Source organism: Callospermophilus lateralis, chromosome 15, assembly GCF_048772815.1.
Source record: "Callospermophilus lateralis isolate mCalLat2 chromosome 15, mCalLat2.hap1, whole genome shotgun sequence".
In the NCBI taxonomy this organism is placed as follows: Eukaryota; Metazoa; Chordata; class Mammalia; order Rodentia; family Sciuridae; genus Callospermophilus; species Callospermophilus lateralis.
In genome coordinates, this window is record NC_135319.1 from 86,102,369 (window position 1) to 86,173,196 (window position 70,828).

Below are 70,828 nucleotides of genomic sequence, written 5' to 3' on the forward strand. Positions count from 1 at the left end.
GGTCCTCGGGCAGCAGCTCCTGGCCAGCCTCCCAGCCGCCTTTCCCTCCCTGCTTCAACAGATCTTCCTCTTATCCAAATGATCTCCCAGAACCTAAATCTGATCAGATCTTCTTGTTTCTATTGAAAATCCCTCCATGGCTCCCCATCACTTCATCCTTCAGACCAGGGTAAGCATAAGAAATGCCCAGAGAGCTGGTGTGTTATTTTTTACTTCTGTATAACAAATTTAGTAACTTTGCTGAGTGTGGTGGTGCACGTCTGAAATCCCAGCATCTTGAGAGGCTAAGGCAGGAAGATTGCAAATTCAAAGCCAGCTTCAGAAACTCAGCAAGACCCTGTCTCAAAATAAAAAATAAAAAGCGTCTGGCATGTGGCTCAGTGATTAAGTGCCCCTGTGTTCAATCCTGGTATCAAAAACCAATAACAACAACAACAAAAATAACTAAGTTTTTGGCTTAAAAAAACTCACATTTAGTTGGGCCCAGTAGCTCATGCCCATAATCCCAGCAGCTCAGGAGGCTAAGACAGGAGGATTACAAGCTTAAGGCCAGTCTCAGCAACTTAGTGAGGCCCTATGCAACTTTGTGAGAGCCTATCTCAAAATGAAAAAATAAAAAAGGGCTGGGGATGTTGCTCAGTGGTTAAGTGTTTCTGGATTCAATTCCAAAAAAAAAAAAAAAAAAAAGAAAAGGCAGCTCACACTTAATAGCTCACAGTTTCTGTGTGTCAGGAACCTGTCATGTCTTCCCTGGGTCCTTGGTTTCATGGTCTCTTACAGAGCAACAATCAAGGTGTTTACCTGGGGTCCATATTCTTATCTGAAGGTGGGATTGGTGAAGAAGCCGGTTCTCACAGGCTGTTGGCATGAGACCACCCTGCATTCACCAAAGCTTGCCAACTGAGAAGGCAATAGAGAGTCAGCTAACAAGATAGAAGTTATGATTTTTATAATCCAGCCATGGAAGTGACATCCAACATCTTTGCTTTATTCTACTGCTTAAAATCAAGTTACTAGGTCCAATCTACATTTAAGGGGAGGGGATTACACAAATAGGTAAATACTAGGAGGTGGGGATCATGGTGGGGGGGTGAGTTGAATTATTCCCCCAAAAGATATATTGAAGTCTTAACTCCCAGAGCCTGTGAATATATCCTTATTTGGAAATAAGACCTTGGAAGATGTCATCATGTTAGAACAAGATCATACTGGATTCATATGAACACGAAATCCCCTGAATGGTATTCTTATAAGAAGGTCACATGAAGACCCAGGGACACACACAGAGGGAAGACGCCCCATGAAGAGAGAGGCAGAAACATGGGTGATGGAGCCATGTGCCACAGAAAGCCAAGCTTGCCAGATGCCACCAGAGGCTAGGAGAGAGCTGTGCTTCCCTTGAACCGACTCTTCTCCAGAACTCAGTGGGAGTGAGCCCTGCTGGCCTCCAGAACTGTGACACAGTAACTTTCTGTTGTTGTAGGCCTCCTCTTGCCCCCCAGTTTGTGCTACTTAGCTACAGGAGTCCTGGGGACCATTCCAGACGTCAGTCTGCCACAACTACAAAAAACTGCAGATTCCTGAGCCCCTGTCCCTACCACCAGCACCACTGCAATGTGATGGTTTGGGCAGAGCCCTGTTGGTTTTGATGTAGGAAGTCAAGGGCCCACCTGAGAAGCAGTCTCTTTGCCAGACTCCATGTTCCGTCTCCTGCCCTCTGTGCACACTCCCACCCCAGCTGTCTCTTCTGGGTTTTGTCCTTCCTTCTCTACCTGATAACACTCATCAAGACCCTGGCCCGGCTGATCGCCTCCTCCAGGAAGTCTCCCCCAGTCACACCAAATCTGTCATTCCCTCCTCTTTGATCCCAGATCAATCTGTGCCTACATGTGCTCATTGCATGGCCATTGATCACTCTCTTCTTGGCCCCCTTCCCTAGGTTGTCCTGTCCCAAAGACAGGATCTGTGACTCCTTAGTCTCACCCCGCCCCCAGAGCCTGGAGAGGTGCCTGCCCAGACATATTGTTAACTGTTTGAATGAATGAAAGAGTCCCAAGGGCTGCTCAGCCATGGACATATGACCTGGAGGAAGCTGCACCTGCTTCTTGCCTAGCATCCCCAGTGATTTGTGCAACGTGGCCATCGGTTTTTCTGACTGTGCCGCATCCATGGGACAGAAGGGAACTGATGGTTGGGGGAGAATGGGCGATCCTTCAGCTGCGAAGAAAGGAGTACCCTATGAAGCTGGAAGGGAGACGTCCAGGATGACAGCCCTACGTAGGACATGGGACAGGTTTTGCTATGGAGGAGATGAGCTCCAATGTGGCGAGCATGACCCCGCCGAGGGAGGAGAGGGGTGGGCCTCCCCTACACTGTGGGCAGAGAGTTTCTCACACACAGGAGCTGAGCCAAAAATCCCTTTGTCCCTCCATCAGCAGAAAGAGGAAGACTGTAGGAAATGTGGGGAACCCAGCTGGGACAATGGGCTAGGCCCATAGGATTCCCAAGGCAACAGGCATCGGAAAGACTACATCTACTCATAGTGACTGGGAGGTGGATTTTTCAGTAACAACTTTATTAATGCATTCTAGGATCTGTCTATTGAAAGTATAAAATTCAACCGTTTTTAGTATAGCCAGAGCTTGGAACCATCACCACAACCAATTTTAGAACATCTTCATCACCCACAGAAAGAAGCCCCATATCCATCAGCAGTCACTTCCCACTCCCCTCCTCCCCAGCATCAGGCAACCAAATCTCCTTTCCGTCTCCTGGAAGTAGCCTGTTCTGGACATGTCATGCAAAAGGAATCACACGATATGTATGACTGGCTTCTTTCACTTCACATAAAACTTTCAAAGGTTCGTCCATGTTCTAGCAGGTTTTAGTATTTCATGCATTTTTATTGCTGAAGAAGAAGTCATTGTATGGATGCACATTTTCTTTATCCATGCATAGGATATGGTATCTTATTATATGCTATGGGATTATAATGCAATAGGAGTGTGATGAATCCAAAATTGATTTTAAAATGTTAGGTTTGAAGAAACTAGACCTAGAAAGACACATACTGGATGTTACTGTTTATGGGAAGTTCTAGAACCAGAAAAACTAAACTTTGATAATAAAATCAAATCAGTGGCCTTTTGGAACAAGAGTTGGAAGGACTGAGGGCTAGAGAGAGCTTTTGGAGGGCATATACTCAAATACATGCATTTGCCAGAGTTCATTGAACCATATCCTCAAATTGTGGGAATTCTATTGCACATTAAATGATACTGTTTTAAAAGTTGATTATGGGTTGGGGCTGTAGCTCAGTGGTAATGCACTTGCCTAGCATGTGTGAGGCACTGGGTTCAATTCTCAGCACCACATATAAATAAATAAAAATAAAGGTCTACGGACAACAACAACAACAAAGAGTTGATTATGTGGAAGCTGTTAATGTCAAAGTCATTTAAGTCAAACCCTAACAAGATGGAGGCAGGAGGCCATGAACAAGAAGCCGACATGCATGTGTGCCTATAACAAGACTTACCATAAAACACACCTGCACATGTGTCTGTGACAGAAACCGTGCAAGGAACTCTTCAAAAATTCAGTATTCCAGCTGAGCCACTTGAACAAGGATGCTAGCCTGATGCTACCTCCACCAATGAGCTAATGTCAACTCCTGCAACAAGTCCCTGCCACCAAAGGTCTTTGTTTCAAAACAGCTTCTGTGGACATCTTTTTGTCTTTAGAAGCTTCCCGTTTACTCCAGTCCCTATAATCCACCAGGTCAGCTGCAGATTGCAATCCCCTGCTATCTCTAAATAAATTCTTTCTTTGTAAAACTTCTTGGAAAGCTTGCCTCTTTCTGTCATTATTTTAGGTTGACAATTAAAACAAACAAACAAACTACTACATTTCACTCAGTGTAAAGACAGACTCCAAGCCCAGGGCTTCCAGGGTACCATGCCGTGGGTCCCTTTTCCTCCTCTTACCAGGCCCCCCTGTCCACACCTCCCTGTGGTTCCTGCCATAGGTGAAGCCCTTCTTTTTGCTTGGAAGATTCATACTACCTACACCTGCAGTCTCTGCTAGATCTCACCTTCTCAACATGGCTTCTCTTGCCTACCAGATTTAATACTGAAATGTTGTCCCTAGCCCAGGATTTAAGATTTCCCCATAGTGTTTATCACCCCTACCACACTGTTTCATTTACCTGCTCCCTCCATTCGAGGGTAAATTCACCAGGATGGGGTTCCTGTGTTCACTGAGGCATTCGAAGAGCCTGGAATAGTGCCTGGTACATTAGGTGCTCAAAACTTTTTGCTTCATACACTGTATTGATGTTCTTGGCATTTAGCAGAGTTTAGCAAGATAAGAGAAACCAAAGAATAATGACTGTGTCCACAACAGCTTTGCGGTTAGTAGCCTCCCTTTGAGCTGAGGTGTGGCAAATACAGCAGGTCTCAGGGGTGAGACCTTGGAGGAAGATAATCACCCAGGATGGAGTCTGGGACCGTAAACTTTTCCCAAGGAGACAAATCCTGCTTTGCTTGTAGTGGGTTCATTTTAATGCAGCATTATTATCAAGATGAGACTCAGACTCGGGGTCCTGTCAAAACCTCAGTCAATTACCAGCCATTGTTCACAGAATATTCAGATGCTTTTGGACAGCAAGATTGGTTGGAGCAAAATGCAAAAATTTGCAGTTCTTTTCCCCTCAGGAGAACACTAAACATGGAAAGCAACCTAGGACTCTGGTTTGGAGAGAAAGGCTTTAGAAAAAGACAAGAGAAAAGAGAGAGGATGTAGGAGAGACAGAGTAAGGAGTCCCCCCAGGCCCCTGTTAGCTTTCTCAGAGAAGACTTTCAAGAACATATTTTTGGCCTGTGGGCTCATCTTGAAGAGTGAATAATGCCAGGCATGGTGGTACAGAGTTGTAATCCCAGCTACTTGGGAAGATGAAACAAGGATTTAAAGTTTGGGGTCAGCTTGGGCAACTTAGCAAGATTCTATCTCAAAATTAAAAACAACAACACCAAAAATTTAAAAGGGGGGGGTAGCTCAGTAGTAGAGAGCTCCTGTATCCAACCCCCTGTATAAATAAGTAAATAAAGGGGGAATGCATGAAGATTAATAGTAGCAGTAGCCAGCGTTGACTCTGCAGCTCCCATTTTTATACCATCTGTGCCTCAGTTTCCTCATCTGTCCAGTGGGAGTAATAATTCTACCTACTTCACCAGATATAGTGCCTGGTATATAATGAGGACTGGGTGACTGTTAGCTGAAATCACCTTTACAGCCACTCTAAGGACATTGTATGCTACTCAGGACACATTTCACCACTGTGTCGCATCTCCTAGAACTATGTATTTTCTCAGGGTCACATTCACTAGCCAAAGAAAGGGGTTGGGGGCAGCATTCCTGGTGGCCTGTGAAAAGATGGGCAAGAGCTTTCCAGGACTGAGGGTCAGGGACACAGCTTCCCCAGGTTCACAGTTCCAGGCTTTCATCCATTCTGCCTACAAACCAAGGTCACACAAGCAGGAGATGGAGAGAGTAAATGTGACTATCAGGACCAGGGCAAATTCTGGCTACTTTAATTGGGGGGGGGGGGGGGCTGCAGTCTGGGTCTCTGTAGCTTTGGTTAAAAGCCTAAATAAGATGGGCGCCATGGCACACGCCTGTAATCCCAGAGGCTCAGGAGGCTGAGGCAGGAGGATGGAGAGTTCAAAGCCAGCCTCAGCAAAGACAAGGGACTAAGCAACTCAGTGAGACCCTGTCTCTTAAAAAAACACAAAATAGGGCAGAGGATGTGGCTCAGTGGTCGAGTGGTCGAGTCTCCAGTCCCCCCCCCCCCACCATGGAAAAAAAAGCCTAAATAGTCTCCACTCCTCTTTATGGGTAAGGTAGGCTATCTCAGGAAGCCTGTTCTGATGGAAGAGGAAAGCAACCTCTCTTAGGGAAGTGGTATAAATATGCAAATGCTCCCCTTCCTCAGAGAACGCTCTACTTACTGACTTCTCTGTGTGCATATGCTTATGTGTGGTTTGTGTACAGTGTGTGTGTGTGGGGGGGGCGCTATTTTAAGTTCTCCTCTGCCAAGCCTCATGCTTCGTGTACAAGTGTGTATTAATCACTAGTGTTCTCTAGATCTCCTCTGCCCTCCTGGCCCCTCCTCCCAAGGGGGAGTGGCGTGGAGACTGGGCTCTGCCCGCAGCCCTCTTGCCTTGGATCAGCCAGTGAAACACCCTCCTGGTCCTATCCTTGGGGCTCCTTTAGGTTTTGTAAAACATGTCATCAAAAGATTCTAGGTGTTCCTTCAACTTTTCAAAAACTCCTTTTGGGTATTGTCAAGCTCTCTGAAGGCCCAAATAAAGTGGGCCTATCCTCTGTAATGGGAACTTGGAATTCATCCATCATCCCCCCCCACCCCCACCCCCACCCCCACTCAGGGATGCAGGCATTCGCATAGTGGTTACTGAGCGTCCACTGGTCGGCGGATGGCACCCCAAATCCTAAAAAGACGAACAAGGCAGTCCACTCCCTTTCCTCTGTGCCTCCTGGAACACAGAGCGGGGCCCTAAAAAAAGGAAAAGCGAGAGGAGGGCCGGGAGGCTGAGGAGACCACTTCCTGTGATGGCGAGGTAAGGACCGGCAGAGACCTGCAGGCTATTTCACCCTTTGCTTCTCCCGGAATCCAGACAAAAATGCTTTTGTTCACTAACCGCGGCAGGGAAGGGTAAGGCCCAGAGGCTTTTAAGGCTCTTAAATGTTGTGCGCTAGGACTGGTTTCTCCAGAGGAGCCTGCAGGCTTGGTTTAGAGAATGCCCCATAGAGGGCGCTGTTTGCCAGACTTTGAATGGAGTCGTGGGCGCAGGTAACACGCAGCAACCCTCGCCAGAGGGCAAGTGAACCGCTCTGTCGACGCTTGGGGATTTCTTGAAGCCAAAAGATAGATCTTACTCTTTCTCCTGCTGTTCAGTTTCAGCCTCCCTAACTCAGAAAACAGGCTGGGGATGCTGACACCCAAACAACCCCCTCCCTAGTCAAAGCGAGGGAGCGCACACCAGCACCAGTGCCCCTGCGCGCCCCTCGAGAGGGGAAGCACCGTCGGGACGACAAAAGAGGGAGGGGTGAGAACCCGGAAGCCGCCTGGCAAGGGTCAAGGACAGCTGCATCGAAATCTTCTCACGCCAAGGCAAGCCCCATTGCCTTTGGGGTCTAGTGTTGGAGTTGTGATCGACCAAGAACCCGCCCTAGACAAAAAACCTCCGTCTTTTCTCCTTTTTCTGAGATTTCCCCACCCCCACCCCTGTGCTGGGGATGGAACCCTGGCACTTTCACATTCTAGGCCAGGGCCACACCCGCGACCCTTCTGCGAAGTGATAAGCTTTTCCACTTCTCCCAGCTGAAAGGCGGCTTTCCTGCGTCAAAACTTTAAGTGTGCACGCATCTGACTGTGACCGGAGAGCTCCACAACACGAGTGCGCACCCGTAGGAGCTTCTCCGCCTCACACACTTGGCCTGCTAGGTGCAGACAATGCACACGCAACCTGCATAGACCTACGTGCCTAGAGCGATTTCTGCAGTTAGGAAAAGTGACTGTTGGGTGCTGACTACTGGTTAGGTAATCTAGGCCGGGTCTTCTCTCTAGATGCTTGTCTTCTCCTATAAAATCAGAGCATGAGACCCACCCTGCTTGAGTCTCAAAAATGTGACTGGTCTCAACTCGGATTTTGGATGCTGTAGCGTTTTGCATTCCAGTAAAGCCCTTCACACACTGAAGTAATAATAATTTTATATGGAAGAGCCAAAGAAAAAGTAAGGTCTACTTCTGTAGGTAAAGGTTTGCTGAAACACTAAATGCACCTAGGGAGATTTTACTGGGGAGGATCTGACACCCTGTGACAGAAAAATGAAACGTACCCAATTCTCACTCGGTGACCCCAAATGGTCGTGTCCGTCGATGAAGGGCCTAACGAAAAAGAAGGCATTGGGGAAGTACAGGGGCCACAAAAAGATTTTGGCTTTACGGTCGTGCCAAAGGCAAAGGGTGGCTGAAGATACTTTGCCACCTTTCTTTGACTAGGGATTTGTCGTTCTGGAAGGGACCCCACAAACAATTCTAATTTACATGATTGGTTAAATCTAGAGTCTAAAAATGCCTGCTTCTTGGGCTCCTCGTGCGACCCGGGGAGCTGTTTTTGAAGCCGAAGGAGCAGAGAGACTTTCCACCCAGCTGTTCCTCAGAGGCCCGACGTGGTTCTCCAGGGACTTGAAGACCCCTGGGACAAGCTGCTGGTGTGGATGCCACCGCTAAAACCGAGGCAAATACTCCGCTACGCCTTCCTTCGATCACATAGCTACTTTTAAAGCACTGGGCAGCTTCAAACGCCAGCGGGAAAAACTTCCTGGAAGAAAGTGACTTCGGGACTGTAGGATTGAAGTTGATCCTTCAGCCTGGAGCGCAGACATCCGGAAAAGAGAAGTGCTCTTTGGAGTGCAGCGGCGGGTGCCAGAATGCTGCTACCCCAACACCCCCAAAGAGTGACGCGCGGGCGTCGGCCAGTCTGCGCGCACACGCGGGTGCGCAGAGACGCACACCCACTTCACTTCCCAAGGGAAAGCTCACTCTTCGGTAGTCCAGAGCCAAAGGCCAAAGCTACGCGGATTCCTGAGCGCGCGGTTGCAGTGCAAGGACTCACTCCCCAACTCCCTTCCTAACGACTAGCTGGTGGATGGTGAACCCAAATCTCCCTCTTCGTGGCCGCTCTCTTCTTAGCAGGCTTTGGGGGAAATGCTGAGGCCACCGGACCCTAACCGGTAGGAAAGTACTGAGTTCGTTGGGGTCCGAGGTCGTGTCCTGCCTCCTGTGTCGGAGCTGGGAGTTCTTCAGCCGCGCGGGGACAGCGAGCCCCTGCCAAGCCCCTGGGGGCGGGGAAGCGGCAGCTGCAAGCGTTTATAACCCCGAAGTGACCCGCGAGGGCCTGGCCCGCCCCTCCCCCTCCCGCAGGCCCGGAGGCGAGAAGCGGGTCCGGAGCTGCAGGGGGGAGAGGGAGGCTCGGGCTCCTGACTAGCCCCTGTCAGTGCGCTCCGGCCGGCCGGGGGCGCCGCGGGCTCTGGGTCCCCCGCTCCTCCTGCGCTCCTGGGAGCGCTCCTAGTGCCTCTTTAGCGGGAGCCAATATCCTTTTGTGCTAATAGGTTTGTCCTCATTTGCTGCCTAATTGGACTATATAAAGCCAATAACAGGCGGGCTCTTATAGCCCGAAGCCAAAGCGCCAAAATCCGAGGGAAGGCGAGGAGGGGGCGGTGGCGGAGGCGGCTGCGGGGCCGGGGTTCGGCTGCGCCTTCGTCTGCCTAATCCCATTTGCCATTGTACGCGCCCAATCGCCGTATACTCCCCGCATTTAACTTGGATGACATTTTGATTTCATCATTAGCATCCGGCGCCGGATTGACGCAGCCCCAAGCCGGGGACTGTTCTTGCTGCCTCCTCCCGGGGAGCTGCAGCCGGCGCTGAGCCGCCTCGCTCCCTCGGTGCCGCGGCAGGGCAGCTCCCCGCCCCTCAGGACCCCTCCCCCATGCGAGCCCGCCCCGGCCCGGGCCTCACCCCGCCCTCCCGCGGCTCGATTTGCGCCCGGGGCGGCCCCCGACTTTGCGCCCCGTAGTTGAGTTCCGTTTATGGTCTGATTTCCGGCCGCTTGCCTGCTCGCTCGGCCGCCCGCCCGTCCCGCTCCCTCCCTCCCGAGGACCCGGAGGAGAGGGGACCATGCCGGAGCCCGGGCCGGATGCCTCCGGCACTGCCAGCGCGCAGCCCCCGCCTCCGCCACCCCCGCCTCCTGCGCCCAAGGAGTCCCCGTTCTCCATCAAGAACCTGCTCAACGGAGACCACCACCGGCCACCCCCTAAGCCGCAGCCGCCCCCACGGACGCTCTTCGCACCGGCCTCGGCCGCCGCCGCCGCTGCCGCCGCCGCCGCCGCCGCAGCCAAGGGGGCCCTGGAGGGTGCCGCGGGCTTCGCGCTCTCGCAGGTGGGCGACCTGGCTTTCCCCCGCTTTGAGATCCCAGCGCAGAGGTTTGCCCTGCCTGCGCACTACCTGGAGCGCTCCCCGGCCTGGTGGTACCCCTACACCCTGACCCCCGCCGGCGGCCACCTCCCGCGACCTGAAGGTACCGACCTCTTTGAATTTTCGTTCTTCTTCCTCCCTCCCCGCGCCTGTCCCATCCCCGCTTGGAGCTGCTTAGCACCGCAGTTCTGGGATCCCCCAACCCGTAAACCCGGTGTTTGGCTAACTTCCTCCTGCCCCTGGCCTGCATCTCCAGCCAGAGCGCTTGGTTGCGCTGTCCGGGAATTCAGTCCCACTTCGTGAGAAAAGAGGTGGAGTTGGAGCCGGGGGCGCGGCGCTTCCCTGGAAAAGTGGCCTCCGGCTTGACTGGAGTGGCTTCGGATGGCCAGGGCTGGAAATACCGCCTGGAAAGAGGGGTTGTCTCGGGAGGACACAAGCGGATGGTGAATCTTTCCGCGGGCCCCTGGCACGGGAGCTCCGGGAATGCAAAGGAGCGGCCCTGCTGCTACTATCTGCTCTCCTATCTTCGGGAGGAGGGGGATCCCAGGACACGGCTTCCCTACTCCAGCCCCAACGGGAAGGAGAAGGCCCACGGGGACGGTTAGGCCTCAAGGAAGGCCCGGAACCTGGAGGCCAGCGCGGGTTGATCCTGCTGGCCCCTGGAGCCGGGCCTAGCTCATGGCTGTGTCCGTGTGCGTGTGTGTGTGCGTTCGTCTGTCTGTCTCCCCAGCTTCGGAAAAGGCTCTCCTGCGAGACTCCTCCCCAGCCTCGGGCACTGACCGCGACTCCCCGGAGCCTCTGCTCAAGGCTGACCCCGACCACAAGGAGCTGGACTCCAAGAGCCCGGACGAGATCATTCTGGAGGAGAGCGACTCCGAGGAAGGCAAGAAGGAGGGCGAGGCGGCTCCGGGCGCGGCCGGGGCGAACGTGGGGGCGGCGGCGGCGACGCCGGGCGCTGAGGACTGGAAGAAGGGCGCCGAGAGTCCCGAGAAGAAACCCGCGTGTCGCAAGAAGAAGACGCGCACCGTCTTCTCGCGCAGCCAGGTCTTCCAGCTCGAGTCCACCTTCGACATGAAGCGGTACCTAAGCAGCTCCGAGCGCGCCGGCCTGGCCGCGTCGCTGCACCTCACTGAGACGCAGGTCAAGATCTGGTTCCAGAATCGCCGCAACAAGTGGAAGCGGCAGCTGGCCGCGGAGCTGGAGGCCGCCAATTTGAGCCACGCGGCAGCGCAGCGCATAGTGCGCGTGCCAATTCTCTACCACGAGAACTCGGCGGCCGAGGGCGCAGCGGCTGCGGCCGCAGGGGCCCCCGTGCCGGTCAGCCAGCCGCTGCTCACCTTCCCGCACCCGGTCTACTACTCGCACCCGGTGGTTTCATCCGTGCCACTGCTACGGCCGGTCTGAGGCCCGAGAGGGGAGGGGAAGGGAGTGCCCGGCCACCTTCCCAGACCCCAGAGGAGACTGGGCCGGGCCAGGGCGGCGAGACGTCCGGCGGCCTTGGGAACGGGGCTTCGGCGCGCTGCCTGGCCTCCCCTCCCCCAATCGGTAGAGTTTTGTAAGTATTTGCAATGTATTTTCGTGCAATTCATCCCTAATGGATTTGAGGCGCTTCTCCTCCTCCTTTTGGTTGTGGTTACTAATTAGGAAAAAGACAACATTCCCAGGTCAAACATTCCCACTAAAAGCTTTTGTAGAGGGTGCAGCCCTTCCCCTAACTTTGCATTGAGCAGTGACTTTTGGGTTTTATTTTTATAGAAGGAAAATAAGCCCCAAACCCTAATCCCTCTAGTTCATTCATTTTCTTTTGAGCGATTTTCAGAGTCCAGAAAGAGAAAGAATTCATGGTAGTGCTTTTATTTCTGGAGTTCTGGGTGTGGTTCTTCCTCCAGTCAGTCACTTCTTGCGTTTTCAGAGTCTGAGCAGCCTCTCGTGGGAACCCCTACTCCTAGCTTTTCTCGCCTTGAGAGGTCTGTGGCAATGAATATCTTCATCTATCTCCCTTTGTGACCAAGAATCCTCTACTGAAGTGTTTAAGGAGAAAAAAACCAAAACAGCCAAAAATCAGAACTCTGAAAATTGAAATAGCTCCACATCTGGCGTAATGTGAATAGTCTTATTTATTAGTAGCGTTTATTTGGGGGAATTTCACTTGTCAGTAAATTATTGATATTACTATTATTACTTTATTCCCTATTTTGAGAGAATGGTTTTGATGTTTTTTTTTTTAAACTTATCTTTTATCCTCTCCTCCTACCTTTTTGTTCTGCAGTAACTATTGTACTTTGACCTGTGCAATACTATACAAAATTTCCTGAGAGCCCTGCTCCTTCCTCTAAGAGGGAAGCAGATCTTTTTGCAGTATAATTGCAGTTATTCATCTAGAAAGAGAAAATTAAGCAGAGGGGAAGAGGAAAGGAAGAAAACAAGGATAGGTAGCAATGTTCAAAGGAGTAAGTTAGGCATACTGGAGCGCTTTAAGTGAAGGACAATCAATTTAGGAGAATTTTAACTTATTTGATAAATGTACAGATTTCTTGTAAAATTCACCCTCAAAATCCGCAGGGCTCCTTGCTCTGCCATCCAATCTCGTTTTCTTTCTGTCGGCTACACCTGTTGTTCTGCAGTAGTTTGTTTCCCTTCATCCCCCTCTTTTCCTGGGTTCAGACCCTTTTTAAGAAAATGAAAAAACCCACAAAATATTGTTACACTTAATGTTGTCGTGAAACTGAATTAATTAAAAGGAAAAGAACGAAGTTTTCATGTTGCCAGAGTGTGTAACTTTGGATGATTTTTCCCAGAGCAGGTGTCTCTTTTCTGTCTCCCTCTGGCTGCCTCTGAACTAAGTCCGACCTGGAGGCACACCCCTATAATCCAGCAGGCGGCGGAGACAGAGGCGGCTTTGTTCGCGACCAGGGGCGCTCTCTCCCCAGTATCTTCCGCGGCTTGAAGTGCCTTGGGAGTAGGGAAGAATGGGGCGCGAAAGGGAAAAGGCCTAGGTTTATCTAGCTTGAGAAATTGAGCAAAGCGACAGCTTCGAGCTTAAAGACGGTATTTTTAAACGCAGAGCTACAGCCTAGCGTTTTGTTCCCAAACCACTGTTCCTTCAAGAGTCGCGACTTTCTGGGCAGAGGGTCCTTGGGATGTCTGGCTAGGAGTGTCCTGGCTCTGGTTGTTTCAGGGGTGTTGGGGGGAATGAGGGGGTGAATTGAGAATTTAGCTTCTGGCCTGAGGCCAATTGCCAAAACCACCTGGGAGACCCGGGCCTCGGCAAGCCCTCTGGGGAAGCCCACCAACTCTTGGCATGGCAGCTCCCACTTCTAGGGGAGGGAGCTTCAGCAAGGCTTAGGAGAACTGCCGCCGCTGTGGCTGCTTGGAATTGGGCGCTGTCCTCATAGGCCAAGTGCCGGGGACCAGAAGCCATCTAGCTATGATAGCCGCAATGGAGAGAACCGTGTCCCCTCCCGGGCAATCTTTCTCTGTCCACCGGTGCCCAAAGCATCGAGGACAGCCTTTCCGTGTCCCCTGTCCTGGCCAGCGCCAAGCTAGCCGCTCCCGCGGGCTGCTGGGCGCCGGCCCACCACTTCGCTGATGGGCAGCTGGAGAGGGAGGCAGCTGCCTCCTGGAAGAGCTGGTCGGCCCAGGGGAAGCCAGGTGCTTGGGAGGTCCTCGCCAACCAGCGTGGTTGCCTGCCTTCAAGCTGAGGGTGTCACTGCATACTCCTGGCAGCGCAAGTTTGAAGCTGGGGAGCCGAAAGGGGGAGATGAAGAACCCGAAGCTAAGAAGATTTCTGAGAGCACGCGGCAGGACACCACCGCTGGGGAGCGCCTGCCTGCGCTGCCTCCTTCCAGGGCGTTCCAAGCTCCTCAAACTCAATCGTCACAATTGAGTCTACTGTGGCTGAAATGTGGAGTATCGTTTTCCGTTGATGGAAAACTGCTCCCAAATAAACCGGCATGCGTATTTATGGCAAAATTTTAGCCCGGACCCCAGTGAAGATAGATTTCCCTTTATTTCCCTCTGGTTTGGAATAAAAACGAGGGCATGTGTCGTAAATGAAAAATAAACAGAAATTCGGGGTCAAAATATGTCGTTCCTTGTGTTACCTGCAAACATACTGATGGCTTTTACTGTTGGCAATACTAACTGCCGGACAGGCCAGTAACAGCTCATTAAAAATGATGTTGCAATAGCAAACACGTCCTTTGACTTTACAGCCAGAACACGATGTTATCAAACGCCAAGAAAATACTTCTTTATTTGTTTGGATTCTAGAAAACGGTTCTTGACTGACCAGGTCTTTACAAAGTCAAGAAATAACTGGTTCTCCACAAGCACAGTTTATCCTTTGTCCTGCTCCCAGAAGCCTCCCTTTCCCTTCTGTTGGGGAGCTCTGCTGCCCTAGCCAGAGCTCTCCTCCCTAGAAATATGGTGCCTCCCTGGGGGAGGAAAGTGATGTCTATGTGGACTGGGTTCTGGCAGCTGTGTGAGCCTAGAAGTGGACCCAGGTAGGAAACCTCCTTCTCTGGCTGGCCTGGCTGCAGTTCTAGTATTTCTCCCAGGGCAAGACACATTGAGCCAGGGTACAGGGATGTGGAACACAGAAGTCACTCTGACTAAGAAGCATCCTAACCTCAACTGCAGGTTGTTCTGAGGCTTTCCTATCAGGAGAAGCCAAGAAACCACTTGATGGGACTGTCACATCTGAGGAGCTGACTGGTGTCATCTTATTCCCCTACCCAGAGAGCCTCCCAGCCCAAACTTCTGCAAAGGAACTACTAAAAGGGGTTGGGGTTGGGGCAGAGTGACAGTGCCTTCTGAGATTCCTCCTGCGCATTCCATAGGGGAAGTCAGGGCAGTGCATGTCTAGGACACTGAACAGACACCCTGACTTTATCCTTTGACTTTATCCTTCAGATTTCGGAACCCAATCTGCCTACCCTAATTTCTGATTCTTCCTGATCTGCACCTCAACTAATCTTCAAGCCTCTGCAATCTTCATTTTGCCTCTAAATCCTTTCTATATGATCCAAAGAGATACCCATGTAAACAACACAGGATGCTCTCACACTTGACATAAATGCTACACACACACACACACACACACATTTATACTTCCTAACAGACAACATATCTGTAGGCTTCTAGCACACACACCATGTTAGTTTAGCATCTTCTCTGTGACAAAGGCACATAGTTGGACACTCTGTTTGAGGTGACCCCGGCAGCTGGTTTTCTCCAATGGCATCAGGATGAGGCAAACTGGGAAGAATCCTGGGAAAGGATTGGGGGGGGCGGTCCTAGTGGTTCCTGAAAACCCCTGGGAATGTTTGTGCAGCCTCCTCATAAGCCATCTGGTCAACTAGTGGAGCTGGCAACTACCCACCATGGATTTTCTGCTACTATGGTCCAAGACTTCACTCAGAACCGAGGTCCCCACGGTGCTGGTGCTGGGCTCCTCGGTTCTCTGTGGCTTTGAGCAGCGTCTCTAGGCCCTGGGAGACCGGCAGAGCCAGCGCCTGAACTGTTTCTGTTAGCAACACAGATGTATTTCTTTTATTTGGTAGTAAATAGTGTGGGTGTGTGTACATCAAACAACGGCAAGACAGATATAAACTGCCTCCCTGCCACTGGCACTCATTCTGAGCAGGACGCCCCTTCGGTTCCAGGCGGGTCAGAGCCAGAGGCCACATCGGAGAACCCCAAAGCGCACTGGTCTCCTCGTCTGAGTCCGGAAGTGGAGCTGGGAGAAACAGGAGAAGGCAAAAAGGTCGGTGGGATTTGCTTTCCTTTCTAGGGCTCCACGCTGAACAAACGAGATGAGGGCGGAGGTCTCAACCGCGGGGTCCCCTAGGGCTGCTAAGACGGCAGCCTTCCAGCGCTTTGCTGAGGCCTAGCAATATTGTTTTCCTGGGCCAGGTCCATTGGTCCAGCTTTCACCCCTTTCGCCTGTATAGACCGGACATCTTGGCTGTCCAGGACTGCTTCCGTGCCGGCCCCCTCACCCCCACCCCAGCTGGGTGGAGCCGTCCTGCCTCTGCAGGTCGTCCAGGATCAGTGACCCAGCTGGGGGCCTTTCTCCCTTAACAGTCCAAACTTAGACTCCGCAGAGTATCTAGAAGACCCCCCTACGCCCCGCCCCATTGGTCCGCGTGAGACGGGGCCAAGGCTCAAGAACCACGACTCCCCGAGAAATCCCTCCAGCGGCCAGGCAGGCTCAGTGCGCAAGGCGGGCACTGGCGAGAGCACCTGACCCGGCAGGAGCTATCCTGGAGGCTCCTCCTCTCAGCTTCCCGCCCACTGGCCGGCCGCCTCTAGGGCTTGTGCAGGTCCTTCTGACTTTAGGGCATAAGCCATCCTCAACTCTTGGGTGTATGCTTCTGGAAAAGTGAACGCCTGTGTGCGCGCAGGTGCCTGCGGTTTCCGTGTGCAGAGAGGATGGCGTTGACCTTTTGATCTGAAAACAAGGAGGGGGTGGTAGTGGAAGAGAGGAAAGATCTGTGAAAATAACTGTGCTGAGTATACTTTGGAGCACTGGCTGGTACCTCCGACAGGGATCCTAGGTTAAGACTGGGGATGCACTTTTCCCCCAGCTTGTTTCTCCTGCGGAAGTACTTTGAAGGGGGGATGGGGTGGGCAGCGACGTTTGAGGCGGCAAAAAAACCTTAATTCTCAGTGGAACTAACACACCCCCCCCCCTCGGCATTCCCCTCCCCGCTTGGGAATCCTCCCACACACTTCCAACTCCCAGACTCCACACTGTATCTTAGGAGCGTCTGGGCATTTTCAGAGACCCCGGCAAGGGATGGCTGGAAGCCGCAGCCTCCCTCCTTGGCGAGTTGCGGGGAGGTGCATGCTGGTAGTACTCGCCCAGATCCTTCCCTTGGCTGCTGCTTCAGGCTGCTCCAGGAGTTGCCTCTCGCGGGGGAAATTGTCCAAAGTCTGGGTTGCAGGTATTCCAAAAAGATCCCTTCCGGTTGCGTTGAATGGAGAGGAAAAGGAGATGGGGGAGAGTTGTAGAGCGAGAGCGAAGGAGAGAGTGAAGGAGAGAGCTGTGTTGCGCCCATCACCCAGGCAGGAGCCGCGAGGTGGAGTCACCTGGTGTGTCTCACCCCAGCGATAGTGTCTTAAAGAAATATAAAGAATCTCCATCTCTGGTGAGCTCCTTCGCTGCCCTCGCCCCCCTTGGTGATGGAGTACACGCATCAGATTTTCATCAAAGTTCTATTAAGTGAAACATAGGTTGCAGGGCACCCTTTGATTGAAACAGTTTAAATTTTAATTGTGTTTTTAATTTGACATATAGTTGCAGAAAGGAATGACACTGCGTCGCCAAGGGGCGGTCGATTTTCTTAATTTCTCCCAGAGGAATTGATGAGTCTATCAGGCCACTAGATTGGAAACCCATTAAAGCTCTCTGGTTAGGCTGTTAATTGGAACTTGATGGATGTGGGAGGGGGGGTGTCAGGACTCGGCTATGCTGATCCAATCTTCATGACTTTCTGTTTTCCAATAAATTACACAATTCATTTTTCAGCCGCAGATTACATAAATTGTACACCTCTGGGGCTCTCTTTTTCAAATAGGGAGCCCTTTTCCCCAAAAGCCTATTGCGAGATGTCATTTGCACCAAAGAACGAACAGCAGAGGCCCTTGAATGAAAATCGAAACATAATCAACGTTTATACTTAGAAAATTTATTGAGATCATTTTCTCTGGTATTTCCTTATTTTAAAGTTTGGACGCGCCATATATCATAATCCACTCGCGTAAAGGCGAGGGGGGGGGGAGGCTGTGTTTAATATTTATCGAAGCTTGATTCCAAGATCAAACTTGTTTATGACTTCATCTGTCATTTCAGAGGGAGCCTTCTTCCACTATTACCCGGCTCAGCCAGCCTATTTCCCGACCGCCGCAGAGCAGAGAGGATCAATTTTTATTAGGCTCCTCGGCAAGTTTGCTCTGGGCCGCTTTAATATTGAGCAGTGGCATAATCTCAGGACCTAAACTTTAAGCGTTCTTTCAGTCTTGGAAAGTTTATCATTCCTTGGAACCCAGTTATTCCTTATTCCTAGGAGGGTGTGAGGGGGGGCGATCCCAGAGACGCGGAAGGCAACCCTCCAGGGGGTCGGCTCCTAAACCGTGCAGTAGGAAGGGGCGGAGCTACCCCGAGACTAGGAGGGTGGGGCAGGGTGTGGGAGTGGTACTGAGTTGAAGGATTGCAATACTTGGGGATAGAGAGACCCGGTGTCAATGGGTGGTGGTTGGTACATCTGAGTTCCTGGGAGTGGGTTTTGCAGCTACGCTGGGCCCAGGAGAGGGCGTCTACGGGCCTCTGCACTCTTGGTGATGAGATCTCCGAAAGGGGTGGCTACGAAAATAGTGTCTTCACCCTTTGGACTCCTGCATTGTGACTGCCGTGGGTGCTCCAGGACCACTGGAATCGAGGAGAGCACCGGAGAGCTGCAGCCCATGGGGCGGCAGAGTGGAAAGTCTGCTCTGTCTCCACTGGCTCCACTTTGGGCCCACCACCATTTTCCTGGCTGGGAGGTGGGGACCGGGGACGGAACCTTTGTTGAATGAATGCGTGTGAGTAAGCATTTGTGCTCCAGGCTTAAAACGTGCCGGGTGTGGGGGCGAAGGAAATACCCCTGTGAGGACCAGACTCTCAATGCGAACAGGAGACAGGGCTGGAGGAATACTACCCCAGATGGCTCCTGTTGACTCCCCAAACCAACCCAGAGCGGGAAATGGGGTCACAAGACCTCCTGGTTTTCCAGTTTGAGTCCTCCAGCCCGACTACCCTAGTGGGCTTTCCATTCTCTTGCAGGTCTCAGAGCTGCTTATCTGAAGCCCACCTCAGAGGCCAGGACGCTGCCTCCCTTCCCTGAAAGATGTCAACTCCTTGGGCTCTTGACCCCATGCATAAACCAGCCCTGCTAGTGTCCTGGGTCTTGCCTTTCTACAAGCTCAATGTCAATGCCCGCTCTTCTCTCCCAGGGGGCGGGGCATCTGAAGTGGAACAACTTTGAGCGTGGAGCTTGCTTTCTCTGCTTGACCTATTCACTTTCTCTTCTGAGCCTCAGTTTCCTCCTCTGTATGATGTGTGTGTGTGTGTGTGTGTGTGTGTGTGTGTGTGTTGGGGGGGGGTGTGCATCACGTTTGCTCTGAAGATTAAAGTGAACAATGTCAGGCGCTCCCAGCATGTTCCTGGCACCAACTACTAGCTAGCGCAGAAACGTTGAAACCAACTCTACCTCCCCCAACCCTGAGCTTTCTTCCCCAGCGGAGTAGCTGGCTCTGCTGCCCAAGTGGACTGGCCATTTCCTTCCAGGGATTGCCTTGGCTCAGGGTGCGAGTGAGAGGCAGGGGATTAGCGAGAGTCGGACATTTCTTTCCTTCAATTTCCCCTCTACCCCACAAATGAGCGGGAGCGCGCCGGAGGGGCTGTGAGAAGAACCCGGAGCCTGCGCCGTGGTCGCGTATAGGAGGACTCACAAATTGTATTTCAGCATTGGGTCCTTCCGGGTTAATGAGCTGACACCATGATTAAAGCTGACCATTTGTAATGTGTCTCGACCCCGCCGCCGAGCCCTGAAGAGGTTAATGCGGTGACGGAGGCCGGCACCTGCCCCTCGCCAGCCTCCCGGGCCGCGGCGCACAGACCCTGGCCCCCTCCTCCCCGCCTCCCCCTGTCCCGGCTGCGCTGCTGACTCCTAATCAATTAGCCCATTAACGAGCCCTTCGAGGAGTTAAGTAGGGAGTTCTGCCACTGGCAGGGCCGCAGTGGTTACTCACCGCGGCTAATGATATTATAAGCGCTTTACTCAGCCCGGGAGCAGTGAGGGAGAGGAAGGAACTGCATCGTCATGGTGTGGCGTCTGGACATTCGTGGGGACTGATTCCACAGTATCTTCTCACTCCTGGCTGTTTTGGGGTGCACCTTAGAGACAGCTCCAACCTCTTGGCTGAGCAGTTGGAAGTGCAGCCAGAGCGTAGGATTAGCCTGGGCGCTTGGGCCTTGCCTTACCCCAATTTCGGTAAAAACTAGTGTAGAGGACTGTGACCCCAAGCCTTTTTGATTATAAAGTGAGTGATTATAGATCAGATAATAGCTGTTCTAGGAACTATGGAGCAAGAGCCGTAACTCCAAAGGGGCCTGTGAGAAGGAGGGAGGGAACAGGGAACCCTGGTTTATTCACCACCACGTGCCAGCTTTGGTGTTGGACATCTGAATCTCATCACATCCTCTGCGAAGTAGGCAATTACTTCCCTCGATTTTAGGAAACGGAGCCTCCGAAAGTTATAAGTATCTCGCCCAGCCTAGTTGAGTGGACCCTGCAAAAGTCCAAAACTGGGTCATCATAACTACCTCCTTCCGTTCCTTTCCCAGGAAAAAGTGTTTCTATTTCTCTAGCAATTACAAAGACCTCCAATAGTCAACGAAAAAGAGATTCATCTCTGGCATGGGAAGGCGGGTCGGCCGCTGCTCAGTAAAGGTTTAGGAAGTAACTACTATGTGCTACTAGCGCTCCTACTGTAGGCTTTCTGGCGCTATTCCATCCATACCTGGGTGATCTTCAAAACCGAAGAAGGAAGAGATACTAATGAGTTCATTTCACCTGAGGTCAGAGACGCTTTGACTGAGACCAGACTTGTTCAAGCCAGCTCGCTGGATGTAATCGGTGTTGCTGGGACTTGAACCGGCATCTCTTGACGCGCGATCTGGGGCTTCTCCATCTCCCGCCCCCAAAATCATCTAGCCCGGTTGGCCCGGGTAGGGATGGGATTTGCAGGCGAGGAAGGGCAGAAGTCTGATCCTGGGGCTCCCTGCTACGCTCAAGCAAACAGCGTCAATCAGACCCAAGCACTTAACCCTCTCCACCCCCAGGAGGGTCGCCAAGTGACAGCTCTGCCAGTCCCTCTGGGGTTGGAAGGGGTGGAGGACTGGGGAGTGTGGTGGCAGCCTCTCGGAGGCCCTCGGAGGCGCGAAGATCTGTTGCCTGCGGCAGTGGCAGGCCATTCCAGCCCGGAGCCCCGCGCTGTCCCCGTCCCTGAAGAGGCAGGGATCCAAGTAGATACCAGGACCTAGGCTGGAATTTACGCGGCTTTCGGCCCTTAGACGCCCCTGGCTGGACAGATTCGATGCCGGCCGGGTTCGTGCCGTACTCTAGGGGCTCTCCCGCACTGAGTGCGGGGCCAGAGCTTTTTGAAAATTTCCGGGGCAGCTCTGCGGCGCTGCGATTGGCCGCGTTCCGGTAACCTCTATGCAAATGAGGCCGCGCCGCCTCCGCGCAGCCGGAGACCCCGCTAGCTGGTGGGCGAGGAAGGGGCATTTGCACTGGGTCTGGGCGGGCGGACCTAGAGCCGGGCGGGCAGGGACCTCCGCGCAGCCGTCCCGTACCCGCGTGTCCCCTGCGCGGAAGGGACACCCCACCAACCTCCCCGCCCCCTCCCCCTAGCTCCCCTCTCCGCCCCTCCCCCTGCCTGCCTGTCTGCACCACCTTCCGCCCAGATCGTCTCTAAAGGGAGTTCTTGGTTTCCTCCGATTTCTTATGAACCCAGGATGGGCAGCAAGGAAGATGTGGGCAAGGGGTGTCCGGCTGCCGGTGGCGTCTCCAGCTTCACCATCCAGTCCATCCTGGGCGGGGGCCCCTCCGAAGCACCGCGGGAGCCCGCCGGCTGGCCAGCCAGGAAGCGCAGCCTGTCGGTGTCCTCGGAGGAGGAGGAGCCGGACGACGGCTGGAAGGCGCCCGCTTGCTTCTGCCCAGACCCGCACGGCCCCAAGGAGCCAGGCCCCAAGCACCACCCCCACATCCCTTTTCCTTGCCTGGGTAAGGATCTCACTCTGCAGTCTGGCAGCGAGTGAGCGCTAGGGGAGCGAGGCTGCGTGCCCCGTCATGACTCCCCCTCGGGTCAGATCTTTGGCCGCTGGGGGTCTGGGGCCGAGGGGAGGGCACAGCAGCCTGGCGGTGGCTTCTCGGCCCTGGAAAGCTCGGGAGGAGAAGGATAGCACACCCACCGCGCGGCTTGGGCTTCGTGGGGAAGGTCGGGTCGGAGAGAGTGTGGACCATAGAGGTCTGGGCACCTGGTTGGTTGTACACAGGACTGTGTGCTCAATCCCGTTGCACACAGGATACTTTCTTTCCAGACAGGTGGTCTGCAAGTCGGGTCTATATGTTCTGTCTCTACTGCATTCTCTGCTCTGCCCGCCCCTTCTGTCTGTGTCTCCGACTCCTCTCGGAATGATTAGCACTCTAAGATGATTGACAATGGTGCGTTTCAGAGACGGGGTTCCTCTTTACATTTGAGGAAGGAGATCCCGAGTTGGTCCTTAGCGTGATTTCTAAACAAATGGCCTGTGAAATGAGGCTGACCTATTTAGCTGGAGGAAGTCTTCCAGCTCAGTTATAACAAGACAAACTCACCTTTATAATGGTAACGTTCCCCCTCCAGGCCTCCTCTCCCTGCTGCCACCTATCCTTTAATAAGGTAGGAGCAAAGAGACCCCAGACTCCAATAGCTGGGTCCTTCTTCTGTAGCTTTTAAAGGCGGAGGTGCTGGGTTTGGGGTGCTTGTTAGAGGGAGAAGAGGAGGAGTTGGTAACTTGGGACCAAGATTGCAGACTTCTGCCAACACTCTAGTCCTGGGAAGAGTTGTGAATCTCCAAAGCTCTTCAACTCCAAGGCCTTCCTGTCTGTTCTTATTTCTCAGGTACTCCGAAGGGCAGCGGAGGCGCAGGGCCGGCGAGCTCCGAGCGTTCGCCTTTTCTCTCTCCTTCGCATCCGGACTTTAAAGAAGAGAAAGAGAGGCTTCTGCCGGCGGGCTCTCCCTCCCCGGGACCGGAGCGGCCGCGGGACGGCGGCGCCGAGCGGCAGGCGGGCGCGGCCAAGAAGAAGACGCGCACCGTCTTCTCGCGCAGCCAGGTGTACCAGCTCGAGTCCACCTTCGATATGAAGCGCTACCTGAGCAGCTCGGAGCGTGCGTGTCTCGCCTCCAGCTTGCAGCTCACCGAAACCCAGGTCAAGACTTGGTTCCAGAACCGCCGCAACAAGTGGAAGCGGCAGCTCTCGGCAGAGCTGGAGGCGGCCAACATGGCGCACGCGTCCGCGCAGACTCTGGTGGGCATGCCGCTGGTGTTCCGGGACAGCTCGCTGCTGCGCGTGCCGGTGCCACGCTCTCTCGCCTTCCCCGCGCCGCTCTATTACCCCAGCAGCAACCTCTCGGCCTTACCGCTCTACAACCTCTACAACAAGCTCGACTACTGACCCACCTGCCCGCGCGCGCCCACTCTCCGGCTCGCCCGGGACCTCTTCGACTGCCCCGGAGCCCGGTGCGGGCTGCACCCTTCACAGGCCTCCGGAGTAAAGCGACGTAATTCCAGAAATATTAAGAAATACACCATGTGTATTCATTATCTCTTATTTATGGCCTCCGCCCTACTTTTTGTTTTATTTCGGGTATTTATCGGTATTCCTCAAACCAGATTGCCTGCTTTCTACCCAAATGAAACCAACACGCTTAGAAAACCACTTTGGAGAGGGATATTCTCGGGTGGTGATGGGAAAAGGAGTTTTGGCCAGATTGGCTTTGATTGGTAGAAAAAATCAGAAAAATACCAACGAAACCAGGTATACTCTCCCCACGATGTATACACCTGTACATATGTACATGCACACACGCTCGGCCAAGCCAGGCCCTCAGGGGCTGTGGACAATGATCTAATAATCTCTTTTCATTTCCTTCATCCCGAGGATGGGTAGGGGCGAAATGGGGAGAGTTCCGATCTGTAAATATTTTTAAAGCGGAGAAAAAAAAATAAAACATTTTAAACATCCTTGCTAACTTTGAAGGGGTTAATTGCCCAGCACGACAATGCGCGGAAGGTTTCCTCCATTTTCCATGGTAGAGTTTACAGGCGTCTGCAAAGATCGGACTCGCACCACGTGGAGGGTGGGGCCGGGATCGGGGGCTAAAGGTCTGGGTATAGCCACTGCCGAGGCCGCACGTGGCTAGAACTGCACATTCCCTCCCACCCCCATCCAATTGCGCAGAATCCCAGTGCGGGCTGGGGCTCACTTCGGAAGGAATCCAGCTCCAGAGCCCGCGGGGAGAAAGACAAAGGCCGGGAACCGGTCTTGCTGCTGAAGTAGTAGCCTTCCCGGATTGGGCCAGGCCAGGGCGCGAGGAGCACCCTGCACCGTGATCTTCTTGGACTTGGCTGAAGCAGGGCGCGCAACGATGTGGCTCAAGCTGTGCAGAGTGCCTCCTCTCCTCGGGTGTAGGGCAGGGGGCAGCGTTAATCTGGTGAAGGGTCTGCTTGTCGCCCTTAGCCCAGCGCCACCAGCTTGCAATCACGCACAGTTCCCGGGCCCGTGAACAGATTGTGACCCGCGCGGAGCGGGAACTGAATGCGGAAAGGCCGCTTTTCGGCCAAGGAGGGCTCCGAGGCCCGAAAGAAGGCGCAGGAGACAAATGCTCTTCCCACACTCTTTTGTTAATAGTTTGCACAGTGCGTGGCTAAATGGCTGGGTCACCAGCCAGCATGCTGCTGTTTCTGAATTGAAAAGTGATGCGCATAAGAGGCGCCCACGGGCTTCCGTGTCCAGACACCTGCCACCACGTTGAGACTGGGAAGATGCTGCCTGGAGAGAATATCCGCCAGAAGAATAGCCGCCAGAGAGGTGCAAATCGCAGACCCTCTCTCTCCTGTTAAATTGCAGCCACCTGTTCCTTATAAAGCGTCAGAAAGCAAAGCATTAGCTTGGTTCAGCAATAAGTAGGGCGAGCTCCTGCCTCCAGCCAGCTCCATCTTAAGCTGGTACTAAAGAGCTGGGAGCTCACAGCTCCAAGCTCCATCTCACCCCCTAGAAGGGAAACATTTCGGTGAGAAACTTGTCTTTTAGAGCCAAGAAACATAGAAATTATCTGCATTTTGTGAAAATACACAGAATATCTGTAAATGTTTATGTGATCCACAGTATTCTGTGTAAAATATTTGACCAAAAAGATCTGCTGTTACATTGACCTTTTTTACTTTTCACATTCATTTTCATAGAAATCACAACTATTTCAAGGTGAAGTCAGGAAGAATATTACCCAAGGATGAATCTGCCAATACTAGGTTGGTTCAATTGCATTTACTGCATTTTAACTGAGTTCAGGTCAATACATATTTCCTGGGCCCTGAAACATACCGAGAACCCATTCTAAATTTTGGGTGATCAGAGAAAGAAAACAAGTTTCACGGAGGATCCATTTTCTGACTTTTTGTGTACACATATTTATTTCACTGAAGTTCTCTTGCTCCAGATAATCCTCTTTAAATTGTTTTCCTCTTACAGTTGCTATTTGAATATTCCATGCAGAAACAACCAAATGACATCCAAGGAACTTCTTGTATAGGGATATTCCATCCATAGCATTTTGTTTGCATTTCAGTAAGTTAGTTACAGTTTGAAGATGGTTTTAATAATATTGATGGGTTTTAATAACATTTTCCTTAGGCTTGCTTCTTTAATAGGAAGTGGTTTCCTCCCCTAGTCACCGAAGGCATTTAAGGAGAAAGTTTGCCTTGGCGATTTTAGGGAATGACCCTTTTACAGTTTATCTTATATAATGTATATTTCACCCATTTTCTAATCCAGGATTTAGCTGTGATAGATGATCTAACCGTGTAATTACGTTCTAGGAATTTCAGTTAACTCTAACACACATGTACATATAGAACTTTGCATTTGGATTTAAAATGATCAAGACTCCATTGTTGCCAGATTTCCTATCTCAAGCCTATCAATTCATTTGAATAATAAGCCAAATCATCAGTCTCCTTTCAGGATCTAAACTGATTTAAAAGATTGACGTTTCTTAAAACTCAAATTGAGTCGGGCTGCAACTGCATGCCCAGAGGGACCTGAATCATACACTGGATAATGAAATACACTTAGATTTTGTTAGTGGATAATTTATGCTCAGAATCTCGAAACACTAATAGAATTAAACAACTGGGAGAGGGAACCAATAAGTCAGGAGATAAAATTATTTAGCTTAACTTAGAATGGAAGTAAGACACTACATTTGAAATTATTCAACTTGCCTATTAACTTGTTGAAAGAGAAGAAATAGAGAAACAAAAACTAGGCCTGGTAAGGAAGAAGGGCAAGAATCTTTTAGCAGTAATATCAATGTAATAAGTAGAAGGGTTGTCATTGTACATGTTTATTGTCAAAAATCTTAAGAAGTGCATTCATTCAGAGTGCGAATGCATAAAGATCAACAGCTCTCTCTTATTAATGTACCTTAAAAGTTAAACATTTTAACCCCAACAATTACCTCCTGCTTCATACAAAATTATATAATAAAACTTTTTTCTTAAAAAGGTAGTGAAAAAGAGATCATAGAATATAGATTAAATTGAAAAATTTCAGTAAGACTTTGAGGCTCAACAGTAACTCAGTTACTGAATTCTATTGAATAGGCATTAATTTTCTTTAGTTGAGATGAAATAATTTCTCATTACTGAAAAGCTTCTTGGTGCTCTGTATTTCTGGAGGACTCCAGAAAAAATGGGAGCAAACAGCCTGAAACCTTGTGGAATAGCAGGATATGGTGGAAGGGAAGAGGCTTGTCATTGCCCTTTGAGGATCCATGACAAACCTATCTCTAGAAGCTGTTTGAGCTGTAACACATTGCAGAGTATTTGTTTACTAGTCTGTCCATCCTTCTGGATACTGGGAGTTCCTTCAGGACAAAGACTAGTCTGATCAAATACATCTTCCCAGAGCCTTTCATCAGGGCTGGCATGCAGTGGATGCTCAATAAGTTCATAACTTCATAACGATGGGGTGAAGAGGTAAAACAATAAAGACGAGATTCTATGGGGTGGGCAGAATTTAAGACAATGGGAAACGTGAGACCTGGTTGATAGTAGAAACGCCAGGAAAATGAGAAAGAATCAAGGCAAAATAGGGCAGTTGATCAGAGCAAGTATTTCCTCTCTATTTCAATTTCTGGTTCATTTTACAGACGTATACACGCCAAGAAGAGAACGATTTAACTCTATAGGAGTATTGACCAAAAAGGGATTCTTGAGTCTGAGTGATTACGGGGGAGGAGGGCGCCACTGGCGAACCTTAAGACCTACTTTCCCGCCTACTGTTCAGAGCACAAATAGGGCATCCGCCCGGTGGAAACTACACCACCCAGGATGACACGCACAGGCGTGGGCGGATAAGAGCGCGTCTTTGGCGCGATGCTACTTGGGAGTTGTAGTTTGTGCTCCTACAGCGCGAGTTCGGGGGTCTCAGCGTGCTGGTAAAATGAGACCACGTGATCGGAAAAACCGCGGTTTCCCTTTGAGCCGGAACTGGAAGACTGCTTTGACCGTCACCGAGCAGCCGAACGGGCCAATAGGCTGCTTAGAGCGAGCCGTTGGCGTTTTAAAGCAGCCAATGGCAGAGCTATGCTGGAGCTTCCTCTCCGCCTCCTACGCCCGGCCGGAGAGTGCTCCGAGGGAAGCTGCGAGGCGGCGGCAAGCCGTTGAGACGCTACTTCAGAGGCAAGCTCAAGGTAGCGGGACGAGGTGGTGGGGCGCAGAAGCGTGCTCTCCGCGGACCTCGCGGGCCCGCGCTGGCGGAGCCGTCTGCAGGGCACTTCGTTTCGCGTTCTTCGCTTTTAAGACCGTCTGGGGCCCCGGGGGAGGGGAGGCGGCAGGGCGGGTGTGGGCGCCCGCGGCGGGCGGCCCTGAGTTGGGGTGGGGGTGCGGCAGCGGCCCGTCGAGCCAGGGGCGAGGCCGTGCGTGGCGGACCCAGACTCCGCGCAGGCGCAGACGCTGCCCTCCTCGGGCCCTCGGGCGGCCCGCGGGCTCTGCCCTCCCACCCGGGACCCTTGGGGACTCGGACTACGCGTCTGTTCCGCAGATGACCGGTTCTAACGAGTTCAAGCTGAACCAGCCGCCCGAGGACGGCATCTCCTCGGTGAAGTTCAGCCCCAACACCTCCCAGTTCCTGCTGGTCTCGTCCTGGGACACGTCCGTGCGCCTCTACGATGTGCCGGCCAACTCGATGCGGCTCAAGTACCAGCACACCGGCGCCGTCCTGGACTGCGCCTTCTACGTAGGTGGCCGTCCCCTCCCCCTGCCCTCTGCCGCGCCGGGAAGTGCCCGGTCAGCAGCGCCCCTTTTCCGGTGTCGGGTAGATCTCTGTGGGAGTTCTTTGGATCGCTCGTTGGTGTTCGGCAACACCTGCTCTTGCCGGACACTCTATTTCTTGTTGGGAACGTGCAGGTGTCCTAAACCCTGTGAACTTCGTGGACTTAACGATGGTTGGTGTTTGAGATTTGCAGCTGGACCGATGTGGCTGCCCCATTAAAAGGGACATGTAGAAGGAATGCCTGTTTTACCCTCAGCCACTGGGATGAACTGAGCCCTCCCTCAGTTTGTTGAGGGTGGTTTTTGCGATCACTTCCGCCCTTTTTGTTTACAGTGAATAGTTGTGCTCAGTGTGTGCTGTTCCCAGCATGACCTGAACAGTTGGCCATAGAGGTAGGCATTCTGAAATGCTTTTTAAAAGCTCTGTAAGTTTTAAGTGCCTTGAAACTTTATTTTGTAGGATCCAACGCATGCCTGGAGTGGGGGATTAGATCATCAGTTGAAAATGCATGATTTGAACACTGATCAAGGTAATGTAACCACATTTTTAACCATTTTTTTTCACTAGTTATTAGAGTGTAAAAGTTTAGGAAGAATGGTTGCTGAATTGATTAGTTATGGAGATAGAGGTAAAAGTGGTATGAATTTAGACATTTTTGTCTGAATAACCATTAAGTTACTGGCCACAAAACATTATGCATATATTTTTGCACTTTGATCTCCATCCTAAGGGTTTACATGAATTGATACTTAATTATTTGACTTGTACCTCATCCTTACAAGTGAATTAGAACATATAGTGGTCCGTGTTTTAATAGAATGTTTCAGGATAATGCTTATGTTTTAGGGTTCTTCTTTCAGAAGGTAATTAAAACTGAAGGAAGGTATTTTCATAAAAACAAAACATTGTAGAAAAGCCAATAATGTTTATTAATTCTGCTTATTTACTTAGTAGAATATGTTTCTGTTGCATTTGTTAAGAAAATAATTTCTTAGAAACCCAGATATGAAATGACCAAATTTTTATGATCATACTAAGGCAGAGCACACATTGGAGTAGAACCCAAACATCAGAGCTCTCTAGCTGAGCATTTGTCCTTACTTTAGACAGATAAATTTGAAGGGGATGGCAGGGAACCTAGAGGCTGAGTTGATCAACAGGATGATGGATGGAGGACAGGCACATTTTGTCAAAAAAAAAAAAAAAAAAAAAAAGAGAGAAAATTGCAAAAGAGTCACATTGTTATGGAACTTAAAAGTAACGTTATTGGTTTTGTTTGTCTGTAGCTTGCCCTGTGTAGTAAATTACCCTTTAGGTTAAGTCCTACTTACTCTCAAACTTGGGAAAAACAAACTTGATTTTCAGTGTTTAGGCTGTAACTTAAAGAGAATTAGTTGTTTATTCTGACCATCATTGCCAGACTTCATGAGATACTTGCAGCTTGTTTTAATATGCTTTTAGAAAGGTAACATTCCTGTTTAAGAGTCAAGACCATGTGCTATTCTTGTATGTCTAGGTTGCATGGATTTGGGCTCATATCTAGATGGAAGTTGAATGAAGAAATGAGATATGTGAAGGTTGAAATTGAGAAAAGAAATTATGTGTTGGATATTTGACCTACCATGAAAACCAAGTGGAATAAATTATAAGACTTCATCTCCAGCTCTCATAATCCCATAACCACATGAATAATTTTCTTAAAAGTATTGGCTTTTATGTGTAAGATAAACATAATTGAGTTCCAGAACCTAGGGTTCTTCACCCATTTGTTCATTCAACAGGTATTTCTTGAACACCTAGTGTGCACCAGACCTTTCATTAGATACAGAGTTAAAAACAAGCTTCCTGATAAGAAATCTAGAATTCAGTAAGGAAAGTAGTAAACATGCCACCTGTTTAAATGTAATCTGAAACTCAAGGAAGCCTTTGATATGCAATATGCTAGTGGTTCAAACTGCACCGTAAGATGACCAGAGATGAATGGATAACTTTGTAGTAATGAAGATATTTTTGTGTTTGCAGACATTTCCATGGATATTGAATGAGGCAGATTCATTGCATTTGTTCATTTGAGTACTCTTGTTTAGTTGAGGTAGTAAAGCTAGTTGTTGGGTTTTTTCTTCTAGAAAATCTTGTTGGAACCCATGATGCCCCTATCAGATGTGTTGAATACTGTCCAGAAGTGAATGTGATGGTTACTGGAAGTTGGGATCAAACAGTTAAACTGTGGGATCCCAGAACTCCTTGCAATGCTGGGACCTTCTCTCAGCCTGAAAAGGTAGGATTTTTATATTTATCAGGAATTATAGTTCTTGGGGTGACTATGCAGTTGAATTTAATGATTAATGTGCTATTGAATTTAATGGTTAAGAGTTGTGACAGAGTCTCTTTTTATAAATACAACAACATAGAAATGCTTTAGTGCAAAGGAAATTAACTTTGGAATGAATTTTAGTCTCTTTTTTCTGTCAGTTGTTAACACTTGTACTGGCGAGTGAGAGCTTAAATGAACCTGCTTCATGTATTAATACTTTAAATCTCAGGACTGAGAAGCAACTCGAGGTCTTTGTAAAGAGGTCATTTAACAAAAAACTGTTCTTTTGTCTTAAATTGGATTTGACATGCCCAAAACAGAAAATGGGATGGAGCATCACTCATTTTCAGTTGTGACCTGAGGATTCATTTGAGTTAACTATTACAAGGGTGAAATGGGTTGTCATTTCAAGTTTAGCAAGAAAGGTATCCTACTTCTTGACTGTTTATATATACACTTTTTTTTTAATGCTAATGTAGTTTGAAGGTTCTTTTTGAATGGAGCTTTTAAAAACTGAACCTTTCTTATTCTAACCTTTTGATTTGCATGATAAAATAGTGCATTCTTGCTGTATCCTCATCAGACTTTATCAGGGGTAGTTAATTTTAAAGATTGATTGTTTTAGCAGTTTAAAGGTATCCTTCACTTGAGTCTATTTCCTCAGTGTAAATATGCTATTCAGCTGCTGTTAGCTATCATTACATATAGTGGTGCATCCAAAGAGCCATTATTTTTGTCACATCACATTCGAATCTACTCCTGGCAAGACCTTTGTTCAGAATAAAATAATTGCATTGTTTCTAGTTTTGATTTATGGTTGTATGTAACATGTTAAGAACTGTGATAAATTGCTGACAGAATATCATATAATGGACAGCCATACTGAATCAAGCTGCTTATTGGTTCAGCAAGGTTCATTATGTCACTTTTTTTTTTTAATACTTTCTTTGATAAATGTATATACCTAGTCAGTAGCATGACAGTGGTTTCACTTGATTTATGATCAGTGAGGATAGAAAGAACCGTTAGAAGCTTGTGTGTCACCTGTTCAGTAAAGATTTAAGGTAAAGTTCCTGATATGATTGTACCATTACAAATTGATCTCTCTGGATTTGGTATTTTCTGCAAATATTTTGTTTATGAATAAGCTATGGTGAATCTTAGGGTATTATTCTTCATATTTAAGTCTCCCAGAATTACATCTGTTAATTTCATTTCTTATTTTTCCCTTGGTCATATTAGTTATTGAAAAAATTTTTAAATATTCTTTTTAGTTGTTGATAGACCTTTATTTAGTTAATTTGTTTATATGTGGTGCTGAGAATCGAACATAATACCTCACACATGCTAGGCAAGTGCTCTACCACTGAGCCACAATCCCAGCCCCTAGTTGTTGAATTTTAAGTCCAGATTTTAGAAACTGCCACGGGGGCATTGCGTTGTAACCTAACTTGGTTGTTTGTTGTGGACTCTAGTTAACACACTAGAGATTAAAAACTGTATGGTTTAATTAGTGAGCATGAAAGAGATGTTTTACCGTCTTGTGGGGCCTCTCTGCTTTTTTACTTTGTTTAGGTGCTGGGGATTTAACAGCCCAGGGCCCTGGGCATGCTAGGTGATCACACTCTCAGCACGAAGCTATATTTCCTGCCCTCTATTTTTTATAGCAATTCTTCAGAGTGAAAAATATTAGGTCAGATTAGAGTTGCATATTAATTGAAAATTATAACCTCAATTTTGGATATTTAGTCTAGCTTTGAAAATAGTGACTTAACTTGACCAGGAAATATGTTTTTTGTCTCCTTTTTCATGAATTTAATGCCTCTGTCTCTAAGTAACATGTTTGTAAATGAACCACTAAATATTTTGCTTGCAGGAAATTTGGTGACTTATAAAGAAGTTTTTGTGGCTATTTTGGTTTTGAAGATTAAGCATTAGAGTAAAAAACTAGACACTTAAAGGGCATGAAATAGTTTTAAAAATCTTTCCTTAATATAAACTTCTGCCTCGAATGTTATTGAAGATGTTAGCCATAAGAATTAGCTTTGACACATGCAGATTACTGTCCTTGTCATCTTTTTTTTTTTTCAATCTGAGGACTGAACCCAAGATCTTGTATATGGTAGGCAAGGACACTACCACTGAGCTACAACCCTCCCTCCACTCACCCTTTTTTTTTTTTTAATTTGAGACAAGGTCTTATTGCCTAGGCTAGCCTTGAAACTTGTGATCCTTCTACCTCAGAGTCCTGAGTAGCTGGGGTTATAAGTTTGTGCCACCACTCCCAGCAACTTGCCTGTAAATTTTGAGTTTGTGTGTCACCAAAAGCAACCAAAGTTAATAATGACTTCCTCACTCTACCTGGAAAGGCCTATTTTTTCATTATAATAGTTGGGAAAAGTCAACATTTTGAGTCACCAAATGAGATCAAAAGGTGGTTGTGGAAAAGTAACTTGGAAAATATTTTATGAAAGGTTAGAAGCTCATTGAAAGGTATCTTGAATTATTTTATGTTTTATTGTCTCATTTTTGAGTGTTTTTTTTTTGGCATTTTTGTCTAAATGAAAGAAGGTTGGGAAAAATTGTTTTGATAATGAGTTGTCTTCAAAAGTTTCTCTACAGGATTAGAATGTACCTTATATGATACTGATGAAGAATTAATATCCAGGATTTGCTATTTTGTGTGCATTATTTGACTTGAATAACTGTAGCATCTAAAATTGTTGCTTGTGTTTGAAATTTAATGGATTAATTTTTTTTAATACTTAGATGGATTTCATTTGGAGGTAAAATGCCATTTTCAAGATGTAGATGAATTTTAGCAATTTCCATCTCTCTTAAAAGGTATATACCCTCTCAGTGTCCGGAGACCGGCTGATTGTAGGTACAGCAGGCCGCAGAGTATTGGTGTGGGATTTACGGAACATGGGCTATGTGCAGCAGCGCAGGGAGTCCAGCCTGAAATACCAGACTCGCTGCATAAGAGCATTTCCTAACAAGCAGGTACTGATCTACTCTTTCTCCAGTCCTGGTATTTGAGAATAATATCTTATATGATGATAATTCGGGTAATACTTTCAAGGTGTTTTTCTTTTTTGAGTAGTGACTTAGAATTTGCTGTTAGGAAAAAAAAAATTGCTGTTAGGTATATTATTACTTAACACTTTAAACAATCTCATGTTAAAAGGTAATGTGTTAATAACCTGCATTTTAGAGAAGATCTTAATGTTCAGAGAGGTTAAATAATCTGAATGGGATCACTCGATAGTTAGAATAGAGGTCTTTGGATTTTTTTTGTTGATTCTGATCATTCATGTACAATAATTTAAAGAGTTTTGCAGATATTTCAGTTTACAGACCAGTGAATTAAAACAGATCTGAAAATCTGTTCATAGGATTCGTTATTTTCTTTTTGCCTTTTTCTAATTGTAATAATAATTGTTCTTTCTTCCATCTGACAATAGAATTTTGATTTTCTGAACTCCACTGAGGTTAGAGAGGTAGTGTCCCTCACGTAAAGACTAATTCTATTTTGTGTGTGTACACGTGTGCATGTTGTTCTGGGGATGGAATCTAAGGCCTCATGTATGCTAGGCAAACACTATCACTGCATTATATTCCCAGCCCTACAGACTAACTTTTGATATATAGGGTGAATTGCTTTCCATCTTTATTAAGGAGACTAGCTTGTTTATTAGTGAGCTCTTTCCTACCCCCAATTCATAAAGTTATAAGGAGAGCTGGTAATGCTGTAAGTTACAATAGGAATTTTGCAGGAGAAAAAGTCATTAGAAATCAGCAGGTATGTTTGAAATCATGGTGGCTGTCATTTAGTGTTGTGGAATTTGAAGCAGTTGTTAAGTCAGTTATTCTCTTCGTTTCTTTTCTCAAAAGGCCAGTATCTTATGGTCATCACAGTTCTTTTCCAGGAAAGTATAAATTTTTCATCCCTGACAAACATCCCTGATATTTAAAATTTTCTTCAGACTGTCTCTACTTCATAATGAAAATTTAACATAGATTTTTACTGAATTTTTCTCATAAGCAGTTTTTAGGAATAAAAAGGATTGAAAAAAATTAAGATTGAAAACAGATTTTATATTCAGCATATTAAGTTTTATAGCATGTTGTCATATCATGGAAAGGTGAGAAAAGGTTTGAAATTGTAAATCATTTTTGACCATTCCTGAAGTGTCTTCTGTGTGTAAACCTGACTAGCTGTGGTAAATTCAAGAGGTGGAACAATTGAAATGCAGGACTGGTATTCCAGTCGATTTGGGTTATTGATGCTCCCAGTGACGGAAACACAGTTCTTAACAGTTGTTAGAGATGAAAAGGCATAGGACGATAAAATAATATATTTAACTGAGGGAACAAATTTGGGTCCCTTCTGGACAGGAAACATAAATGGTACTAAAACACTTTAAAAATTCTTGTTTAGTTTTGATAAAATAGTTGGATCTTTCTGATTATCATGTGCAAGACACATGAAGAAAGTGATGACAGCCTTTTTTTTGTTTGTTTGTTTTAAGATAAAACAAATTAATGTTCTAGCTTTTTAGAGTTGTCATAATTGTCAGTACAGCTTAAACATTTTGTTAAAACCTGGCCGTACTTTTTTCATTTCTGAAAGAGTCATCTTTCTTTGGTATGGATTGAATTTGGGAACTAGTGCCTTGTTTATGGAAGCTGGTTTACCATTTTTGTCCTCTGGTTTGCTCTTGACAGGGCTATGTATTAAGCTCTATTGAAGGCCGGGTGGCAGTTGAGTACTTGGACCCAAGCCCTGAGGTACAGAAGAAGAAGTATGCTTTCAAATGTCACAGACTAAAAGAAAATAATATTGAGCAGATTTACCCAGTCAATGCCATTTCATTTCACAATATCCACAATACATTTGCCACAGGTAAAGTATGGCAAGCTAACTTATATTTAATTATTATGATTATATGGTTTTTAAAATTGAACATTATTTGTGTTTTTTTTTTTTTAGCTATTTAAGGAAAAAAATCTGTAGTACTTCTTGGGGGAAATGTAACTTAAATGGTCTTAAAAATTAGATGTTTAAGATAATGGTGTTAACCAGTTTAACTATTTTGAAATTACTTGCAGGTGGTTCTGATGGATTTGTAAATATTTGGGATCCATTTAATAAAAAACGACTGTGCCAGTTCCATCGGTACCCTACCAGCATCGCATCACTTGCCTTCAGCAATGATGGGACTACACTTGCAATAGCATCATCATATATGTATGAAATGGATGACACGGAACATCCTGAAGATGGTATCTTCATTCGCCAAGTGACAGATGCAGAAACAAAACCCAAGTGAGTATGCTTCACCTGTATTTGAGCCTTTTCTTGCATTCAACCCAGGATTTATTAATTTTTCTAAATTCATGAATAGCATTGTTGATGCCTGCTCGATATTACAGCCGACTGTAGGGTTGGAGTTGATTTTATCTTGTTCTCCCAAGCTTTCAATATCCGTAGGTTGATAGACGTCTGATGGATAAAATTGTGCCTAGTTGTTTTGTAGAGAAGAATGTCAAACTCTCATTCTTCTTGAATAGACTCTATTATTTGAATCTCTGCAGTTATTACTAGCTCATTGCTTCAAAATTAAGTTGAGGAATTCAAGAATAATTTATTTTAGTAAATTCTATTTAAGATATTTAAGAATTTGAACTGCCAAAAACTTCCCTCTCCACAGAGGTCATTTCTATAATATTTACACAAAGCAAATGACCTTCAGGTCTTATTAAAAACCCAGAATAAGATGCCCTTGCCTAGAATAGCAAATTTCCTTAGTTTTGAAATTTTCATAATGTCTTTAGCTCTTGGTTGTAATTGTTGACTGAGAGGAATCATTTGCATTTTTCCATATCAGTAAGGCAAAGCTTTTTACTTTAGTAGCCTCTACCATGCTTATGGAAAAACTGATACTTAGGCCTATGTTGCTATAAAATGCCCATAGTGTTTTTGTACGATTTTGTGTCCCTGTGTCCAGGCCCTTGAAGGAAGTCCTCAGTAAATATTTGTGGAATAACTGAATGTTTTCAGGATTCTTATGCTTTTCTCAATTAACATGGGTATAGTACCCTTGCTAAATCAGTTGAGCCCCTGAGAGGGGGCAGAATGTTGAATATTCAATATTAGAATATTTGACTTTAGAAAAGTCTTAGTATGTGAAGCCTGTTGGATAAAGGGCTGTGTTTACATTTGATCTGTCACTTTTGTATCTCTTGTCCTGGCCGGCCATTTTGATCTCATGCTCTTCTTTTTTTCTTTTGAACTTGTAGGTCACCATGTACTTGACAAGATTTCATTTACTTAAGTGCCATGTTGATGATAATAAAACAATTCGTACTCCCCAATGGTGGATTTATTACTATTAACAAAGAAACCAGGGAAAATATTAATTTTAATATTATAAGAACCTGAAAATAATGGAAAAGAGGTTTTCTTTTTCTTTTTTTTTTTTAAATGAATAATTTCCTAAATGCATGAGATGGTTTGATGGTTTGCTGCATTAAAGGTATTTGGGCAAACAAAATTGGAGGGCAGTGACTGCACTTCTAAGAATTAGTTTTGACCTTGATGATTTTTGTTTCCGCTGTGGAAATAAATGTTTGTAAATAAATAGAGCTAATAAAAATCCCTTTGCATTCTTTCTGGACCTTAAATGGTAGGGGAAAATGCTCTTGAGCTATTTCTTTTTCTGGTTGTAGCTGCTAATTCTAAAGCTGCTTCAGACTGCCTCATGAGGAGGTTAATCTACAATTAAACAATATTTCCTCTTGGCTGTCCATTATTTTCTGAAGCAGATGGTTCATCATTTCCTGGGCTGTTAAACAAAGCGAGGTTAAGGTTAGACTCTTGGGAATCAGCTAGTTTTCAATCTTATTAGGGTGCAGAAGGAAAACTAATAAGAAAACCTCCTAACATCATTTTGTGACTGTAAACAATTATTTATTAGCAAACAATTGATCCCAGAAGGGCAAATTGTTTGAGTCAGTAATGAGCTGAGAAAAGACAGAGCATATCTGTGTATTTGGAAAAATAATTGTAACGTAATTGCAGTACATTTAGACAGGCATCTATTTGGACCTGTTTCTATCTCTAAATGAATTTTTGGAAACATTAATGAGGTTTACATATTTCTCTGACATTTATATAGTTCTTATGTCCATTTTAGTTGTCCAGCCACTGGTGATTAAGGTTAAAATGAAAAAAATTATAGTGCGAATGAGACTCATTTCAAAGTAATTCCTTAAATCAGAACACGAACTCAGCTTGGCCTATTCTGAGTAGTTCCAAATAGTATTATACAGTCACGCTTTTTATTTTTAATTTGTATTATTTGCAAATGTATATCTCTGATTAGGACTTAGACTGTTAGCTAAAATTCTATTTTATCCATGATGTATTTTTTTTAATTCTTTGATATAGAGAAGGGTCTTATTTTTTAAGTATTTCAGTGAAAAATGAGTTCATTGTGAACACATCTTTTGAAATGTATTTTCTTCATTGCAGGTCCACCTAATCATCTCGTGAAAATGGTTTCTCTATGGAAAGCTTTGTTTGCTTCCTACAAATACATGCTTATCCCCTAAGGGATGTGTTATAGTCATTGTGGACATGTTATTTAGTATGTGGATTTGTTTGTTTGTTTTTTTTTTTTTATAAGAAATTTGCCTGTTTATTTTTTAATAGATTGTTTAGGATGAGGAGTCTGCGTCCTTACTCAGTAGTGTGAAGAATTCCTCCCATCATCCCCCAAGTAAGCCCAGTTGCTGTTTATGAGCAGTTCCAGTTTTTTTGTAGTATAATCTAAACCTGTTATTTCCCTGCTGTATAATAAATCAGATTCAGAAAACTTAAATGTTGGATGTTTTTAAATATTGGTAATGAATGTAATTTACTACATAAAAAGGCTTCTGTAAAGCAAAACTCTTCATCAAGGGCATGTTGAGGATGACATTTTACCTTTAAGTCCACTCTGCCTCATTTAATTATGTCTATTCTGATGTATATTGGGGCTTCAGTCCTGGATAAAGTGATGTGTTGGAGTTCAGCCATTTCCCTGGTGCCCCTTTGGAGGCTCCGCAGGGCCCTGAGCCATTCCCTGGCCTCCCTCAGGATGGGCCCTCACTATGGTAGCCTGGTCGCCTCCTGGCATGGTGTTTTCTTAGTGTTGCCAGTGCTGTGGAGCTCATGCAGCTCATAGATCCCTGTGCTGATGAAATCATCGTCCACATGCAGAGAGCCAAATGACAGGCCCTTCTGGACTTATCCATCAAATGCTAAATCAAAGTGAAGCCCTTGGGATGGTAAATAATGTAATAGCCAGAGACTAACTGATGGTATTGGTTCTTTAGTGTGATTATGTGCTTTTAAAAGTCATAACCACTTGGTTGAGGACAGAGCATAAATTTAAAACATTGTATAACTGAAGAGAATTAATACAGTGTTGTTAAAGGTGACCAAATTAAAGCCATGTGTGGACCTGTTTCTGAAGTTGTGTAGGAGAGTTTTTTTTTGGTGGTTCCATCTGAGTGTCCTTATCTCTTAAAATCTAATGTGCCTCCCTGTTTCCCATGCATACCACTTAACCAGCTCCTTTTCATAATTGCCTGTTCATGATTATAGCCACCTTTCCCCCAAGTTACCCAGTTGTGGTTAACTTGGCTTTTTAATATCAGTTTCTTATATACATGTTAAGTGTCTCAGGTTTATCTTTCTTCCTACTGCTTCTGTTCTGTTTCTTTCTTGTTGAATGCTGAAGTCTTTAGTCTCTGCCCCAAGTCCTCTGTCTTCAAGAACAAATATTTAGCTGTGATCCAAGTGAGAAAGAAATTTTGAACTACAGTTTGGAACATATGTGAAGACAAAAGGTTTCATAAACGTTACTTGCCCTTCCTTCATGTGATGTACCTGGTGTTTGTTTATTTTTCTTTTTCCTTTCATTTAAATGCTGGTTATGGTGCTCTGAACTGATTTTTATAACAGAACACATTGCCACCTGTAATTTGCAGAAATTGCTCAGTACCTTCCAAGATTTTAAAAAACTTATGTCATGCCATACTTGGAATCCTCTAGTGCTTCTTATTTTCATTGTGGCTCTTCAGTATCTACATAAGAAGGCTAGCTCCTTCCAAAACCTTTGTTGAGTATTCTCAGAAAGTTGGGAGACTAACCTTTATTGGGAATTCTAAGTAGAAGAAATGGTTCTGAGTCCACTGTGTACAGATTTAAAGATGTATTAGTTAGTGATTCTTTGTTTTATGGAAAACCCAGGCTTTGTTATAAGAACTGAGGTCACATTGTCCATTTTAGCTTTGGCATTCAAGCTCCTCAATATTGTACCTTTGTAATCTGTTTAATTTTAATGTTTCCTAAGGCTTTTTTTGTAGTTTGTTTTTCTCCATTCTTTTGGTACCAGAGATTGAACCCAGGGACACTTAACTACTGAGCTATCCCAGTACTCCTTATTTTTATTTTGAGCTAGGGTCTTTCTAAGTTGCTGAGGCTGACCTTTAACTTAAGATTCTCCTGCCTCAACCTCCTGAGTCACTGTGATTACAGGCATGCACCACCATGCTTAGTGGCGTTTTTATTTTTAGTGAAAATAAGATTCTTTGGTTAGGTAAAGCTAATCCCCATCCCCTCTCTAGATGGGGATTCAGCATGCATTAGACTACTGAGAGCTTGGAGAAATCCAGCAGTAAAGAAGTCTTTCTAAATTGTTTGATATGTCATCCCCCACATTCCTTCTTTGTCAAGTCTACTTCTTGCTCCTGTTGCACTGTACCCTCCAATCGTTTTATATTTCACCACTCCTAGAAAGCACTGGGGTTCTGAAAATGCTGAGAGTATGACTGGTTGCTTCATTGTAATTCAGGGGCTTGTATTGATTCCCAAATCACAGTTTTTGCTCCTGGATTGCTCTTTCAAGTTTTTTTTTTTTTTTTTAATATTTACTTTTTAGTTGTTGGATACAGTATTTTATTTTTATGTTGTGCTGAGGATCGAACCCAGGACCTTCCACGTGCTAGGTGAGTGCTCTACGGCTGAGCCACTATCCAAGTCCCATCTTTCAAGTTTTAATTTGAATCATGCAAGGTCCTGTTCAAGGTCCTTTTTTCCGTGTAGTCCTCCATCCTTGTTGTAGCTCACAAATATGTATGCCCTACCTCAAAACGTACATGAAATGAAGTGCCTTCTACTTCTGTACCTTTGGAGGTACTTACTTATACTGTATGGTGCTTAGGAGCAGGGACTACATCTTTTTGTCTACTCTGGCACGTGAATGTTGGAATACTTTAATATTGTTGAAGTGATTTATTTATTTATTATTTTGAAACTTAAAAGGGGCTGGGAATGTCTTTCAGTTGGTAGAGTGCTTGCCTAGCATGCACAGGGCCCTGGGTTTAATCCCAGCACCACAAAACAAAAACTTGAAATATAGTTTTGGAATGTGAATAATTTGGTACCCTAGATATAACCTGAGCCTATTAAGTTCATAAAGTAATTATAGAATTAACTCTTAAAAAATTGAGATAACACAGATGCAGAAATTATGATATAATCCTATGATGGAGGATAAGCTTTTTTTGTTTTTCTTGGTAGGGCAGGGGCTTACTGGGGATTGAACTTGGGGGCACTCAACCACTGAGCCAGATCCCCAGTCCTATTTTGCATTTCATTTAGAGTCGGTCTCACTGAGTTGTTTAGTGTCTCTCTTGCTGATGCTGGCTTTCCTCTGGTAATCCTCCTGCCTCAGCCTCCCAAACTGCTGGGATTACAGGTGTGTGCCACTGTGCATGGTGAGGATAAGATTTTTTAGCTTCATTTGGTTATAATTGGGTAAAAATGCACCTATTTACATATGTGCTTTTTATGGATGTATATATTATGGTGTGATGTTTTGGTGTGCGTATATTGAATGGATCTGTCACTTCACACAGTTAACCATTCTTCGTGGGTGTAGTGAATTAAATTTCAAGTATACAGTACTTATTAACTATTGTCACCTTGTATATTAGATCTCCAGAAATTATTCATCTAATAGGAGATGTCTACTTTTAGCATTTTGATTTCTCTCTATTCCTAAGGATTTTCTGGGCTATTTCTCCATGAATAAAATTGTTAACAAAATATGAAAAAAGCCTGGGTGGATGAATTTGAAGATTTTGAGATGTTATGACTTATGGTATAGGCCACATGGCTTGTATGACATTTTGCTTTGGGGAGCTATCCTAGGTTCCTGTTTACCCCCTGGTGCATCAGAAGTCTGGATGCAAGAAATCTGTGACCATGACCATGGGAATTCCCCCATGTGGACAGGAAACAGCAACTTCACATTTGCATCCTTGGTGTCACATGGATAGCCTCAAGCTGCTCCAAATGGCTGATGACAGTTCTACAGTTAGCTGTTTTTCACATAGGCTTTTGCTCTTTTTGCTGTTCTAGGGTAAAGGGCTGCTGGTATTTACATATTTACCTATGGCTGAAATGCTCCTGTGCAACAAAGGGGGCCAGTTAGTGCTTCATATGATTTTTGGCTTATATACCTATGCTGCTTGATACACTTAGTATATTATGAAAATTCTCTCAAATTTTTCTTATTTTTAATGGTCAGTTAATTAATACTTGAGTCTTTTGAACAAACCTTTAGTGCCTGCTGAGTGCTAGTCACTGCTAGGTGTTGGGACACCAGTGACAATAGATAAGTTTCCTGCTCTCATTGAGTATGCTTGATAGATCTGTATGTGGGCAGAACACAGACTGATGCTATGATACCATTGTGTGGCCACATTTTGTTTTTAAAGAACTTGGCTAACTGGTCCTTAAAACTATTACCCTGTTACCAAAGGAGTCAGCTAAGTTTGGTGATTTCTCAGCCAGAAATGTGGCTTAGTTGTAGAGTGCTTGGTGGCATGTGTAAAGCCCTGGGTCTGACCCCAGCACCACCCCCCAAAAACAGTTGGTTTTTGTACTTTTTTTTTATATATATATTTTTTAGTTATAGGTGGACATAATATCTTTTTTTTTTTTTTTTAAAGAGAGAATTTTAATATTTCTTTCTTTTTTTTTTTTTTTTTTTTAGTTTTCGGCAGACACAACATCTTTGTATGTGGTGCTGAGGATCGAACCCAGGCCGCACGCATGCCAGGCGAGCGCGCTACCACTTGAGCCACATCCCCAGCCCCATAATATCTTTATTTTGTTTTTATGTGGTGCTGAGGATCCAACCCAGTGATCATGCTTGCTAGGCGAATGCTGTACCTCTGAACCACAACCCAGCCCTGGTTTTTGCTTTTAAATCTAAGATCACCTAACCGGTTTACTCAGGCACTGTGACAACCAGTACACCAGAAAACAATTTGGGTAGAGAGCTATTCAAGAATCTGGCTAGTTCTCCCTGATCCCGCCCCCACCCCCCTTTGTGGTACTAGAGATTGAGCCCAGGATGTTCTACCACTGATCTATCCCCCAACCCTTTTTATTTTTTACTTTGAGATCAGGTCTCACTAAGTTGTTCAGGCTGACCTTAAACTTGTGAACTTCTGCCTTGGTCTCCCAAGTAACTGCCATTACAGGTAGGTACCACCTGATTGATTTGGCTAGTACTTCAGAGAATTAGAAGCGTAGTATCTTGTCAAATCTTTAAGCCTCTTGAACCTCACATAGCCTGTCACTCTTCCAGAATCGAATCTCTTAGGCACCATGACATGACCGTGTGAATCTTGGAGTTGAGCCTTTGAGTCCTGACTTTACCACTATATTCCTTGCATCACTAGCCAAATTAATTCAAATAATAATGCTTCATCTGTAAAATGAAGGTAATACCTAGCTTATAGAATTTGAACAAATACTTAAAAATATTTATCAGGGTGCCCCAGACACAGCCAATGAATAGCAAATCTCTGCTCTTAGAATGAAAAATAATCTATCACTCAGATATAATTGGTCAGCTGACAGATTTTTTTCTTTTATAAATTTATAGTTATATAACTATTGTATCTTATTAAATATGCCAGCAAATGCTTTTAAAAATATTTTAAACATTTAGGAAGACTCAAGATCAGATCCATAAAATACCATCTTGATTTTACAATGTACAATATTTTGCCATTTTCATACTTGAAATGTCATTGTACCCCTCCTCACCCCATTCCCATTTTTAATTTTCCTTAAGTATTTTTGTTTATTTGTACTTAGCTTTTGTAGTATCCATATACAAGATGTATTTTGGAGTTTTGAAAATTTGTATGAATGATAGTTCCTATCCTGGAATGAGCCCATCCTCCTTTGAACATCACACATGGTTAAGAGATGTGATAGAGGGGCTGGGGTTGGGGCTCAGTGGTAGAGTGCTTGCCTAGCATATGTGAGGCACTGGGTTCAAACCTTAGAACCACATAAAAATCAAAAAATATTAAAAAAAATGTGATAGAAGGAAAGGGTAGAAAGAAGAAAGCTACAAATGACTCAGCAGCAGCAAAGTTGTCTAGGGGAGTGGCTAAACTATGTACCTCTTTCTAATAGATCAACCTTCATGACAAAAGGAATGGCAGCTGTCTCTACCACTGACCTAAACTTCCAGTCCTTTTAATTTTTGTCTTTTAAGGATGGAAACTGTATAACCTAACCAAAAGTTGTTTTTTTTTTTTTCCTCCAGGAGACTACTAGTGTGTTAAGAGTATCCAGTAGTTTGGGTATTAAAAAATATCACATCTCTGTTGTCAATCTGGAGAGCAAACACAACTGAAGTATCGTGGTGGTTCTCCTTTGACTTCTCCACCTCGGTCTTTGATATGTCTCTGGGTGGCCCATCTTTCACTTGGGAAAGTAGTGATTTAAGCCATTAGGACCAGTTATAGCAGTTTCCTTTCAAAATGGCACCTGGCTAACATTGCTTTGGAACTGGCGCTGGGAGAAATGGAAGCTGCTGCTCTGGTGGCTGCAAACACCAATTGGACCACTGAGTACAAAGGCACTTTCCCTTTCCCCTTGATCAGTTGTGTGTTGTAACAGTGCTTTCATTTTTGAAGGACACCCTCAGAACTTGTCCTGGGTTGTTTCAGGGCATTGGTTTTTTAGTTAGCAAGGGTTTTGTGTCCTGATTGGGAGAGAGAAAAAAAAAAATGTGAAGGTAGAAACTAAACTGATTCATAGAGGACTATAATTCAGACAACATGACTTGTTAGCCTGCTTATTAATATACCTCAGGATTTGGCAACTGGTCTTCAGACTTACTTTAAATGAAAAGCAATTGATTTTATTTTGTTGTTTTATTTTCCTTGAATACACTTCTGGTGGTATGACTTTCCAGATTACCCGAGTTGAATAGAGAAATGGAAAAAGAAATGCGTTACTGACCTTTAATGTAGCAGGTGTCATTAAGTAATTGAAGGTTCATTTCCCATGGCTTATTTCATTAACTAATTTCCCAAGAAATATTCTTTCACCTCTGACCATACTAGCTAACTGTGTGCAGTTAACACAAACCTGAAGACCTACTGGTCTCCAAAGCACCTAAGTTTGCTTTTCTAATGTTGTAATGAAGTACCTTTCATCCCCTTTTATAGGACTCTGTTATAGGCTATTGCAGTAATTTAAAACCTATGTACCTAGACTCCTGACCTTGTTATAACATCACTTTATAATTCTCAAAATGCTTGGCTCTTGAAGATTTTCTTAGCACCAGCCATGTGTTCTTAAAGAGCCCAGACAATTTGTCTTCAGTGTTATATTATCCATATCTCCTCAGCTGTTAAGATGTAGCATTACTATTGAGTTGCCTGGGGAGGGGGGCCCTTCAGCTCTTTGATTATTTCACTGTTCAACATGGCATTCAGTTGTTATCGTTCTCCACTTAAAAACCTTTTCTTGGAAGAATGGCAATATACAACTTCATCAAGCTTCAGATATAGAAGTGGCTCTCTTGCTGGGTTCATTGTTAGTTCATTAAGATTGCTGGTGATGCTGTGGACAATAATGGCTTTTCATTTGTAACTCTAGCATAGAGATTATCATGGAAGAAGACAATCATATGATGACAATTAGCCTCTCAACATGTTGCCCTTTGTTGCTGTTCATCAGGTGAATGCTGACCTTCCAGTTAACAGCAGAAGTCTAGAATGGGCATTGGTGTTGAGAACTTGGTACTTGGTGGCTTGGCAGTCTGCTTATTTTACTTATACTGATAGAATGTACCATTAAATGTTAGACTTCTTCACCTTTACTTTGGCTAACATACCACTTCAAAACATCCTGTACTGGCCAGGTGCAGTGCACTGCCTATAATCCCAGCCACTTGGGAGGCTAAGTCAGGAGGAGCACGATTTCCAGGCCAGCTTCGGCAACTTAGTAAGACCTTCTCTAAAATTAGAAGGGCTGGAGGCTGGGCATGGTGGCGCATGCCTTTAATCCCTTCGGCTCAGGAGGCTGAGACAGGAGGAAAAAAAAAAACACTTTTTTTTTTTTTTTTTTTTAAGTTATAGGTGGACACAGTAATCTTTATTTTTATGTAGTGCTGAGGATTGAACCCAGTGCCTCATGTGTGTTTGGCGAGTGCTCTACCTCTGAGCCACAACCCCAGGGCAAAAAACCATTCTTTACTTGTGCTGCCAGTCATTACCCAAGCTTTTGCTTTTGACGTACCTGAAACTATCAAAGTTAGAGAAATCTAATTTATTTTACCCCTAACAAAATTTATGGTAAATTGGGAGAAAAAGTGAGATCAGAGAGGATATATTTAATTCCTAAATAGTGAATTCTTTGCAGATATTAACACATTATTAAAGTGATATTTGATCTGTACAGTGAACAAGTCTTCTACCTGAGCATGCTTGACTAGTTACCTCTATTACTGAGACTGAAAATTTAATATTTCTAAACATACTTTTTGGTTGAAAACAGATTTACCCAAAACCTCCAATCTGGTGATTTAGAACAACTCTCCATGGACATATGTAGAGAAAACTAGCATTGTTGAATGAATTAAATCAGACTAACTCAAAAATTTAAATTTGAAATTTTAATTGCGTCAAGGCAAAATTTTACTTTGGCCACCAAAATTTCAGAAAAACAATAATCCTGGAAATAATTAGAACCTAGGGGGGAGGATTATTTTTTCTTTTAGACAGGCAATATTCCTGAACAATTTCAGCTTGTTAATTTACACTGGTTTCTCCCTAACTAGAACTCAGTGGAGTGAATGAGAAGAAAAAATATTAGGGAAAGTTATTTCTTTGTCTTTCTTTCGGTACTGGGGATTGAACCCAGGGCTGTTTTGCCACTGGGCTACATCCTAGCCCCTCATTATTTTTTATTTTGAGACAAGGTCTCACTGAAATCTTGAGGGCCTTCCTAAGTCACTGAGGCTGATCTTGAACATATCCTCCCTCCTCAGCCTCCTGAATCGGGATTACCAGGTGTGTGCTATGCCTGGCAAGAAAGTTATTTCTTAATACTTGTTACTGCAAGCATCTAATTGTAGATTTGTAATTAAGGGCACACATGGTTGTAAAAGGTCCTGCTTTTTTGATAACTCAAGAAGAACCTAGCAAGACAGAAAAGATGATGTGTAGGATGGGGTGACAGCTATGCCAAAATGTAAGCCTATAGTATTTGTGGGTAGCATTGGCATTATTTTTGTGAGAAAGGGATTAATCTTGTTTTTGTTAGCTCTTTAGAAATGTAAAGATGGGGAATTAGAAACTGAAGAAATTAGTTTGAAATAAGCCTCCTCTGACCTACATTAAAAGCTACTGAATGGTGGCGGGTTGTGTCAAGTTCTTGGGCATCCAAAGAATGGAGATCTAAAAGGGTTCTTAGGGCCTCACCTTTTCCTGAATGCTGAGGGCCCCCCCCATAGAAACTATGGAGTCATGGCCATTCTTCTGATGGAATCATCCATCACTGTCGATTATTTGCTGGAAAAAAATATCTTTCCTTCATGAGAACCTTATGATCCTCAGAGATTAAGAAGTCTGGCCAGGCTGAATGACAACTGGCCGTGCCATTCAAGGTATTCTCTTGGCCACTGCTCACAGATCTGTAATTTGGGGTTTGTCTTTTTTTTTCCTCTTTGTTTCTCTCAGTTCTTTTTTTCTCCCTCCTTTTTTTCCTTCAATCCACAACCAGATAATAGAAGGCATTTGTGCCAAAGTTGATTTAGGAAAATGTGGCCATTGGCTGGTAGGTTTTGAAACATGCTTGAGACTCCTTTGTGCCATCTGGTCCCAGTGGTGGTGGATGCTATGAGTATATCAGCCCATTGCATGCCCATAGACCAGGGACTGGGTCTGATCTAGCATATGTATGCCATGAAGTAGCTGGGCCTCTTGAAAATGCTATGACACAGCCTGTTTTCCTTCCTGTATGTTAAAACCCTAAAATGTGGAGTGTGCAGGGATTCTGTCAGGCAGTAGCTTAGGAGATGCTCTTATTTCCACTTCTGGGCTCAGCTCTGGTTACCTGAACATAGGATTTCAAAAGATTGTCTGTGGGTACCCCTGGATGTTAAATATGCATAGTAATAAGACGGCTGTTTGAATGGTGTCTAGATTTTCCAATTTTTAAAGAGAGGATGACAGGGAAATATTCTGGGCTTGTTTTCTTTCTTTTTTTTGGTGCCTGCGATAGAACCATCCTGGCCCTTATGCATGCTTGGCCTGTGCTCTATTACTGAACTATATGCCCACCTTTGAGCTTGTTCTTGAAGCAATTTTTTTTTTTTAACCCTGAAATAAGACTTTATAAAAAAAAATTGAGCAGTGATGACAGATTTGGGCTGGTTTTCAGCAGATGTGTTGCTTGGGGGGGATCATGTTTGAAGACCTTGGGTTACCTTCTGACCACATTTCAGTCATGGCTCTAATCACATCCTCAGCCATTTGAATTATTTATCATCTTTTTGAAATTACATTTTTTATTCTAATTATATGACAAAGATATATACCATTAAATATTTATCAGGTAATTATGATTAAAATGTGCAGTCTCCCCAAAGATGTGAATAATCACTTTTGAGTATTCTATATTTAATTAAAGAGTGTGGTGAGCTGCTAGGCCAACTTGAGTAAGCCATGAACTACGTTTCCCAGCATCCTCTTCCCTCTCTGGTTCCAGGTTAGAGTTTCCAAAGAGAGAACTGGGAAGGCCAAAGAAAAGTAGTGGCTTTTACTCTTGGATTTCTTTGCGGTCAGGTGCAGTGATGGTTGCAGAGGTACCTTCTGGATTCCCATATGTCCTTACTCTCTTCTCCACCCTGATGCCCAACGGGAGCCCATCACTCACAACCAGATGCTTGTGCAGACCACAGGATGTTGGCTACACAGAGGTGTCTCACCAGCTCTCCTTTGCAGTTTTTTTTGGTGGTCGGCCATTACTGCTGATTCTCCTTGCAGACCTTCACTGCCCTTCCTGTGTCCCCCATGGCTGTATAAGTTCGGATTCTTGAAATAAAGCCCTGCTCTGTGACCATGGTATCACTCCCATCTGAGCCCTGACACAAAAGTAAGAGAATTAAGAGTCAACCTGAGTCTTTTTTCAAAAGGACTTCCATTCTGTCAGAGCCTTTTGCTTTCAAAATTATGAAAAGCAAGTGCTTTTTTAGAGGTGGATGAAGGTGCTAAACCTTTCTGATTCTGGTCTCTAGGACATAATGAAGTATTTTTTTTCCTGTGAAGATGGCCTTTTTGACTTCTAAAGCTAGTTTTGTTCTAATCCAGACACATTTAGATTTGTGAAGCTTTCAAGTAAATACCACATGTCTATTTCTGTTGTTTATTTCTTCCACCTTTTAATATGAATGATCTTTAGGCTTTTAGGGCCAGTGGTGGGGATTTTTTTTTATTAGAGGTCTAAGTTTTATCTAGATCAATAATACAGCAAATCCAATTTGTTGACCCCTTACTCAAGAAAAATGCCTTAATATGCCAAGCTTACTGGCCATGAAACTGGTCCTTTTGTGGGTCACTTTTGTTTTTCAGCAGATTCATTCATTCATTCATTCATTCATTCATTTGTCCATTCATCTGTCTTCTGAGCCTAACCTTGGACATAGCATTAAGTTTGGGAGGGTGGACTGTATAGTAGACCTGCCAATTTGAATGTAGTTACTATAAGTCACTAAGTATGGGATTGGGGTTATTACTTTTGAGTCTCAGTCTTTAAGTGCTGATACAAACAAAGCCTATTTTGTTGTATTGTAAAGATTAGATAACAGTCATAAAGTGATTAGCACAGTGTGTGTATATTATCACTGCACAACTGCTATTATTATTCAAAGACAGGTCACATGTAATCTTTGTTTACTGGGATGGGACAGGCATTTAAGTCAGCAAAGTGACTTGAGGCTGGAGGAATGAAAGTCATTAATTTGTGTCATTTAGAAATAAGCCTGCTTTCCCTGACTTAAGGAGGATGTGAATGAGCAAACACACACATTAGAGCAAGTCCCAAAGTTACCCAAAGTAATGAAGCCAGAATTAGAAGGCAGATAGGCAAGGGCCAATCGAGAGGATGGAGGAATTGAAATGTTAATTCCTTCACTACCCTTTCTTCGCCCTTATCAAGATAACCTGCCCCTGCTCCAACCTGTAGCTAAGGTAACCTGTCTACAGGAGGTTTTAAATTATGTCCCCTTCCTGCCCAGATCACTCCACCTTGGCCCCTCCAGCCTGTCTTCTCACCTTTGGGCCATCCCATCAGAGCATCTCCTAGTCCTAATCACCATATGCAGGAAGGAGAAAGACAGGGGCAAGAGAGGAGAACAAAGGAAGCCTAGGACATATAAAAAGGCAGAACACCCTCACTTATGAGGATACCAGGTATGGCCCCCTTCTGCCTCCTGGGAGAAGTCTGTGTTACCCCTTTTTAAATAAACCCTGCTTTATATGCCTGCCTCGGTGTGCTTCTCTACTGTTATACCTTAACATATGGGGAGCAGAACTGGTGGTGTCAGTAATTTCCACTTACCCCATATATCATTTCTTTTTGAGTCATCACATTTTTGTAATTCCTTCTTCCCCTTTATATACGTAGTCATTTTTCTCTTAAACCTTAAAAGATATTAGAGGTATAGTGGGTGAACATTATGTGGATACATATAAAATTTAAACATACTACATAATCATTGTTGTTATCTCCCAACATATCTCACAGCATATCATTTGCATAGGGGCTTTTTCAGTCCTGTGCCAAGTCCTTTCCTTGAGAAGATACCCATAGCCACAGAAGTACACCCATGAAATTTTCCCACCCTCAACACCTCTCCATATTTAAGTGAGATGGATACTTGACTCAAGGATATCTGATTTCTTGTTGGATTGAAGATAGTGAACTTGGGCTTTGGGTTTCAAGAAAGATGAGCTGGATCAATTGGAATTCACTTCTGGGGTACTAATTGAGACTGAGTCCATTGGGTGTGGTCTTTATAGCTAGATGGAGGGTTCTGTAGAGTTGGGAACAAGAGGCGTCAGTACTGATGCACATGCAATCAGATGAGTAAGTAGAGGGAATAGAGGTATGCATCGAGGAGCAGAGGACCATGGGACGTCTGAGAAATGGGGATCTTCTGTTGAATTTGGCTTCGGGATATGATTTGCAATGACATCTAAGCTGTGTCTTCTATTGCATTTCCTATATACCCCAACTTTGTTGGGGTCTCTGGGGTGCAGTTCTGTAGGCTAGAAATTACTGATACCATTGGCATTTTTTTTTTCTGTAGGCATTTTTTTTCTGTTCTGAATTGTATTTAGTAATTGTTCACCAGATATATACTATCTCATTAAAAACTAGCAGCTTTATTTTTGGTGTTACAAACCCCACCTGATTATCTTTTTAGTGTGTAAAGATGTTCAGTCTTGTGCCTTCAGCACTTGATGTGTGCAGTAGTCCAAAGGGGACCCAGCGGGGGAGGTGTGCTTTCCATGATCTGCACTGGGAGAAGAGTTTTGTCAAAAACTGGGAATCAACAAGTTCATTTGAGAACTGCAGTGTAGCTGATGAAGATTCCCTTTTGAGCATGAATTGAAGTTCAAGGAAGAAAATTGGCACAGCTGAAAAACACCTTGAAATCAGATGACCTTTGAAATGGAAAATTCTAAACCAGACAACCTGTGGCTCAGTTCCTGGCTTTGCCAATGTCTATCTGTATGATCCTGGGCAAGTTTTCTGTGTCCTAGGCTGCAGCTGCCTCATGAGTTAAAAAAAATTAAAAAGGATTAAATGAAAATGTATGTAACATGTCTCATCTAGTTAGAGCTAAATACATGCTAAATAGTTATATATCTATAATAAAAATGTGTGTGTGTGTGTGTGTGTGTGTGTGTGTATATATATATATAAAAACACATAAAATATTGACCATTATATATTCACTTGAAGGTAATTTTTGATAAAGCCAAAACAAATGCAAGTTTCTCTCTCTTTCCCCTCTCTCTCTCTCTCTCCCCTCTCTCTCTCTCTCTCCTCTCTCTCTCTCTCTCTCTCTCTCTCCCCCCCCCCTCTCTCTCCCCCCTCTCTCTCCCCTCTCTGTTTTTGTTTTTGTTTTTGTTTTGTGTGCTGGGGATTGAACCCAGGTCCTTGTGCATCTGAGGTAAGCACTCTACCAACTGAGCCCCAGCACCGATCCTAGTCTCTTCAGTAAAGTCTGAACTGCTAAATTGGGAATGGACAACCTACCTCTGAGGATGCCTGCTATGCAGTCTGGTGGAACAGAGTCCCTCTGGCCATAGTGAGATGACACCTTACACCCATTAGCATGGCTATTATTAAAAAATCCAAAAAGTAACAAGTGCTGGTGAGGATATGGAGAATGCAGTCCTGTACATTGTTGGTAGAAATTAAAATGGTGCAGGGCTGGGGATGTGGCTGAAGCGGTAGCGCGCTTGCCTGGCATGCGTGCGGCCAGGGTCCAATCCTCAGCACCACATACAAACAAAAGATGTTGTGTCTGCCGAAAACTAAAAAATAAATATTAAAAATTCTCTCTCCCTCTCCCTCTCTCTCAAAAAAAAAAAAAAAGGTCCAGTCTATGGAAAATAGTATGGTGGTTCCTCAAAAAATTAAGAATTACCATGTGATTCAGAATTTCCACTCCTAGGCATATACTTAAAATAATTGAAAACAGGGATTTAAAGAAATACTTGTTATGGTTTGGACATGAGGTGTCCCCTGAAAGCTCATGTGCTAGACATGCATGAATGTTCAGAAGTGAAATGGTTAAATTATGAGAGCTATAACAATCAGTGGATTAATCCATTTGGTAGATTAATTGAAAGGACTGCCTACAGGGTGGGTCAGAAGTGGCTGAAGGCAGGTCACTGGTGGCACGCCTTTAGGTCTTATATCTTGTCCCTGGTGCCTCGCTCTTTCTCTGTCTTCTGGCTGCCATGAGCTGAGCAGCTTTCTTCTGCATGCCCTTCTGCCGTGATGCTCTGCCTTGCCTCAGGCCAGAGCTATGGAGCCAGCCAACCATGGATTCGGTCTCTGAAACTGAACCCAAACTAGACTCTTCTTCTCTTCTTTGTTCTTGTCAGATATTGGTCACAGTGATGAAAAGCCGACTCACATTCTTTTTTTTTTTTTTTTTTTTTTTTGTGTGTGTGTGTGTGTACCAGGGATTGAACTCAGGGACATTCAACCACAGAGCCACATCCCCAGCCCTATTTTGTATTTTATTTAGAGACAGGGTCTCACGGAGTTGCTTAGTGCCTCACTATTGCTGCGGCTGGCTTTGAACTCATGGTCCTCCTGTCTCAGCTTCCTGAGCCTCTTGGATTAGAGGCCTGAGCCACCGTGCCTGGCTCTAACATTCTTGCACAGCTATAGTCATAGTAGCATTATTCATAATAGTCAAAAGGAAACAGCCCAAGTGTCCAACAACCAGAAGAATGAATAAACAAAATGTGGTATACACATGTAGTGAAATATTCAGCCTTACAAGGAAATTCTGACACATGATACAACATAGATGAACCTTGAGGATATTATGGTAATGGAATAAGGCAGATGCAGAAAGACAGTACTGCATTCCACTATGTGAGGTATCTAGAGTAATCAGATTCCTAGAAACAAGGTAGAATGGTGGATGCCAGATGATAAAGAGGGGTAATTGTATATAATGGATCCAGGGTTTCAGTTTGGGAAGATGGAAAAGTTCTAGGGATGGATGATAGTAATGGTTGTACAGCTATATGAATTTACTTAATGCCTCTAAACTGTGGCATTAAAAATAGTTAAAGTAGTAAATTTTATGTTTTTTAACACACCTGACTTAGCATAGTGTTCAGTATCCTTTCTGAATAAACACTGGCTGCTAAAAAGTGAAAGTCCCTTTGGGATGTGTATTATTTAATCTGGAGATGGTGTCTTCATAACTAGGGATTGTCTGATTTCACTGAATCCATCTGAATTTGCCCAGTATGACTTCTAGAAATACAGAGGAGACTGGCACAATGGTGCATACTCAAATGATACTGAGACGGGATCATTTGAACCTTGGGAGTTTGAGAAGACATGGAATTAAAAAAAAAATTGGAAGAGAAAATGAAAACATTCTTTCTAATCCTTGATGGATTTCCATTTGAAAATGGAAAGAGTGTACTACTTAAACCTAGAGCTTGGGGTAGGGATAAAAGTGGGTCCTGGGGAGTAAAGTGTGTTCTGCCCTTCCAGATCTGTGATAAAGCTCCTTATCTCAGTGCCATTACTGCACATGCTGTAATATTTTGTGTTCTGAATGGACCTTGTCCACTTTTAATATCAAGTTAATGTTCACCTTGCAAAAATTATATCGTTTTCTCTTTTTCTCTAGTCTGAAACAATTTAAAACAAGCATTATGTTCCTTGAACATGTGGTAACACATGCATGTGAATCATGTTACATTTTAAGTGTTAGGGATAGTAGGAAGACTGGGTGAGCAATTCAGTTTATTCAGAGTTCTTTCTTGAATCTTTTTGGTAATTGAAATATATTTTGACAAACTACTCCTTGCATGTTTATAAGAAAAATGTGTTTATTTTATTGTCCCTAATATTGATTGTTTGATTTTTTTATTGTTCAGTCTTGCTGCATGCAGGATTGTCTCTTTTATTAATCACCTGCCAAAGAACATTTTTGGGTGGGGGGGGTTTGGTTTGGTTTTGGTGATCTTCTCTGCTGATGTTTTTCTATTTCATTGGTTTCTGCTTTTCACCTTCTTTAGGTTTATCCTTAGTTTTTATGGTTTTTTTTTTTTTTTTGGCAGTACTAGGGATTGAACCCATGGTTGCTCTACCCCTGAGCTACACATCCCCAGCCATTTTTTTTTTTTTTTTAAGATGATCTCACTAAGATGCCCAGACTGGTGCTGAACTTGAATCTTCCTGCCTTAGCCTCCCGAGTCTCTGGTATTACTGGCATGTACCACCACACCCAGACTTTTATACCTTTTTTAAAAAAAATATTTATTATTTAGTTGTAGTTGAATATAATACCTTTATTGTATTTATTTATTGTTATGTGGTGCTGAGGATCCAACCCAGGGCCTCTCACGTGCTGGGTGAGCATTCTACCGCGCTGAGCCACAACTCCAGCCCCTTATGCCTTTATGAGTTGAGCACAAAGCTCATTAATTTTCAAATTGTATCATTTTAAAGTAAATTTATATAAAACTAACACTCCTTGAGACATCTCATAAGTTTGATGTGAAGTATTTCTTAATTGGCTTTATGATTTCTTCTGAGATTTTGTCTTCTACCCATTAATTAGTGAAAAGGATATTCTTAAGTTTCTAAACATGGGTTTTAAAAAACATTGTTCATTTGTAACTTAATGGCAGGGTAGTCAGAATGGTCTGAATGATACCAGTTTCTTTGTGTGATTTAAGTTTTTCATTTAACTTATATGCATCAGCAAAGTTTTATTTATGTTAGGTATAAAGCTCAAGTTTTATATTCATTAGATTTGTTATTTATTTTTGTTCTAATTAAATTTCGAACTATACTATCAATTTTCTGATATTAAGCTCTCATTATGTTGATTTGTCAGTTTCTATTTGTAATTCTTTTTTTTTAAAGTTGTAGATGGACACATCACATCTATTTACTTATTTGTTTATTTGTCTGTCTGTTTATTTATTTTGGTGGTGCTGAGGATGGAACCCAGTTCCTCACATGTGTAAGACAAGTACTCTACCACTGAGCTACAACCCCAGCTCCTCTGCTTGCAATTCTGTTTTTGATTTATATATTCTTTTTGCTTTTACACTTTTATGTATTTTTATGATTTTTAATTGTTTTGAGACTATATTAGGTGTGTTTAAGGGCTCCTCCAATATTGGGAATTGAATCCAGGGGTCTTTAACTACTAAGCTACATCCTCAGCCCTTTTATTTTCAATTTTGAGACAGGGTTGTTTAGGGCCTCACAAAGTTGCTGAGGCTGGATTTGAACCTGCGATCCTCCTGCCTCAGCCTCCTGAGTGATTAGGACTGCAGACTAGGCTAAGTGTCCAGTTTTGATTATTGTGTCTAGAGATGGATACAATAATTTTTCCTTTGATTATTACAAAGTATGCCTCTTTATCTCCATTAATATATTTTGCTTTAAGTATTCTTATCTGATATAATGTTACTCTGTTTTTGTTAGTCTTTAAGTATTCTTATCTGATATAATGTTATTCTAGTTTTGTTAGCATTTGCATATGATACATAGTTCTATCCAGTTATTTTCAGCTTTTCTTTTGTGTTTTAGGTATGTCCACTTTAAGTATCATATCTAGTTTTAAAAATGTAAGGGCAATATAATACTTTGTCTTTAAATAGAGGGCTTTAATTAATTAATATACATTTTTTTGTGAATAGTGAGGCATATAGATTTTACTTATTCAGTTCTTGTATTTTATTTATTTTTATTTACAATGTGTTATTTTCTGTTTTCTCCTCTGCTTTCTATTGGATTGTAGTTTTCATATACCTTTCCTTTTCCCCGCTTCACTTCGCATTTGAAAGCTATAGATTCATAGTGAAACTGGAGTTTATTCACTAGTGGTTGGGGTCTAAATTATCTTCAGGCCTCTGCAGCTGAGAAAGTCTGTTTTAGTGTTAGCAGCTAATCAAGGAAGGAGATACCTGTCAGCATCAATCCAAGAGTTATAGCCGGAAAAGCCTGATTCTTCTCCACTACTGCTGAGTGATAAGTTTCTGCTGTTAATGGTGAGCTGTGCCCTCCAGTGTTAGAGCATACCCAGCAACTCACTGTCAACTTCTTTCCAGATTCTTGTCTTGCAAATTTGGAGAATGAAATTCATGAACAATGGAAGCCAGTAGTGAATGGAGGATTTTTTCAAGTGGAAAGAAAATTTTCTTGCAGGTTGGGAGGGGACCTGATAGCAAGTTGCTGCTTGAATGTGCTACTCTAGGGGTTTATATAGCTCTTGGGTCTGTGCTACTGGTTCAAATTTATGCTAACTGGCTCTGCAATCTTCATTCAGGTCTGATCCCACTTCTGTTTTCTCCATGCTCATTGGGTCTGTACTGGCCTGCAGAGGGGTGACAGGTTAACATGCCCTGGTTTGTCTGCACCCTGGATGCAGACAAAACCATGTCTTGGTTGTGTGCCAGGGCGGCAGGCTCAGCAGGACTTCAGCCTGTGCTTGCCACCATTGCTCCAGCCTGTACAGGCTTGGATTCACTCCTTATCCTTAATGTTTTGTTCTTTATGATTAAATACTTTTGTATCAAACCTTATAGTTACTCAGTATTTCTAGCTTCCTCCCAACAACAATCATTTCTCACATGTTACCTGCTGCTGTCTTATAACTGTTATTTATTGTTTTAGTTTTCCCCAATTTTCAAATATTAGAGTTAATTATTTTTATGGTTCAGCAGTTAATTACATGGGTGAGCAGTATTTGGGTTCATTTTTTTCTTGTTGAAATATATCTTTTATTAGTTTTTTTTTTTTTTAAATAAGAACCACAAAATGTCTTTGTATTCCATATAATGTCTATTTCACTTATACTTTTTTTGGTATGTGTGTGTGGTGCTGGGAATTGAACCAAGAGCCTCATGCATGCCAAGAAAGCTCTCTACCACTGAGCCACATTCCCATCCCCTCACTTGTACTTTTACAGGATAGTTTATCTGGATATAAAATGTTAGATTGGCAGTGCTCTGTACACCTTTTTATTTGTTTTTCCATTTTTTGTTGGCTCATTATAATTATGCTTAATAGTGTGATTCATGGTTACATATTTGTATATACACACAATAAAGAATATAAGTCAATATTAGTCCCCAGTATTTCCCCTTTCCCTTTCATGCTTCTTCTCCCTGGTTCTTTACTCCACTGGTCTCCCTTCTATTTTCATGAGATCCGCCATCACCCACACCTTTTTTTTCCTTCACTTTTTAATTTTCCTCTGTAGTTTCTATATATGATTCTTGACTTTCTGAGTTTGACTTATTTTGCTTAACACAAATGCTTCCAAGTTCCATCTATTTTTTTTGAACATGACATAATTTCATTCTTTGTGGCTGAATAAAATTCTTTTGTGTGTGTGTGCCCATATTTTCCTTATCCATTCATACATTGATAAGACACCTAGGATGGTTCCATAAATTTGTCTATTGTGAATTTTGCAGATATAAACATGGGTATTTGCATACATTTTTAGCTATGCTTCCTGATGAGAAGTCTGCTGTGAGCCTAATTATTATTTCTTTAGAGACAAATTCTTTTCCCTCTGTGTGTTAGTCAGGGTTCTCCAGGGAAACAGAACCACTAAGGGGTGTGTGTTTGTGTGTGTGTGTGTGTATGTGTGTGTAGTGGGGGGTGGGGTGGGGGGTAGAGGGAGGGAGAAAGAATTTTGTTTTATGAAACTAGCTCATACAACATGAAGGCTTGATGACTCTAAAATTGGATAGGAAGGCTGGCAGGCTGGAGACTCAGGAGAGTTGCACTTAAGACCAAGCAAAGGTGGTCTGCTGGTGAACTAGGTAGAGCCAGTGTTATGGGGGAAGTCTTTTGGCAGAATTTCCTCCTGCTTGGAAGCTGTCAGGCCTTTGTTCCGATCTGTTCTTTGACTGATGGAATGAAACCTACCCACTTTATGGAAAACAGTCTCCTTTACTCAGAGGCCACCAATTGAAATGGAAGTCTTGTTTTAAAACACATTCATGGGAAGATCAGAATAATCTTGACCTAATGTCTGGATACCCTAGCCACATTGATAAAATTAATCATTACACTCTGGGAGCTATTGAACTTAGGACTAGGGAGGTCTTTTATATTCTGCAGTGTCATTGTGATTTGTCTAGTTGTGGATTTATTTTTATGTATCCCTGCTTGGTACTCAAAATGTAGTACAGATCTTTAGCTCTTGAAGATTTTCATTATATATATTTCTGAGTATTGTTTCTTCCCCACCAGTTGTTCTGGTTCTCCTGCTTGATGAATGTTGCAACCTTATATATCTCCTCTGTTAATTACTCTTTCGTGTTTTAATTTTGTTTTCTCTTCATGCTGTGTTCTGGGTGAGTTCCTTAGAACTCTCTTATAATTACTGATTCTCTATTTGTGACTAGACTACAATTTATTTCACTTACTAATTTTATTTCATTTCTAGGATTTCTGTTTTATTATCTATTTTTTTATGTTTTCTTACTTTTGAAACATCATTTTGGCAATTATTTTTAAATGAATTTCATTTAATTGTGCCTCCTTAACCTCTTTAAACATTTTAAACATAAAGTCTTTGGTAGGTATATCTATAAATTTATTTTTAAAATTTTGTTTATTTTTAATTTTAACTGACACAGTGATTGTACATATAATGTACAGTGTGATGCTTTGATACAGGTATGTGTCGAGTAGTGATCAGATCAGAGTATGTAGTGTATCTATCACTCATTCATGCATCTGTCATTTCTCTGCCATGAGAATGTTCAAAATTCTTCCTTCTAGTTATTGGGAACTATAAATTTAATATGGAATAAATACCATGTTTCAGGTTTTTGGGAGGAATACTGGGGATTGAACTCAGGGGCACTCAACCACTGAACCACCTCCCTAACCCTATTTTTTATTTTATTAGAGACAGGGTCTCACTGAGTTGCTTAACTCCTTGCTGAATTGCTGAGGCTGGCTTTGAACTTGAGATCCTCCTGCTTCCACCTCCCGAGCTTCTGGGATTACATGCATGCACCACTGTGTGGGTTTACATGCTTCAAATTTGGTTTTGATGCCTGACCTGTGATTTTGACCTTCGGGCTTTTTTTGAGTTGGAGGTTTTAAATTTTAGTCACTGTTGCTGTTAGGTTTTTTCTCTCTACTCTCTTCTTCCTGTCTTACAGTTGCTGCTGCTTCCTGCTTCCTGCTTCCTGCCCCCAGAGATCAGCTGCTCAACTCTACAGAATTGTTTATTTTTTGTTTTAGAGTCTGACTGTTATTTTTGTTTTCTTTCATACCTTAGCTGTCATTGCTATGGTGTTTGGAGCAGGGAGTGATCAAAATGTGATCTTATTGTGTCAGCTGTACTGGCTAACTCATATGATTGAAACTATTTTTTTTTTTTACTAATGGTACCATATAGATGTTCTGACTATAAATAATTGGGAAAATGTAAGGTGTGGTTCAAGCATTTATAGTCTTCTATTTACCTACATTGAGAATATAAACTTCAGATGGCAAAATGAACAAAGGGTTCAAAGTCGTGTTTTTTTTTTTTTTTTTTTTTTTTTTTTTAAATACAAATTTTAGGGCAGATAACTCTTCTCTCAGAGTTCTTCTATCATCATTGCCATTATGATCACCAGGTCAGGGTGAAGTGTCATTGGTCTTGACAGCTGTTGGCAGGATGACCTTGACTGGATCATTTCAAGTTTTGGTGTGAAATGGAGAAAACTAGTGTGAAAACACTTTGGAGCATTAGCAGTGCTATGCCATCCCGAGAGGCATTCCTGGTAATACTCTTGTTAATGCTCAGCGGAGAAGGCAATGTTGTGAGACCCACGGAAAGCATTCTGAAAAAACAAAGCAATTTTTATGGTTCTGGGAATGAAACCCAGGGCTTCAGGAGGTGATTACCATGCTGGAGTCCCAGCTCAAGGAAAGCCTTTCTGAAGCAGGTAGATATGTGTTCTGATTCTGGGTTCCTCTTGTCAGGTGTATGATCTTCATGGGCATATCAGTTAAGCTGACTCATTTGAGATGAACTCTAAACTATGCAGTAGCTATCCTACTGTGTCCTTTTTACTTTGTTTCATTTACCTGAGATAGGAGGTTGACTTCCCTTTTCCCCCTCAACTGGGAATTTCAGAAGTGCCATGTTCTGGCTCAGACTTAATGAGTAGACCTAAAAAGTCCAGGCACTTTGCCTATCATCAACCCCAGAAGTGATTTCCCATTCCAGAGCTTTATCTCTATGAAGCTGTTTTTATTGCCTAGAAAACTAACTGATTGCCTTTCATTATTTTTTTGATTTCTTGGGTATAGGACCCTAGATCTTGCAAGTGGTTCCCAGAGATATGATAAGGGCTCAGTGGGGCAGAGGAATTGATCTGGAATAGATCAGATTCAGCTACTTCTGCCTTCCCACACCCCTATCTCCGAGCATCTCAAGGGCAGGACTCTGTCATTTCCTCCTCTTACCATCCTTCATGTGTGCTGGACCAGGAAGGAGTATATGGAACATTTGAGGGTGTGATAAGTAAAAATATCATCACTACCTTGCTGGGAGATTTGTTGCCTTTGACTGGTCTGAGCTTCCTCATTGCTAAAATGAGGGTTTGCAGTCGATAATGACTAAAAGTCTGCAGCTGAGGAAATGGCACTTTTGTTGCTCCAGCTAGCTTTACCTGACCCAGGGAAGGTCCTGGTCCTTGTGTGAGATCATGGGTGAGCAGCTCCTTGGATCTCAGGGCAGGATACTCAGAATGATACTGTGGTTTCTTCCCTGTCTCTTGTTTCTTCTTTTTAAGATTTTTGTTTTTTAAATTGGTGCATTATAACTACACATAATAGTGGGACTCATTATGCCATATTTGTACATGAACATAATATAATTTGATCAATCTCATTCTGGTTTCTTCTTTAAAGTGACCTCTTTAGACTTTTCTTGGGTCATCTGTTAAGAATCTGACCAATTCCAATTCCTTTCTAAATTTCACTTGCTCTAAAGTCAAGAAATGAAGCCATGGGTATTTGTGTCCTTTCCTCTTCTAGTTCCCTGGGTGAATGAATTGGTATTCTGGAAGATGAGATGCTTATATTAAATTCACTGCTTTTATGCTAAATCTTGACAAATATTAAGAGCAAAAAGAAAAGAGGGAGGGGATCCCAAGCCTGGAAGCTTTTGAGTGGTTAGAAAATCACTGCATTAAGCCACAATAAACATCAATCTGCAGGTATGTTATAATTTTATTTTTTTAAGAGAACATCGAATGGCTGTAACTGCTTTTGTATTGGAGCAGGGAAGCTGTACCAGAACTTGAAAATCTTTCATCTTTTATCCTTAATACATACTCATAAGTACATCACAGGCTTGAGGAAGTACAATTAAGAAGGGGGCAATCCTTTTTTCAAGTCCTCAGGTTTAATTTTCCTGATTATGGTAGATTATGAGTCATTCTGAGTCTTGGTCTCCAAGAGAGACAGCGCCTTCTCTCCAGTCCCTTTCAACAGTTGTTTATGGCAGTTTCAGCCTCTTTCTGCCTCTCGGAGGCTCTTTATTTTTAAAGCAAGGCAGACAAGGCCTAAAATTATTCCATTAAAGAGGGGCAATTTTTGTAATGGGACTTAGAGTGCTTTGCAGAAGTGCAGGCAAGTTTCTTCAATATCCTGAGCATTATTCGCTCATTTAGTTAAATGATGTTTCTAATTCTCTGGTAATTACATGTAATGAGGCACTTTTTCTCTTCTTGATGAGACTTTAGCTTAATATGAGATGGCGTATTTTTTTCTTTCTTTTTTTTTTTCCATGGGGATAATTACCCCTTCCCAGGAAAAGCAGGGTTTGTTGTGCAGAATATAGCAAATTATTTTATTTCCTGCCATCTTGACTGCCAGTAAATTATAAAATTAAGTTTCACTGGCGCATTAGCACCATTTTGGAAAAGGCTTGAGACTTTATTTTTTTCTTTTTCTTTCTTTTCTTCTTCTTGTTTTTTTTTTTTTTTTTTTTAAATTCATGTACTGCTGTCCTCTGGGACTATAGAGGCTATTATTCATAGAATAGACTTTTTCTGCCAATTCCCAGTATTCAGATGTATTGAAGCAGCAACATAGGTTTAATTTTTCTAGATGATTTCCAACATAGAATGTTCTTATAAGTGCTTTTGTGCTCAGGTAATTATCATCATAAAGTTAAGTATTATGTCCCTTTTTTTCTCTGGTCTTCTCTTACTCATTCTTTGGATGTCAAATTACCTTTTTTTTTTTAAATTTTTTTGTGCAATGCTTTAATTAGATGCAAAGCAACTAAATTTGAATCATACGAGGTGGTGACTCCAACTATTAAAAAGCAAGTTAATAACATCACTCTACTTAACTCTTCCTGTTGTTGAAAAGCAAATTTGAAGAGAGAAAAATATGGGAGAGTATCATTAATTAAATGTCACATTGACTTTTGGTCTCTTGGATTCAATTATTTTTACTGATTTTGAGGATGTATGTGTGGTGTGTGTGTGTGTGTGTGTGTGTGTGTGTGTGTGTACGTGTGTACATGTATGTGCACATGTGTTTGCTTTTTTGCTTTTATTTCTGCAGGAGAAACATTTCTGTGGAAGAAGTGACAGAGTGAGAGTGGAAGAGGGAAAGAGGTCCTTGGACTGGGAGCTGAGGCTGGGGCTGAAGGTGGGCTCTGTTTGTCCTGCCTGGCTGTGTGGTTTGGACAAGAACGCCTCTCTGAGTCTCAGTTCCATCCTGTATAAAATGCATGAGGATTTAGAAACCCCAAAGGTCTTCAAGTAGTGGAAGGAATTTGTTAGAGTCTTTTCAGAATGGCCTAGATTTGAAATTTGTGTGGATCCCACCAGCTCCACCATCCCTATAAATAATGGTGCCATTTCCTGTGGGTTCAAGTATCTCCTTCCCTGAGTTGCCAATTGTTTCTGTCTGGTGTCTACTAAACTTTTTGGGACCCGTTTCAGGCATGAGTGACACTACTGTTTCCCTTTGTGGAAATGTGTCCACATGGCTTCTGATGGATGTCTTAGTATTTTTCTCCCCTTGAGGGTGACCAAAAACTCTCCTTTTGTTGGGTTGCATGTTCAAAGTCACAGAAGTGTATTGGAAATGATACTGTCCCTTTCAGAAAAATAGAAAGAGCCTGTTTGATGTGGGCTAATTTCTCCATATCTGGGGAATGAGAATGTCGACCAAAATGATGAGTCTTCTCACTTGTGTAATTAGCTTGCAATAAAACCTCCCATCTGGAGTTTTTATTTTAAGAAACTATAGTTGGGGTGATTGTTGTAGAATAGTTATGTTGGGTACTTCACTTTTCCCCTGGATCATCATGGAGGCTCCTGACTGCTCCCTCCCCAGGCATAGCTCCAGGCACTGTCCCATGAAAATGACAGCCCTTAAACATAGCTTCCTGGTATCCACCCTGACTTCCTGAGTTAGAACTGCAAGTCTGGGAGTGTGTTCCTTGCAGGCTCTTTGGATAGCTCTGGTGTTCAGCCTGGGAACCTGTGAGGCACATGCTCTTGGACAGGCCAGTGCCTGTGTTAACATGGCAAAATATCCCCCAGTTGAATCAAGATGTGTGGTCTGTACTGGACTGAATAGTGACCCTTCCCTGAAATTTCTGTCCATGCAGAATGTGACCTGATTTGTAAATAGGGCCTTTGCAGATACAAAGTTAAGATGAGGTGGTACTGGATTAGGGTGAGCCCCAAATCTAGTTACCCATGTAACTGGTATTTTGATAATAGGAGGGAAATTGGGCACAGAGAGAGTCATAGTCAAGTTGGCCACATGAAGATAGAGGTAGGGATTATAGTGATGCTGCCACAGCCAAGGAAGGCCTGGGGCTGGGAGAAGCTGAGAGGCAAGAATGGATGGTTCTCTAGAGGCTGGAGAAGGTGGGGAGCATGGCCCTGCTGACGCCTTCATTCTGTTCATGGCCTCCAGAGCCGTGTGAATATAAATTCTTGTTTGAAGCCCCTGGTTGTGCTGATGTGCTCTAGCAGTGCTAGGAAACAAATCTAGGCTCTTAGCCACCTTCTGTAATCCTGAATCGAGGTAGAAACTCTGGTGATGAGGCCTATTTTGTGAATAGTTTTGATATACTTCTGGCATTTGTAGACATCTGTACAAATCTGAGAAAGTAATTTTCTCCTCTGGGCAAAGTAGGTGTTGATCCAACTGTTGATTAAATACTGAGGCCTGTGTGGAAGTGGCTGAATCCCAGGCATTGTGTCTACAGGGCCAAACACGAGCATCCCCAGGGAGGAAGCCAAGCACCCAGGTGTCTGTGGCTACCTAGAGGGATCCTCAGGACATTCAATGGACACATCTTGGGAAGTGAGGTCAGTAGAACAGGTTCTAGCTTTGGCTGCCTTCTTCCCTCCTGAATGCCGGCTCTTGCACAGGTCATAAGCTAGTGTGGCCCCAGTTTCTGCTACACTATAAAATGGAACTTCTAACCATCCAGCTTATGAGTGAGCACCAAATGAAATCAAGAACAGGTGGTTTAACTGCAGCAGGCTCTGTAGATCATTTTTGTTGCTATTCTTTAGATTTCAGTTTGGTGAGCTGATTACACCTGGCTTTGAAATGGACAGGAGAGGTAAAATCAGTGCTGCATCCCAGGTTACAACTCCAGAGCCTTTATTGAAGGAGAAGGGATTGTTTTATTTGTTAGGATGAAAAATGGTAGAGGAGTCTATAAGACACTGAATTCAAGAAATGGAGCCACTGGCACTGGTGAGGGGGCACCACTGTCAGATTCTGCAGTTCGCTCAGTTCTTGCTCCAGTTAGTTCCTATTCACTGCAGCAAGCCCCTGGTGCTGTCCCTGCTGGGCTTCACCAGTCTTCAGGTGGCTGGGGATGTAGACTGAGGGAGTAGGAAAAAGGAGATGGTTGGAAAATTCCTCTTCACAGAGTAATAAATACTGATTTGAATATTCAGTCCTCAGGGTTATAAATAACTGTGAGTTTTCATTGACGTGTAAGCAGTGATACATTTTGTACAATAATTAGTTATTTGATTACTTTTGTTTTAGCCTGAAGTAGAGGACAATTGACAAATGTGAATACCTCTGAGACTGATGGGGCGCAGTAAACTAACTTTATTTATTACAAAATGCAATTTTATTAATATAAATTGACAGTAATTAATTTGCTAGTGTTGATGTTGTTAATAATTGCATGTAATTTATGAAATATTCATGCTAGAGTGGAATAAAGTAATGCATAGGTCCTCTGGCTTGTTTGCTAAAAAGTCATTTCAACAAATCCTTTTCAATTCAATGCATTCATATAACAGTGGTTTGAAATCCCATAAAATAATAAAAAATATTTTACTTATTTAGTGTTTCTTGATGACTTACAGGCATTTCTAGATATTCTGTACTTGGATTTCAGGGGACCATGAAAGTCCTTGAAATTAAACAGAAAGATATATTTTTTGAGAGTCTCCCTTGAAAGATTAAGTTTCACTGCATTGTTTAATTTTATTTTCATTAAAGTACCAAAAGTAGTTATTTTATTCCCATTTCTCAGAAAAGAAAACCAAGGCTCAAAGAGGAGATTCTTTGTTTTAGTCATGGGTAAGTTGAAACATCAGGCAAGACTCTATCAGGCCTTCTGTAAATTCAGGACCCATAGTTAAATCTGATTTTGCTTTTAATTTCTTTTTTTCCCCCCTCTTAATGAAAGTACGGGCTGTTTCCCCCTGCTAATTCAGTTTGGCCCTCTTGTTCCTAGAAAAGAACTGTAATTAGAGGGAATCACAATTGAATTCACCTAATGCAATCAGTGATTGGGGGCCCCTGCTGGAGCCCTCTGTCCAGGCGCCTCTGCCTGGAGTCTTGTTCCAGAGGACCCCCTCCCCATCATAGGGGCTGCAGGCTGAGGGCCAGAAGGGGCGTCAGAGACAGCTGTAGTGTGCTGGAGCATGCTCTAAACCCCTTCCCAAGTCTTGACTCATTTTCTAACTCTCAGGACTGACTTCAGGGTCAAGCAACCTGTTCCTGTGTTGAGAAGGGCTGCTTTGGGGTTGGTGCTCTGTTGCTGCCATCTTGAAATTCTTAAAAAAGATTTGAGGGCTGGAGTTTTATCTCAGTGGTAGAGTGCTTGCGTAGTGTGTGTGAGGCACTGAGTTTGATTTTCAGCACTACATATAAATAAATAAATAAAAATAAAGGTTCATTGACAACTAAAAAATATATTAAAAAAAGAAAGATTTGAACAAGGAACCCTGCACTTCATTTTGAACAGGCCTCACAAATTATGTAGCTGACTGTGTGCTCCCTCTAGAACTTTGAGACAGAATAGCTTGCCTCTTTGAGCCTCATTTCATCTGTGAAGTGGAGATAAGATATTTTACTCTACCAGGTTCTGGAGGGGTTAAATGAAAGCATGCTTATGAGTGCCTTGTTAAATTTGAAGCCCTGGGCCAAGGCCAGGGACTAAGATTTTTCCCAGAAAGAGGTCAACAGGGCGACAGAGTTCAATCCAGGGCTCTTTCTCAGTTCTCTACTGAGCCCCTGTTCTAGGTTAAAGGCATCAAATGGAGCCTTACATCCACAAACAATTCAGGGTGACAAGTGTGCCACACATTCTTGGCTGGGGCCTCGGAGGTCAGCTCTGGGGTCACATAGATGTGGGAAGGTTTGGGTTCAAGACACCATCATTATTACCTATGTGTGTTTAGTCCTCAGGCTACCCCTATTAGTTTTGAGAAGACAATAAGATAAAAATTGTTTCTGCACAGAGTTTCCACCTCACGAGCATTATTCCAGCAGTGAGACCTTGGACATGTTTTCTCTCTGAACTCAGTTTTCTCATTTGTAAAATGGCATAATAATTGCAGTTACCTTGTTGGGCTATGGCAGGTCTCAGACAAGAAAATGCAAGTTGAATTCATGTCCCAGTGCTGAACCTGTAGGAAACCTGAGGGAGAGTTAGCTTTGTCTTCTGATTATTATGAGTTTATAAAACCCATGCTCCTTACACAACTCTTCATTATCTTTTAAAAAAATTTTTTTATTCTAATTTGTTATATATGACAGCAGAATGCATTACTGTTCATATTATACACATAGAGCACAATTTTTCATATCTCTGGTTGTATATAAAGTATATTCACACCATTCGTGTCTCCATACATGTACTTAGGGTAATGATATCCACCTCATTCCACTATCTTTTATACCCCCTTACCCCCTCACTTCCCCTCCCTCCCTTTGCCCTATCTTGAGTTCATCTAATCTTCACATGCTCCCCCTCCCAACCCCACTATGAATCAGCCTCCTTATATCAGAGAAAACATTCAGCATTTGTTTTTTTTGGGATTGGCTATTTTCACCTAGCATTATATTCTCCAACTTTATCCATTTACCTGCAAATGCCATGATTTTATTCTCTTTCATTGCAGAGTAATATTACACACACACACACATACACACACACACGCACACATGTATATGCCACATTTTCTTTATCCATTCATCTACTGAAGGGCATCTAGGTTGGTTCCACAGTTTAGCTATTGTGCATTGTGCTGCAATAAACAATGCAGAAAAAGCATTCAACAAAATACAGCAGCCTTCATGTTCAAAGCACTAGAAAAATTAGGGATAACAGGAACATATCTTAACACTGTGAAAACTATCTGTTAAGCCCCAGGCCAACATCATTCTAAATGGAGAAAAATTGAAAGCATTCCCTCTAAAAACTGGAACAAGTCAGGGATGCCCTCTTTCACCACTTCTATTTAACATAGTTCTTGAAACACTGGCCAGAACAATTAGACAGAAGGAAGAAATTAAAGGGATAGAGATAGGAAATGAAGAACTCAAATTAGCACTATTTGCCAACAATATGATTCTATACCTAGAGGACCCAAAAAGTTCTACCAGAAAACTTCTAGAATTAGTAAATGAATTCAACAAAGTAGCAGGATACAAAATCAACACCATAAATCAAAGGCATTTCTGTATACAAGTGACAAATCCTCTGAAAGGGAATCAAGGAAAACTACCCCATTTTACAATAGCTTCAAACAAAACAAAACAACAACAACAAAAAAACCCAAATACTTGGGAATCAACAAGAAAGGTAAAAGACCTCTACAACGAAAAACCACGGAATGCTAAAAAAAGAAATTAAAGAAGACCTTAGAAGAAGGAAAGATCTCCCTTGTTCATGGGTAGGTAGAATTAATATTGTCAAAATGACCATACTATCAAAAGCATTATGCAGATTTAATGCAATTCCAATCAAAATTCCAATGACATTCCTCATAGGAATAGGAAAAGCAGTCATGAAGTTCATCTGGAAAAATTAAGAGACCCAGAATAGCTAAAGTAATCCTCAGCAAGAAGAGTGAAGCAGGTGGTATCACTATACTAGACCTTAAACTGTACTACAAAGCAATAGTAACAAAAACAGCATGGTATTAGCACCAAAATAGACTGGTAGACCAATGGTACAGAATAGAGGACACAGAGACTAACCCACATAATTAGTTACCTTATATTAGACAAAGGCGTGAGAAACATACATTGGAGAAAAGATAGCCTCTTCAAGAAATGGTGCTGGGAAAACTGGAAATCCATATGTAACAAAATGAAATTAAATCCCTATCTCTCATGTTTATTATTTTTGTCAGGGTAGGTACAGATGGAGTGATTGTCACTCTGGGCCTGCCCAATCCTTCTTGACACCCTTGGCCCCACTTTCTCACTGTTTATCCTCCCTGAACAGGCTGGGGAGACATGTGACCTCTATTCCAACACCTGGAGAGAGACTGTGGGTAGAACAGTGCTCAGTACTGCAGGTGCCTCCTTCTCTGAACCTGGAGTTTTCCTCCTGGTAGTGATGTGCTTGTACTCAGTTTTGGTTGGGAGACAAAGCACTCCAAGCCAACTGGGCACATAGCCTTCTCTCTGGTGGTTCTCAGTGAACATCTGTTGAACAAAAAAGGAAACCTAGTCTTGAAAAGAAGGGAACTTTAGGATCAGGGCAGCACCTAGTTTTTTTCCTTCTGCTTCCCTCCACCACTCCTTTTCTTCCTTCTATTTTAACAGTTTTAAGTGTAAAACCTAGTATACTCCAGCATGCATCTCTCTATAGCAGAGGAAACCTGAGAGTGGGTGGGGTGGGTGGAGGGGGCTTTTGTTTTAATTGTTCCCTCCCCAGGTCATGCACATGCTCCCACCTCCCCTGGACTTCTGCAATACTGTTTCTTATGCTCACTGCATCAGAATGTGAGGTGGGCCAGATGAGGGGGTTTAAGACGAATCCTAGGCCATCCCAGAAGCAGTCTGGGAAAAGACATGGCAGGAGAGAGACAGGGTGATGCTGCTCAGAGACCAGGTGTTTGTTGGGAGCAGTCAGGCCTGGGCTGTGAGACACACCCTTCCTTGCTGCTTGGTAGCAGCCTCTACCTTTCCCAATCAACCATCAAACATGGGTCTCTGATCAGGACTCCTGGAGGCCCTGGAGAGAATGCACGTGTCATGGAGAAATTCAGCACTAAGGTCTGAGGGAAGAAGTAGCAACTAGAGCTGAGAAGCAGGGAGGGATCGTGTGACCCTGGGCTGCTTGACTAGGGTCCTTGGAATAGGCCCAGGTAGGAGCTGGGTTTGCTCAGCTGCATGCTCCTAAGGTGTGTCAGCTTGGGCCAGTGTCCTTACCTGCCTGGTAATTATCAATTGCCACATAATGAACACCCCAAACCTTACTGTCTTCAAATAGAAATCCTGATTTTAAGCAGTTTCCGTGGGGACAAATCCAGGAGAGGTTTGGTTGGTTGGCTCTGACTCAGAGGTCTCAAAAAGCTGCTCTTTGTGGTGCTTCACTCATCTCCAAACTCAACTGGGGCCAGCCATAGTGGCACCAATCTATAATCTCTGCAATTCAGGAGGCTGAGGCAGGAGAAACAAAAGTAGGCAGCCAGGCTTAGCAACTTAATGAGGCCCTGTGCAAAATAAGAAATAAAAACGGCTAGCAATGTGATTCAGTGGTAGAGCGCTCCTGGGTTTAATCCCCAGTACCAAACAGACAAACAAACTGACTGACCAAAACAAAACAAAATGAAAACCACCTCAACTTGGGCTGAAGGTTCACT

General features: G+C 43.8%; 3 protein-coding genes across 5 annotated transcripts; all 3 read left to right on the forward strand.

Annotated features, from left to right (window-relative positions):
* The first annotated feature begins 9,763 nt into the window (after positions 1 to 9,763).
* Positions 9,764 to 11,464, forward strand: Hmx3 (H6 family homeobox 3). Its single transcript, XM_077105480.1, has 2 exons — positions 9,764 to 10,163; positions 10,791 to 11,464. The coding sequence occupies exons 1-2, from the start codon at positions 9,764 to 9,766 to the stop codon at positions 11,462 to 11,464; spliced, it is 1,074 nt and encodes a 357-aa protein (XP_076961595.1).
* A 10,159-nt stretch (positions 11,465 to 21,623) lies between these two features.
* On the forward strand, positions 21,624 to 23,325 carry Hmx2 (H6 family homeobox 2). The gene is made up of 2 exons (XM_077105511.1): positions 21,624 to 21,891; positions 22,772 to 23,325. Exons 1-2 carry the CDS (start codon positions 21,624 to 21,626, stop codon positions 23,323 to 23,325), a joined length of 822 nt encoding a protein of 273 aa, XP_076961626.1.
* Positions 23,326 to 27,531: 4,206 nt separating this feature from the next.
* Positions 27,532 to 38,406, forward strand: Bub3 (BUB3 mitotic checkpoint protein). Of its 3 annotated transcripts, none has more exons than XM_077105419.1 (8): positions 27,532 to 27,625; positions 27,976 to 28,170; positions 28,666 to 28,735; positions 30,333 to 30,484; positions 33,365 to 33,523; positions 35,249 to 35,426; positions 35,633 to 35,849; positions 36,824 to 38,406. In XM_077105419.1, exons 2-8 carry the CDS (start codon positions 27,976 to 27,978, stop codon positions 36,837 to 36,839), a joined length of 987 nt encoding a protein of 328 aa, XP_076961534.1. In that variant the 5' UTR covers positions 27,532 to 27,625; the 3' UTR covers positions 36,840 to 38,406. The 3 variants fall into 3 exon arrangements, with proteins under 3 accessions (XP_076961534.1, XP_076961536.1, XP_076961535.1); XM_077105421.1 differs by having other exon boundaries at positions 38,058 to 38,406; XM_077105420.1 differs by having other exon boundaries at positions 27,538 to 27,614.
* Positions 38,407 to 70,828: the final 32,422 nt, after the last annotated feature.

What these genes read in the sequence shown, in the direction of transcription:
- Hmx3 (XM_077105480.1), top strand. Translation starts at nt 9,764, where the DNA reads ATGCCGGAGCCCGGGCCGGATGCCTCCGGCACTGCCAGCGCGCAGCCC. An exon ending in CCACCTCCCGCGACCTGAAG is followed by an intron (nt 10,164 to 10,790) that starts GTACCGACCTCT and finishes CTGTCTCCCCAG; the next exon opens with CTTCGGAAAAGGCTCTCCTG.
- Hmx2 (XM_077105511.1), top strand. Translation starts at nt 21,624, where the DNA reads ATGGGCAGCAAGGAAGATGTGGGCAAGGGGTGTCCGGCTGCCGGTGGC. An exon ending in CATCCCTTTTCCTTGCCTGG is followed by an intron (nt 21,892 to 22,771) that starts GTAAGGATCTCA and finishes CTTATTTCTCAG; the next exon opens with GTACTCCGAAGGGCAGCGGA.
- Bub3 (XM_077105419.1), top strand. Translation starts at nt 27,976, where the DNA reads ATGACCGGTTCTAACGAGTTCAAGCTGAACCAGCCGCCCGAGGACGGC. An exon ending in TGATTTGAACACTGATCAAG is followed by an intron (nt 28,736 to 30,332) that starts GTAATGTAACCA and finishes TTTTTCTTCTAG; the next exon opens with AAAATCTTGTTGGAACCCAT. An exon ending in CCACAATACATTTGCCACAG is followed by an intron (nt 35,427 to 35,632) that starts GTAAAGTATGGC and finishes AATTACTTGCAG; the next exon opens with GTGGTTCTGATGGATTTGTA.